The sequence below is a fragment of the Amblyomma americanum genome, chromosome 7, assembly GCF_052857255.1.
Source record: "Amblyomma americanum isolate KBUSLIRL-KWMA chromosome 7, ASM5285725v1, whole genome shotgun sequence".
NCBI lineage: Eukaryota > Metazoa > Arthropoda > Arachnida > Ixodida > Ixodidae > Amblyomma > Amblyomma americanum.
The window spans coordinates 91,135,100-91,207,188 of NC_135503.1; the positions used below are offsets into that span (position 1 = coordinate 91,135,100).

General features: G+C 45.6%; 1 protein-coding gene and 1 long non-coding RNA gene across 2 annotated transcripts; one reads left to right on the plus strand and one right to left on the minus strand.

Annotated features, from left to right (window-relative positions):
* Positions 1–20,672: 20,672 nt before the first annotated feature.
* Positions 20,673–37,776, minus strand: LOC144097321 (uncharacterized). Its single transcript, XR_013306980.1, has 5 exons — positions 37,663–37,776; positions 30,303–30,383; positions 27,570–27,653; positions 21,707–21,776; positions 20,673–20,812 (listed from the first exon to the last, which is right to left on the minus strand). It is a non-coding gene; the product is annotated as an uncharacterized LOC144097321 (long non-coding RNA).
* A 10,668-nt stretch (positions 37,777–48,444) lies between these two features.
* LOC144097925 (uncharacterized) lies at positions 48,445–63,597 on the plus strand. The gene is made up of 4 exons (XM_077630524.1): positions 48,445–48,519; positions 54,264–54,353; positions 57,744–57,973; positions 62,690–63,597. Exons 1-4 carry the CDS (start codon positions 48,445–48,447, stop codon positions 63,564–63,566), a joined length of 1,272 nt encoding a protein of 423 aa, XP_077486650.1. The 3' UTR covers positions 63,567–63,597.
* The last annotated feature ends 8,492 nt before the right edge of the window (positions 63,598–72,089 follow it).

A 72,089-nucleotide genomic window follows, 5' to 3' on the forward strand; every position in this document is an offset into this window, starting at 1 on the left:
GTGTACATTTTCCTCGCCAACGCTCAAGCACAAGGAAAAAAGCACACGACTGCGCAAACAGATTTGCAGGCAGGCCAACACATGCAAAGTGTGTGCAGAATTGACCCCTTTGAAGAGGAAACGCGCGCTACTCGCGCGGCTAATAAATGGGAGGGGTGACCGCCCTGCCTGGTAAATTATGCGGAGTCGGCCGAGGAAGGCGCTTTTCTCTTGTGGCTGCTAGGAAAGGTTTAAGATACCTGTATATAAGAAATGTTGATACGAAATGGAGAAAGCGAACTAGAAAATTGACAAGCAAATATCTGGACAGCAGTAGGTAAAGAAACAGAGAGAGCTCTGTGGAAAACAGGGATGCTGACGAAATCAGCACTGGGACCATACAGGATTTTTAAGCATGAAATTGTCAAAGAAAATATCTATGATAATTGTAGGGGAAGCTCTTTGTTATTTGAGGCCAGGAAGGAATTTTGCGGACTAAGACATATAGAGTCACGTAAAACGAGATATACACGTTGTGCGTTGCATGCGGAGAGGAGGAGGAAACGGCTGAGCACTTGATACTTTTCTGTATCTGATTTATCCAAGGCATTGGGGTTTAAGGACAGTGAAGGGAAAGTAGATTTTAAGCGGGTAGAAATAACCAAGCGAAGGTTATCTGATTGGTGGCTAAAATCAAGAGATCAGTAAAATTTCATAAGTCATGGCTAGGTGGCTTGAGCCACCGCCCGATTTAAAGGGTTCAGCCGTATCCATCCATCCATCCATCCATCCATCCATCCATCCATCCATCCATCCATCCATCCATCCATCCATCCATCCATCCATCCATCCATCCATCCATCCATCCATCCATCCATCCATCCGTCCGTCCGTCCGTCCGTCCGTCCGTCCGTCCGTCCGTCCGTCCGTCCGTCCATCCGTCCGTCCGTCCGTCCATCCATCCATCCATCCATCCATCCATCCATCCATCCATCCATCCATCCATCCATCCATCCATCCATCCATCCATCCATCCATCCATCCATCCATCCATCCATCCATCCATCCATCCATCCATCCATCCATCCATCCATCCATCCATCCATCCATCCATCCATCCATCCATCCATCCATCCATCCATCCATCCATCCATCCATCCATCCATCCATCCATCCATCCATCCATCCATCCATCCATCCATCCATCCATCCATCCATCCATCCATCCATCCATCCATCCATGCAGCGCCTCTCTGCGAACTGCGTTCCGAGAGCAGGGGCGGACTTCAGCGCATCGGTTACGTCACGTGCGTGCTACCAACATCCATCCGCGCCGATGTCCCCGCTTGAATACCGCTTAACCAAGGCACTAAAAAAATAAACTTATTTACTACCTTCTCCCCTGCATGGTGATCACGTGTGCTTTTGGAGCGTCTGATTAAAGGTTTCCTAAAATTCCTTTTTCCATGTCATGACTTGTTGCGACGGATAGTTGTCATGTCCACGAACGGTAGAATAAATGTAATAAGAAAACAATAATGCATGAAACTACATTCATTTGAATTTTTTTATTGCAAAGCAACAAACCGCTTAAAAGCGGGAAAAGCTGCCAGTCGCGAAGTGTGTTAAAAGAGGGTACATTTAGAAAGACAGATTTCTGGAATGGCCGCAGTAACTAGTCGGGTTTTCCGGCTTGTTGCATTCCCACATTTATTATGTCATGAACCGCTTATTTGGCAGGAACCGCTCAGTCAAGCGGGAGCAGGGCCGCGCGCCGCCACCATTCCACTGTGCAACCGCGAAAAAAACTCACAGGATGGTTACGATTGTGTAACGCGATGTTCAGCGATAGCTGTTTAGGCGTTTAGTTTTGGGGCGTTTAGTCCTGCAGCACAATGGTGTAGTGGTTAAGTGATGCACCCATCACTGGCAGGCGGCTGTTCCAAGCAGAGCCACCCGCAGGCTTAGGCGGCGCAGGTTGACCGTGACATAAAGCCACATGACACATAATGCGTTAATGTCATGTGACATTAACGCACCCACCGGTTACGCCGACGGCGAGGAGAAAGCCAGGGGCAGGCGCCTAACAGCCATCGCTGTAAAATCGAATCTCGTCGCGCTTGTCAGGCGTGCTATGGCATGTCGTCATCTTCTGCCGCCGAACCACTATGGCACGCTACAAAATGTGATGGAGGCCTACTAGCAATGTTAATGCATAGTCCAAAATGGACGTATTTTCGAAAACTAACTGAATATCGCACCAATTAGCAGGTAAACTACACTGGCTTTCCGAGATCCAAACTATCAGCGTCTATGGGTAACGAGCTTTTTATCGTCGAATGGGCAGAATAACATGTAGGGAGCATCTAAGCACGCTGTGCAGCAAACTCTTCCGAACTCTGAAATATAGTTATGAAAGGCTATTGCAGTGATTGATGCTCTACTCTCTATTGTGCTAAAGTCATGTTTCTCCTCAAGTAACACTTAACCTTTCTCAGGTTTCGTGTTTCCCTCAGATGCATCTGCTTAGTATTGCCACCACTTTTATCATATTTCAAACGGCAAAATTCACGTAGACTGATGCCTTAAAGAATGCTTCTTAAATACCGTATTTACTAGAGCAATGAGCACGCTTGCATAGTGAACGCATGCTTTGGCTATCAAGAAGTATTTTTTTTTTGCATCCCGTAACGAATGCCCTCGTTAATTTTCGGCTCACAGCCTGCTGATGATGATGGTTCATGCTATCAGACGCCCTTTCTTTAAAGCCGAAACAAGTACACAATAATATAAACCACCATCTGAACATTGTCAGGACTGTTTTACCTAACCTAGAGAACGAAAGCTTGATAAGGATGTACTGGGATGAATCCGAAAGGCAATACCAACACCAAAAACAGACAAGGGTAAGATGTTTTACAGGCTTGCGGTGTAAAACACTATCACCCCGACCTGCTGTCATGTCCGACATTTTCGGACAAAATTTTTGAAAATTCAAATATTGCAACACAGTGTTATAGAAATATTGAAGGTAATGCTCCATTCTTCTGAAATGTAACAAAAAAATTTAAAGTGTTTCCATCAATCGCATGGAACAGTTAAGACTGCCGCAGAAAACCAATGGGGGACACTTTTCATGACAGCAAAGACGTTAATAGAAAAAATACTTCAAGACTGCCGTCAGGTGATCTGTGAATGTATTGATTGTTATAGTTAAATCTTACATTATGTGAAAAAAAAATGTGTTCATAAACGGTTTCCCGCCGCCAAAAATGTTTTTGTCCAGAATCGTTGGGTATGGTAGCGGTAGAAAAGTCAAACACGAGTGGGATGAATGTCAGGTACGTTATAATGGGAGGAACGCACAGGTATGTCAAGACGCGGTTTTGCCTATTGCGCGTCCTTTACTCTTACATCAGCTAGCCTTTGATTTTGGATTTTAAAGTACGAGCAGTAGAACCTAACGTGCTGCCATGCCAGCCTCTTCGGTCGCAGCTGAAGGACACCTACGATGTAGGCCACGATGCTGTTGCGCCCACATAAGGTACCCCCGTTACACATTCCTTCCGAGTCATACATCGTCGAAATGGCCCAGTAGTTCACCCCATCTTTTGGCTCTTCTTTTAGTGCGTCATGCGACCAGGCTCTACCAAGGTCCAGGGTAGTAACAGCCCCTGGCGACGTTAGGGAGCTACCCTGTAATTACTTTTTCTCGAGGCCTGTGCCCGCATTTCCTATGGGCGTGAGGCCAACCTGGCCAGAATGTGTGACCGGTAACGGGACCCACCCCTGCCACCTGCCAACCTTGAACTGGGCACTTAAGAGATCCGGCCACAAGGTTGGCCTCTGGTATTGGGGTTTTGACTATATTTGTCTGTGCAAGGCAACTTGGTTGACTTGTTTCATTAGATGAAAGACTTCAGTTTTACTCTAAATTACAAGTCCACTGGGGACGAATTGCACATAAATTAGCTCCGTACACCAGCTGGTAAAGGCGGCAGGGGGTGGCAGTGAAATGGGCAGGTGTGAACAGATAATTTGCGGGGAAAGAGTGACCGCTCGTAATGAGGGACAGCGCTAATTGGGCATTAATTGCAGTCTTCTGTCCTTCAGTTGATGTATTTGTTGTATCCTTCTTTCTTGTTTCAGTTTCGTTGCTTCCAGTGTACATATCTTCATCGTCATTCAATATGATTTCCTATATAAGTGGCTTTACTGTGACGAATAAAGGAGGGTTTTTTTGCATACTGCGCTTGCGTGGTCCAGTGTCATGCGTCTGGTCTGAACCAGACACCACATATTGGCGACGAGGGTCAGTATCGGAGCCATGCCGCTCGGGTGTTTCCCAGCACCGCCCCCTTTCTTGCCTGCACCCGGTGACCCGGCTGTGCCTTGGCAGCAGTGGAAAGGCGCATTCCTGAATTTCCTGGAGGCCATTGGCGGCGATGAACTGAAGCCGAAGCGTTGCAAGGCAATTCTGCTAAACTCGCTCGAGGTTGAAGGCTAGCGAGTATTCTACAGCATCCTTGCACAAGGAGCAGACGTGACCGCGGACGCCAAGGCCGAGGACAAGGTGGACCAGTTCAAGGACGCGCTTGCTGCACTGGATACGCATTTCGCGAGCGCTACGAATGATTTGGTGGAGCGGCTCCGGTTTCGCCAAAGACAACTGCCTGGTGAGACATTTCAAGCATTTACAGTCTTCGGGACCTTGCGTCTACTTGCAATTTTGGCAGTGCTACCGATAGCATGATTCGAGACCAATTACTGGAAGGCACTTCGTCACGAACAACCCGTGAACGCATGCTTTATGAAGGGTCTTCGCTTACAGTGCAGCGTGCTGTTGACATCGGGAAGCAAATTGAGCAAACACAACAAGAGCTCGGGGAATTCGCGCATAGCACTGTGAAAAAGATTCAAGATGTGCGAAAAAGGTCAGACTCTGAGCAAGGAAGTTGCTGCAGGTGCGGCTCGTCATCGCATATGGCTAACTCGACTGCATGTCCGGCGAGGAACAAGCGTCGCCACTCTTGTGCAAAAATTGGTCACTTTTCAAGCATGTGCAAATCGAAGAATAAGAAATATGTCGTTCGAAAGCCCGAGAAGGCCAACGCCGTCACGGTACTTCGAATCGGTGTCCGTAATGCGTCGGCGAAAGATATTCGAGCCAACATTTCTATCGGGAAGATAAGATTGTCGTTGATTGTCGACACAGGCGCTACGGTTTCTTTGCTCAGTGAAGAGCACAACCACAAATATCTAGCCAACACGTACTCATTGCGACCACCGACTGCCAATTTGTGTAACTATTCCGGAGAACAAATCAAGTTAAGCGGTTGCTTTCTTGCTGACGTATCTTACAAGGTAAACAGAGCCAGTGTGCTTTTTCATGTCACAACCAAGGGCACTTCGCTGCTGGGGCTTGATGCCGTTCGGAGCCTGGGAATCACTATCAACGGCTCAACCTTGAATTGCTGCCAGGTGACATGCCCTGATTCACTGCCTTCAGAATTCACGCACCAGTTTGCGCACTTGTTCACGGAAGAGTTAGGGCATGTGAAAGGCTTTGTTCACCATGTTAAATGCCGTTCATCTGTGAAACCAGTCGTTGCGAAACTCCGACACCTGCCGCTCACGCTACGGCAACAGGTATCGGTAGAGATACGTCTGCTGGCCGAAGATATAATTGAACCTGTCGACGCATCAGAGCGGATTTCACCGATCGTCGTCGTGAGAAAGAAGGACGGTTCAATTAGGTTGTGTGTGGACCTACGTGAAGTGAACAAAGCAGCAATTGGCCGATGCTATTCCTCTTCCGCATACAGAGGAACTACTTCATGAACTAGCTGGAGGAACGTGCTTCTCAAAGCTCGACTTAGCGTCGGCATACCACCAGCTAGAACTGACTCCGGAAAGTCGGGGACTAACCACCTTTATCACACACGAATGATTGTTTCGTTTTAAGTAAGTGTGTTTTGGCCTTGCATCTGCCCCTTCAGCCTTTCAGAGAATGATGCAGCATATTTTGAAAGATTGTAAAGGCGTACTTTGTTACATTGATGGTGTGATTGTGTGGGGCAAGACACGTGAGGAGCACCACAAGAATCTACACCAGGTGCTAAAACGCATTGGTGATTCAGGTTTGAAGCTCAACCAGAAATGCACATTTCCTGTTTCAGAACTATCCTTTTTAGGACATACGGTGAGCTCAAAAGGGCTCACACCATTGCAGTCTAAGGTTGACGCTATTGTGAAAGTGCCTGCTCCTCACGATGTTGCCACATTGAGGTCATTTTTGGGTCTCGCTGGTTACTATGCTCGGTTTGTGCCGCGATTCGCTGATCTCGTCGAGCCGCTTAGAAGGCTCCTGTGGTCTGGTCAACAGTTCACGTGGGATGATGAGGGTGAGCGTAGCTCCAGCTTGTTAAGACAGCTTTGTCTTCAAGCCCAGTCATACAAATGTTTAACCCAGACCTTGATGTAATTGTTACGACAGATGCTTCTGATAAGGGACTGGGAACCGTTCTTCAGCAACGCGATGGTGACAGCGTACGCACGGTGGCCTTTGCATCGCGTGCCCTGACTCCTGCTGAGCGGAAGTACTCCGCTGGGGAACGCGAGGCTTTTGCTTGTCTCTTCGCGTGCGAGCGCAGGCACGTCTACTTGTGGGGTAGAAAATTTTTGTTACGTACGGACCACCAGGCACTGGTGACGTTACTTTCAGCTGCCGTACAGGACGCCGACCTTTGCGTATATACAGATGGTCAGCTCGACTTTTGTAATATAACTTCGACAGAGTACCAAAAGGGATCGCAAAATGTCGTGGCCGATGCGCTTTCACGCCTACCTCTTGACTGTGATTCGCAGCAGACGATGCAGGAAGAAATTGTGTCCGTTGTATCAGAGTGCCTAATAAAGGAACGGCTGCAGGTGGCCACTGCTGCAGACGGCACACTGCAACAGGTTGTTGTGCACGTGGTACATGGTTGGGCGCCTAGAAAAGCTTTGCCAGCACAAGTAATGCCGTACTTTAACGTGCGAGAAGAGCTTTCTTTTGTTGATGGCCTTTTGATGCTCGGCGAGCAGGTAGTTGTTCCGAGTGAATTAACCTCGCTCTTTGTTGGTTTTGCGCACGAAGGTCACCCAGGAATTGTGAGGACGAAGAAGAGACTACGTGATCTTTACTGGTGGCCGCGTTTGAATAAACAGGTAGAAGAAGCAATCCATTTTTGTCATATCTGCCAGGCTGCGGGCAAGTCCGCTAAACCGTCGTTTGCACCGCTGCAGCCGGTGACGTTTACAGCGCTACCATGGCAGAACTTAGCAATGGATATAGTGGGACCGATTGGCTGGGCCCCTTCAAACTGTAGGTACATGATATCGCTGATCGATTATCATTCCAAGTGGCCTGAGGTTGCCTTTTCATCTACAGTGACGTCACAGAGTGTGGTCGATTTTTTCAGACTGTGTTCAGCCGAGAAGGCTATCCGGAAGAAATTGTCACAGATAATGGGCCTCAGTTTAGATCGCAAATGTCTCAAACATTCTTGAGAGAGAGAGAGAGAGGCGTATTGCGCATCGTTGTTCTTCTCGGTACTATCCACAGGGAAACGACGCGATTGAACGTTTTAATCGCGTGCTGAAAGATTTCATGCAGGTTGCCCGATGGGAACAACGGCCCCTCCAGGCTGCTGTGGTTGACTATCTCGGCATATAAAGGTCGACGCCGCATGCGACAACGGGTGTGTCGCCAGCTAAGTTGCTCCACTGGCGCCAGCCAAGGACAAGACTACATACAGTGGGTTTGCCGACAAGAGAGGGTGTCCATGCCGGTTCGAATAAAAATGTTCCTGCTAGGGTTAAGGCGAAGCAGACGTATGCAAAACAGTATACGGACAGGAGGCGAGGTGCGAAAAGACCAGCCTTTAGCGTAGGGGACTTCGTTCGTGTACGCAAGCCAGCGGGCGGTGGGAAAGCGTCGGTAAACTACATGGGAACTTTCAAGATTGTCGGCAGAAAAGGCAAAAATAGCTTTTTGATGAGCGACGGTCGTTGCTGGAACGCGTCTAAACTAGTTCGGGTTCCCTGCAATCAATCGCAGACAATAGAACAATGGGCATGGGAATTGCCTCATGACTACTCGGGTACCGCTGGGCCTGAAAGCTACGCAGACGCTGAACAGGGTGAACTGTTGCGATCGCCGGAAACAAGGGCTGAAGTTAATGAAGAAGTGGTTGATCCTTTAGAGGATTCGGTGGAGCAACCTTTGCGTCGCAGCACTAGGGTACGCCGACCTGTCGAAAGATTTGGGTTTTCTTTGCCTGAACAATAAGTGTTTAGTTCGTGTTATTTTGGTGTTGCAAATTACTATGTTGTATTTTCAAGCGGGAGGTGATGTTGTATTCTTCTTTCTTGTTTCAGTTTCGTTTCTTTCAGTGTATATATCGTCATCGTCATTCAATATGATTTCCTATATAAGTGATTTTACTGTGACGAATAAAGGAGGGTTGTTTTTGCATACTGCGCTTGCGTGGTCCAGTGTCATGCGTCTGGTCTGAACCAGACACCACAGTATTAACGCTCATAATATTGATTATTATTATTAGCATGAGTACGTACATATTCGGCAAAAATACATGCATAATACGTGTATATGAATAGAGTGCATATTAGGATATCATCGCACTGAAAGAAGAGAAGGAATTAGGCAGAGCCGATGGCAAAGCCTTTCGCCTGGTCAGTCTTTTTTTTTTTGCCTACGTTCTTTGTTTGGCACATAGACGACATATATTTTGCGCGTCTGCACACTCGGTGACAAAAGAGACGAGGAGAGAGGCTCACCGTTATGACAAAAGCAACACCCCTTCACCCGCATTTAAAGTTACTGTGGTTGCCAACAGAAATTGAAGATTTCCGCCTTTGTGCTGAGCAGCTTACAAAATATTTGTTGTTTAGTTTCAAAGCACGATTAAGGTCGCGCACTCTTCCACACGCAGATCAATGAGGCCATCAGCTGACGACTTCATTTCGCTTTGAGGGGCAACGTTACACGCCGTATCTCTCAAGCGGCGCAAGTGGAACCGGACTTTCTTACATACACGTCGAGGATATTAGAGTCGACGTGGCCGTGCTTCACCGTTATTGGTTGACAAAAAGCTCCTTCATAAAATACAACACGGCAACGTGCTCGTGTGCTCCGATAGAGAGGGCTTTTTAATTTAATTCTCTTCAAGCATGGCCACAACGCGAGGTCCTTTTGACCGGCTGTTTAATGAAGTACTGTCACTTCCGACCGTTAAGTAAAGAAAAACATCTGAATAGCAGGTATTAGCTAGGTGTTTCGCCTAATAAACCCTTTTAGACCTTTTATTTATTTGTTGTTTTCCTTCTAGCCTTTACCAGACATTACCCACCTTCAAACGACTGTTAAGCATAGTTATATAGAAATAACCATTCGGCTTAACGGAGGTTGCACCTTTCAACACAGGTAAAAGGCAGAAGCAACCTATAAATACTGCACTGACAAAAGAAGAGCACTGAAATCAGTGCCAAGTTTTTTCGTATGCAGTTAAGTGCTCAGAGGTTGGTTCGCATGAAGAACATAAGCTTTAAAAAATATGCTAGGCCTCTTATGGAAGTGATCGTTACAACCTCGCCATGCTTTCATTCGGATGCTAAAGTTTTAATGAAACCAGCTGTCCCGACAGTGGAGCTTTAAGAAATTGGAGCGTAAAGAAAACCGTGCGGCCGGATTAGTTTAAACTCTTTCGGATAGAGTGAGCTATGTCAGGCACACTGAAAATTTCAGGATGCATTGAAAAATTAATTAACTTAGCAAATCATCGACCAGTTTTATAAATATTGCTGTTTTCAGTAGTGTCGACGACACTTTATCTAATACCTGTATTGCAAGTCCATTTTGGTTCGGAATCTTGTATTGGTGTCGGAAATACAATCTTTCAGGGTATTCGGTATCGGTATCGAAGAAATTTCTTTAGAGCATCGAGCCCAACAATGGTGTAATATGCCTTCGGTTGATAAGTTTATGTCTTCAGGTTGGTTACCGTCTTCCCTGAAAACAATTGCAAAATGTCTGCTGAGAACGTCGAACTTTTCAGTCTTATCACTTGTAGTTGCACACTCCGCCCTCATCTCAGTGATTTTTTTTTGTTTGTATAGCTATGTGCCTCCAGCTCGCAGACCTATTTCCATTGTAACCTGTAAAACTCGGATTTGGTTTATTTTATCTGATATATCAGCTTACTGCTTAGACCTAACATATTGCTAAACACAGCTTAATCGTATGTGCGCCGGTACATTTTTCTACGCTTGCCCAATCTTGTTTTGAAGTGAATAGTGTTCCTTCTTATACAAGGACTGCCTGCATGTTTCTTTTTATTGTTATCTGTGGTACATAACGAGTTGTGCAGCTGTGAACCACATGTTTAAATTCTAACGATAATTCGTTAACAGTTACAAATTCCATAAAACTTAATTCCCCTTATTATGCAAACTAGTAATCTTAATCGTTGATTTTATTTTTTTGATTTATGAACACTGCGATTTCACAGGTGATTTTTGCGGGGTGTGTACATGAATGCAAAAAAAAAAGAAAAAGTGTAAGCACAGCTCTCAAAAGTTCAAGCAAAAAGCTCAGATAGCGAAGTCGTCGTTCTTGTCAAAATTACTTTAAATAACACATCAATGTTCTGGTTTCGAAGCGAAGCAAAGGCCATTTTTACACTAACTAAACAACGATCCGAAAGATCAGGTAGTACTTCATCCTCAAACCGCTTTCGGGTAAAAAGAACACCTAGAATTGATTTATTAAAGCCCTGTACTCGTGTCAAATCTTTTACTACCTGCCGAAGCCTATAGGAAAAAGTACAAATCAATGAGACAGATACCAGGGAAGGTTGCGACTAGAAAACGAATCCGCATCACAGCAGAATCGTGCGTCATTAAGCGGCTGTTACAGGGTAAGTGGACGATCACCGCGAAGGAAGAAGTTGTCCCGATTGAAATGTTTCGAACAAATAATGACCACGGTCGAGGGGACTTTGTTTCCAGTGCTCAGTAGCTTAATATTACCAAATTAAGTGCAGCAGTTGATTCACAGTTTTAAACGAAACATGCCTACGGGTATCGATAAGATTTCGGTCACTATGCTACAAAGTAATTGTCTTTTCGAAACGCATAAAGCGCATTTTGTGCTCAACCGAGTTATCTATGAAGGCTACATCCCTGAACCGCTGAAAGCCACTGTCGATGCCACTTTTCAAGGGAGCAAGAAGAAAGGGTGTAGGCAACTATCACACTAAACACGAGCCTACCGAAATGATTCCCAGATGGGCACAAGCTCGCTTCTCCTCTAGCGCATTCCCTTTTGGGAGTTCACTTTATTCCTTAAAAAGGGCACAAATAACTTATGCCCAACCAGGGCGGTTTCCTCCGGGTGCAAAGGCAATACTTTATTTCCTTAAAGGAATTGTTACGGTGTGCCAATATAATGTTCTTCATGCCCAGAGCGAAGTTTTGAAGGTAGCCTCTGAGAATCAATTTTGCAACCATTTAACTTCTTCTGGGGATATTATCGAATTTTTTTTTTTACTTACATAGGAACGTATCATTCTGGACCCTCTGTTCTTGTTGGACCTTTTCTTGAAGTTGCTTCAGTCTGGGATCCATTGAGCAAGAGTCGAAGTTCTACTAAGTAAAAATGTAATGTCTGTGCACACGATGCATTGTACTGCTAGCGTACACATTAGAGTAGCACAGTACAGTAACACATTTCCCTCGTTCGGCTGTATGGAGGAAGAATAAATACAGTATGGAGATGTCACGTGGAGCATAGGTAGCGTAATAGAGGACAGTAAGTCCACACACGACGGGTAAACTGCACGGTATGGCCATTGCGACTCGGCGACGACGAGACGCGGAGCAAGTACTGTTCATTACGACGTAGGTGTAGCGACAGCAGCTTGGGGAATCCGCGGCGCCTGGCCGGTGGATACTTCTGCACACATTACCTCCCCCGGCACGCAAAGCAGTTACTTTTCAGCCTTGAGATTATGACCATCACTGTGGCTATACCTGAAACAACCGACCACCACGAGCACCGATTCCCGCCGCCGCGCAGCAGGGCCGCAGATCTAGCGCGGAACCGCTGTCCGGACGGTCCGAGAAGCCCTTTGAAGGAGTCCGGTAATCCATAAAACGATGCACTGAGGTGCATGTGAAACGGAGTGGGGCGTGCACACCCCACGGTCCTTTGCAGGACCAACTAACACGGCAGTACGAGCGATGACGGTTGCAGTGTAGCGGCGACACACAGGCACGGGAAGGAAGCCGAGCGTGAGGCGCTCGTTGTGTCCGCTCAATATGCAAGGGGTTTCACCTGAGACAACACAATTTTTAATATAGGCTTTTTGAGTTAAAACGCTTTTTTCGGCATAGCATTTTCAGCAGCGTGGTACATCAGAATACAGTTAAGATATGCTAACTAGCAGGCTGGTTAATTAATATTGAATAGTTAACTTTTTAACTTTTACTGTTAGGATCCTTAATTATTGAGAAATGTGTATTCCACCGTAAGTAATATCTCTATCACTTAATATCCCTAACGCATTTTGGCTATTTCGACGAGTTACGTGCACTGAAGAGGTTGCTTTGCCTGCAAGGTTCTCGAAAGCGCATGTAGCTTGGCACGATGCAGGCAGATTTTGTTGTACCACAGCGCCGAGGGTAGCCGCGTTTTCGAAATTCTAAAAATTGATGTGAATATTATTTAATTACTATGGACTACACGCATATCAGTAATTAAGGAGCCTAGCAGTAATAGTTGCAAACTTAACTATTCAGTATTAGTTAACCATCCTGCTAGTTATCCCGTCTTAGCTGTATTGTGATGTACTAGACTGCTGACAATGCTATACCGAAAAAAAATCGCTGTTCTAGTCAATTATCTTGAAGCGATAAACTATTTACTTATTACCTCCATTGATCTACACCACAAATATAAAAAATCAACTACGCTCCTTGGTTTCTGTGGTTGACGGCTTCGGTCATATTTAAGCAAACAGTTACTTCAAAAGATTTTTGGAGCTCAGCATTTAAAAGGAGATAGGTGACTCCCACGTTGCTACTCAACATTACACGTTATGTTGCGCCACACAGCTGCACCAGGCATGGTCCAGCGAGACGTGCCTACGTTCCGACAGTTTTCAACAACTTTCAGGATAAGGTCCCTTCGGCCGTCTTTATATATGAGCTGAAAGTGCTGCAACAGTCAACATAGTTTTTTATTTTTCTTTCGTTATCTTCATGTCACGAGGTTAGTCACTGCGCACTGTTCGCTCAATTCTGGTTAATGTCTTTCTGCCTACAGCCCTTAAGGATTACCGGACCTGCATTGTCAGTGAATATTAATTACCTATTGCGCATTCTGTGTGTCTTTTGTGTCTTACGTAATTTTGTGCTAATATACTTCCTGCAAACGAGTGACATTACCGTTCTCCAGCATTCCTTGTTTTTTTTTATGCCTTTGTTCTTCATTTTTTTACGACCAAAATAATGTGTAACACTTCTTTGTAGTATTTTTTCCTTTTCTGCTTTCATAAAAGTCTATTTCAGAATTTCGTTTTTTCTCCTTGGTTTCTCTATGTCGCTTCGCCGATTTTGCTGGACCTAATCTCTGCAACCATTTTTGGCTTTGAGTTTAAATGTAATATAGAAACTGGAAATAAATAATAATAAAATAATAATAATAATAATTATTATTATTATTATTATTATTATTATTATTATTATTATTATTATTATTATTATTATTATTATTATTATTATTATTATTATTATTATTATTATTATTATTATCGAAATGCCCGAGGTCTTCGGACTTATTGACCTGTATTTTTTTCCAATGTATTAGCCTCTTGTTATTCGGCTGTTGTAATTACTGAGACTTGGCTGTCTAGCGAAGTTAACTCAGGTGACTTCTTTCCTAATAACTATTCTGTTTTTCGAAGTGACCGCCCTGAATCAGCTTCTAAACAAAAGGGAGGGGGAGTGCTCATTGCCATTGACTGTTCTGTGCAGTGCGGCCGCCGCGGTGGCTGAGTGGTTATGGCACTCGGCTGCCGGCCCGAAAGACGCGGGTTCGATCCCGGCCGCGGCGGTCGAATTTCGATGGAGGCGAAATTCTAGAGGCCCGTGTACTGTGCGATGTCAGTGCACGTTAAAGAACCCCAGGTGGTCGAAATTCCCGGAGCCCTTCACTACGGCGTCTCTCATAGCCTGAGTCGCTTTGGGACGTTAAACCCCCATAAACCAAACCCATAAACCAGTTCTGTGCAGTGCGTTCGGCGTTCCGACCTGGAAACCATCGAAGAATCTGTCTGGTTAGAGCTCACTTTAATTCGACATCAAAAACTTTTATTGGCAGCTTTCTACATTTCCCCTAATCTGTCTCCTCCTGTCTACGATGATGTACTACATTCTATCGAATATGTTATCACTTCTCATAGCAAGCACAAACTACTCATTTTAGGGGATTTTAATACTCCAGGTATTAACTGGAATACCTTTACATATTCTCATAACAATCATTATATGGTTAGTAAGTTCAACTGGCTTTTAGACTTGACAGCTTTTAACACCTTGAAGCAACACAATTTAATTGAAAACTGTTGTGGTAATGTTCTTGACATTTGTTTATCTAATTTTGAAAATGTTCGAGTCTCGACATCTGACATCTCACTTACTCGCTGTGACAAATTTCATCCTCCAATTCTAATAACGGCTTCGGTTTCTGTCCCACCTCCTGCTAATTCAAATCGTGCGGGGAATTCCCCCCGTTTCGCTTACGCACTTGGTGACTATGTGTGTCTCTTCGGTTTTTTTCTTCTCTTCTGTCGACTAGTCCGTTTTAAACGAAATCAGCGATGTTGACGAACAAGTCAGCCGCTTCACTGAAATAGTTCTCAATGGTATGCGCCAGTACATACCTCTGCACACTCCTACTCGCAGCAAGTTTCCGTACTGGTTTTCGAAGGAACTTAGAGCAGTGCTGAAACTTAAGGAGCGGGCCCACCATAAAGCGAAACACCCTGGGCTGGATACATGGGCAGACGAATTTCGCCGCTTGCGTTCCCTTTGCAAACGCCTGTATAAGCGTGATCACGAGTCCTATCTTGAATATTTAGAGAATAGTGCCTCTAATCGTCCTACTGAATTCTGGAGATGCGTTCGCAAACGTTCGAATAAATCTGATAGTCATATTCACTTGGTTGACTCTCATGGGAATGAAATTCGGAATGTCGCTGACGGCTTTGCTCAACACTTTTCCTCCGTGTACAAATCTCCACGTTGCGATTCCGTATGCCTTCCAGCTGGCGCACCTGATTCCGTTCTTCTTGACGAGAAGTTAGTGATAGTCTTAAGTGTTTGAAACCAACTTTGTCCCCTGGACCTGATGGCATTCCAGTCGCCATAATAAAAACCTTCAGTAGTACCTTCGTCCCTGTTTTAACCACGATATTTAATAACTGTTTGAAAAATTCTGCCTTTCCCCGCGTGTGGAAAACGGCGCGTGTTTTCCCTGTCTTCAAATCAGGAAACAAATCTGATGTTTCGAACTACCGCCCCTTATTACTTCTTTGTGCAACCTCTAAGCTTTTTGAACTAGCTTTGCACAAAGTACTTTCCTTCCACCTCAAACATGTAATCTTACATAATCAGCATGATTTCATAAAAGGTCGTTCTACTACAACTAACCTTGTGGCAATTAAAACGTATACATCAGCTGAAGTCCTTCAGAGGAGTCAGGTAGACTCTGTGTACTGTGATTTGAGCAAAGCTTTCGACGTTGTTACTCACTCATTACTTCTTCAAAAGCTTCTGCTGTTTGAGATCGACGTTTCAATTGTAGCCCTCCTACGCAACTATCTTCTTGATCAGTCCTGCTTTGTCAGTGTAAATCGACAGACCTCATTTGTTTACACTCCAACCAGCGGAGTTCCTCAGGGCTCGATATTAGGCCCGCTTCTGTTCTCTGTTTTTATCAATGACGTTTCCTCCGTGGTCGAAAACTCCTCGTTTTTTCCTTTATGCGGACGATATAAAAATGTTCAAGGCAATACATACTCTTCATGATTGCTTGTCATTGCAATCGGACATATCCGCCTTCTCTGATTGGTGCTTGAAGAATGGGCTCACTCTCAATTCATCTAAAACCAAGGTTGTCTCATTTACGCGTAAAACGCACAGTCTTCTCTACTCTTATTCTGTGAATGGTAGGCCGCTGCCCAGGGTTGATGATATTAATGCCCTCAGCGTAGTTTTCGACCGTAGCCTCAGCTTCTCCTCTCATACAAAACGCATTGCTCTGCGGGCTATGCGTACACTCGGCTTCATCTGCTGGCTTTCGAGAGGGTTTCGAGCCCCACTTCCTTTCTTAAAGCTCTACCTCTCCATATGCTTGCCGCTTTGGAACAGCTGTTTGAAACAGCACTTGCCAGTCAAACTGTAAAAAAATCGACAGAGTTCAGCTAAAGTTTTTACGCATATTTCAACACCGGTTTTCTTGCAAAACTTCCAGCTCTCGTCCCAGACGGAGTAACTCACTGCAGCTTCCTTCTCTTAGCTGCCGTCGCGTGAGGGCAGATATAATTTTCTTGTATAAAGTATAAAGTTCTTCATGGTCACATCCTATGCCCTCAGCTCCTAGCGCGCATCCTTTTGCGTGTACCGCGAAAGAGCATAAGGGAATTCAGACCATTCCAAGTTTCTGCGCTCCTGCACTCCCTCTCCCGTCTGGACAGAATGCAAAAGTTGTTTAATTCTCTTTGTCCTCACCTTGATATATTCGAAAATTCTCTCCCTTCCTTTATATTGGATGTCCGTGACGTTCCACTTTGAGCACTCTTTTTCTCTTACATAACTTCCCCTTTTATGCATTTTGTCTTTACTACACTTGTGCATTTGCACCGGTATTATGTTGTTGTTTTTTCTCCTTACTTGTTCATCACGTCTGCTTGTTTTCATTAATATTATTTCTTTAATACTGTGTACTCACGCCTGATTGTCTGTAACGCGTTCACTAATTACATTTCTTATTGTGTATGATTGTATTTCTAGCTTGTATTTCAGAGGTTTCTTATTCGTTCATATTAGTATCGCCTTTATTCTTGTTTGTATTTTGCTATATGCTGTACTTAGCTGTTATCGGTCGTTCTTGTGTTCATTCTCTTTGTTTATTGTTTCATTAGTTATTTATGTCTGTTGCCTGTTCTAGCTGTTTTAATTTACCGCTGCTCTCGCTGTTTTCTTCTTTTCGCTTTTTTGCTTCATGCTTGCTGTCACGCCTTGTTTATGTGTCTTTTTTTTTCTATCGCCTTGACTGCTGCATTACCTCCCTTGAGTGTCTTCCTTTGTGGTGAAATAAATTTACATTTTGTGCGTGTGAAAGGTGTACCAGCACCAGGACCTTTGGGTTGTTCCTGGGCACCGAAAAATAAAGATTGATTATTATTATTATTATTATTATTATTATTATTATTATTATTATTATTATTATTATTATTATTATTATTATTATTATTATTATTATTATCGTTCACCGATTCACAAATTCACCTCGTGCATTATCACACAACGGCTGGCCGACCATTATTTCACTGCTTGTCGTTTTTCTGCTCAGTCGAAGGTTCAGAGAGTTACACTAGCAAGTTGCGGTGATGCCAAGAAGATTCCAGTGTCAATATTAGATGAAAGGAAACTCGATAATTTAGTAGCAAAGTTCAAATGGGCATCTTTAATAGAAGACGAACCAGCGGAAAAGTTTACGTAAAGATATGCGATAAGCTAGCTTTGTTCAAAAACATTTCTACGCGTACGGTTACTCGTAAAATCAGGCAGAATCACAAGTGGCTAAGACCTGAAATTATGCGAGCGATCGCGAACAGAGACTGGCTTTGTAGACGTTATAAACGTAATCCCAGAAATGCAGACTTCCCTTCGGAATACAGGGCTACGAGAAATAGAGTGGAAGCACTTATTAGATCTGCACGGCGCAGGTATTTTCAAGAGCAGTTCGAAAGATGTGACAGAAATCCTGCAAAGATGTGGTCGTTGATTAACTACTTTCGTGGAAAAGAAGCTAACTCACTTTGCTCGGACGTGTTAAAAAATGATTCTGCATCAAAAGCTAACGACTTCAATAAACATTTTACACTCGCGACGGAAAAGGCAGCAACTCGACAAGGCGTTAAGTGCACACTAAAAGAATGTTTATCAGCTTCAGCATATCTTCCAAGGCTCTCAAAGGACAACCTTGAAAGGACAGCATTCAGCTTCAGACGAAACAAGCCTGCAGGAATTGATGGCATATCAGCCTCATTGTTACAACGGAATTTCCCTGCTTTTTCGAACATCCAACTTTTTTTGTTGAACAGATTTTCGGAAAGCGCGGCTATTCCGGAGGGCTTGAAAACAGCTATCGTTGCACCGCTGTTCAAGGGCGGACAAAGAGATGCTTGTGAAAACTACCGACCTATTTCCATACTGCCAATTTTGTCACAAATACCGGAAAATTTTCTGTTTGAATTCAGGACGTCTTTTTTTTAATAAATTCTCTGTCATTTCGAATTATCAGTTTGGGTTTGTTACAGGGAGGGGCACTACAGCACTTCTGGAGGAATTCGCTGATGAACTCTACACTGCATTTGATGAAAATCTGTTCAGCTGTGCCCTCTTTCTCGATGTTCAGAAAGCTTTTGATACCGTGAATCATAATATTTTGTTGCAGAAATTGCATCTGTTGGGCTTCCGAGGCCCCTTTTATGATATTCTCAAGAGTTTTCTGTATGGAGGCGCACAAGTTGTCAGATTAAACTGCCAAAAAGAACATAGCGGGAAACTGTCATTGAGGGCAGTTGTACCCCAGGGGTCAATTTTATCTCCATTGCTCTTTAATTTATATACAAATGGCTTGAGTTCGATAGTATTCAAGTGCTCAATTTTTCAGTACGCGGATGACACAGTTTGGTAGCAAAGCACATTAATTTTGAGACTGCGGTGAATTTGTTACAGGAAAACATAAATAATGTGATGAAATGGTTTGCTGAGAACGGAATTTCAGTGAACACGAAGAAAACAAAGATCCTGTGTTTCAGAAATCCTTTAAAAACATCACTTATAGATAAGCCGGTATTTTTGTATGAGCATGTTTCAGGTCACTGTCAACCGGCGGAATATGTAAATTGGTACAACTATCTGGGTGTGGTCTTCGACGGCTGCTTATCATGGCTAGAACACTTAGCTTACGTATGTTTGAAGCTTCGTAAGGCTTCTTGGTTACTTTTTAATGTGAAATCTTTGGCGCCCTTGGCCGTGAAAAAAATTATTACGCATGCGCTCGCGTACAGTGTTCTTAGGTATGGCATCACTGTTTATGCTTCGTGTTCTTTCCGTTGGCATGACCATTCGAATACGCTCTTGAAAGACATGTTAAACTCCATTGCATATAATTCCCCTCTGCCATCCGGCGCTAACGTTTTTCAATGGCTCAGTCTCCCACCATTTCGCTCTTTATTTGTTCAAACAGTCGTTCGTCGCCATTTTTGGAATTCCAACTTTTTAGTGCTGAATGTTCCGAGTAGAAAGTAGCGGAAGTCGACTCGTTATTTTGTACTGCGGAGTTCAACGCGGTATGGTAGATCAAGACGCTGCGTTTATGTTCCTGAAATCTTTAATGAATTGCCTGATGAACTTTTTGAAGTGACCACTTTGCGGAACCTGAAGATGCACTTGAGAGCTTTATGTTGACCGCGGTCGCTCTTTGTTTATCACGTAATTGCGTGTGCTTTTGTTTTGTTCTGTTACGTTTTTGCATGCTACTTATCTTGGAGCTCTATTCGTGAATTTTGTAATAATTAAACTTTAGTGTTATTTGTAGCGATTAGTGTTTTCTATTGATCTGCCATTTTGTCCCTCTGCTTTGACTGCCAGGCCCAGTCCGGCAAGCCTCTTGTTGGCTTTGACGGGCCTGAACCTCATTTGTACTGTTTACAAAGTGTCAATAAAGACTATTATTATTATTATTATTATTATTATTATTATTATTATTATTATTATTATTATTATTATTATTATTATTATTATTATTATTACTGTTATATTATTATTATTATTATTATTATTATTATTATTATTATTATTATTATTATTATTATTATTATTATTATTATTATTATTATTATTATTATTATTATTATTATTATTACTATTATCAAATTTGGCCAATAAAAACTACTGCCTTTATTTTTTTAACCGCTGACTGCCCTGCAACGCGTCTCTTTCTGGTGCATCAATTGAGCGGTGGACTTTCTTTTATTCAATCAATACTTGTGTTTGGGTGAGTTGGTTCATTTCTTCGAAGGTCCATACTTGCGCAAGGAAGGCGGAGACAAATGAAGTTTATAGATAAAGCATGTACAGAGGGCAAGTTCTTACTAGTTTCTTTTTGTGAAGTCAGCTGCTACAAAAGTCAGTCACGTGTGCGATTCAATTCAGCATACATCCACCAAGTGTAATAACCGAAGCCTGGAATCAACATATCTAAATTCTGATAATACAATGCGAAGAGCACAACTTTTTTTTTGAAATTCATACAGTCGCCAAGGGAAGTAGGACAGTCAGTCATCCATCTTCGTATTTTATTGAATTCGTTTCGTAGATAGCAGGCCTTTTCCGAGTCCAAGTCCTATTAAAATTCCACGCCGCACGCACCACCATAGCACGACTGCTTATCGCAGCAATCAAAGGAAGAAATGCACTAGAAATAGGGGAAATAGGAAGAAGGCGAAAAAAAAGCGAGAGAAAAAAACAGCGTTAGATACAAGCGACATGACGCCGCCGCTACAATCTCGTGAAACGAGAAAAGTAAAGACTCCTCATGAAGTAATTTTTTTCCCAGGCTACCGCTGCACGAGGTAATTTGGCATGCCACAATGTCTTGAGTGTCTTAGTGTATTGCAACAGAAAATATTCGCCTTCAACTGGTGCTGAAAATAAATTATGCAGGGGGACGTACTGCGTACCGACTCATTTTGTTTTGGTTTCATTTACACCTCTCACATTGATCGCTGCTACCGATGACCTAGCCCGGGAGGGTTATCGTCAAGCTGAATATTGCAGAAACGAGCCCTTAGTGCCACTCTCTTGCATAAACCTGCCACAGGTCCAAGTCGCACCGGTGTGGCAGCGCCAATGCCGACTAATGACTGAAAAAGGCAATGTGTTTGATAAGCCTGACGAGCTTAATCGGCGCTAATCGCGTCTGAAAAGAAAGTTCAGGATGTTTGTGTTGCGAATTTTCGGAGCAGGGTCACTACGAGGCGGCCGGACTGTTTGCGACAATATTAGGGTGGGTAGCGACGGCGCCGCGACCTAACCGGCCGTGCCTGTGATTGCTTGTTCGCTTACCCACTTCCTACTGGTTAAGTCACGGTTCACGTCCCGACTGAATAGAACGTAATTGAAGTGAATCGTTACAAAATACGTAAACGGGATGGCGTTAGCCTAAAGGCGAAGGGGATCGGCAAAGATGGTGCTCTGAATACTGGGTTATCTGTGGTCTCCACCTGCAGTAATGCAGGTTTGGGATGAGCATTGGTCGTTTCTACGACTCGCATAAAAGCGGACAGTTAGAGAGATTTTTTTTACTCACGCAATTTAAAAATGTGGTTTGGGCCAATTGGCGAGCCTACAGTGAATCATCGCTCTTCTTTGTTCTTGCCCTGGAGATAACGATTAAGTTCAGAGTCCTTATTTTCTACCAGTAGTGAAAGCAGTTCGATAGACAATGCTATAGAGTGACGCAGCTTTTCACAGTGCTCTTCGTCTCCAATCAAGTGGCCACTACGATAACAACGCAACACATCTAGAGGGTGTTTCATTCAAGTAGTTTCAGGCTTTAAAAAACATCATCACACCCTACGATGGCTCCACCAGCGCACGTTTTTATCATTCCGTCTTCATCAGATCAAAGTATGTTTTTATTGCGGCTCTTTTGCGAGCTTACCAGAAAAAATTGCTAAACTTTTTTTAAGCCCAGCTTTATCTAAAAAAAATTTCATTGGTTGAGCTTGGTTTATGCGGTTCAACCTCCCAAAGCGACTCACGCTACGAGGGACGCCGTAGTAAAGAGCTCTGGAAATGCGACAACGTGGGATTATTTAACGTGCACTGACATACACAGTACACGGTCTTCTAGAGTTTCGCATCCACCGAAATGCGACCGGCGTGGCCGGGATAGAACCGGCGTCTTTTAGGTCAGCAGCCAAGCACCATAACCACTGGGCCTCCGCGGCGCATGAATAGTTGAGACTGGAAGAGTTGTATAGAATATTATAAAGTGTGCTTCAGTTGCTCGCTACAAAGTGTCTTTGGTGTTTTCGTGTTAGCATAAATAGGTACCGGAGACTTTAAATGCTGTTAAATAAAGTTTAGCTTCCTTAAACATACCTTGCTTATCGATTACGCAAGCTTATAGCAAGTACACAGGTTAATACGGCGCTTCCGAGATGAGTGCAAGCACTTCATTTATTTTGCATTCCCCATTTGTAGCATATCCGCGATCGCGGTGGTCTGCAAGCTCTTATCTGCGCGATGCCTTAAAATGACAACGGTGTGGTCATGCGCGTGCTGCAGCATCGTCACCCTAAAAAAAGCGAAGTGCTCGTGCTTATCACAGGAATACCACTTTGTCTTTATTAAATCAACATTTATGCGACCGTTGCCATTGCAGGAGCGCCTGGATGCAATCTCTCCGTATCCCTCTTGCAACCGCAGAAATCGGCAGCTTTGTCAGGGGCGATATACGCTCTTCCACATTGATACCCACTGCCTTCTTTGATGACCGGGCTTGAAGGTGGGGGTCGTGTTGCCTTCCGGCTAATACTTAGATGGTCCAGCTGGGATAAATCAATTTCGTTGCCTTTTTAGCCATGACTGCTGCCTTCCAGTCTTTTAGCATTAGCGGTAGGCTTAGCCAGCCCCACACTGAGCAATCCCATTGCTCCCAAGATGAACAAGCTCTCATTAATCGGACCTAAATACCGTACATTTGATTCCAGGCTCACGGTTACGCGTCACCCAACACTTTGATTGCAGCAGCTAGTCCATCTCGAGCACAGAGGCCGCATACGCTTCATGACTAACGTACAGCCTTAGTAAAAAGTATTCAGGCCACAGTTTGCTTCTGAGCAATCTAGTCAGGCATTCACGACATCTCTGAAGCTCAAAACATGCGGAGGGCCAAAGGTAAAAGCACTGCCCTGTCTTCGGAGATTTAAAACTTGAGTTGAGCCTCATCTGTTGGACAATACGGCTCAAAAGCAAACGCTCTGGTTTGAAGAGTTTTGCCTAAGGCTCTACCTGGCTCGTAGAGGGTTGGTATTGCAGGTCCTTCGCGCAGTAGGGGGACCAAGCGACACGCGAAAGAAACAGCTAATCAGGGTTTGCGAAGCTTGGGTATCCTTCTAGAAAGAGGTGTTCACTCAACACGATAAGGCCTTCCTTACCCAAGCCCATAAAATCTACACAGACACGCCACCCCTTGTCTCACCTTGGGGCCGATTGATCTGAGCGTGAAAAATTACCGCGGGAGCCAGTATTGGCGTTACCGTCGGCGTGACCGAAAACTTGGGACTAGTCGATTACAAGAGGTTCCAATAGAAGGCGCCAGCCGCACCAGCGGGTTGCGAGTCAGACACGCTGCCGCTACGCCACGCAAACACGTTCGTACGGCTTGGTTACAGCGGCCGTGCTTTATATGTACGTCGTGTGGTCTTTCACAAAATGACTGGGATTGCGAAAGTGGAAGCAGTATACATGTCTGCGCGGGCAGGAGAAATTGCTGTCGTGTCATACCCTTGAAGGGGGAGCTTAAGTATCTCCCAATTTTTAACGTTTGGCAAACCCCATTGATTTTCTATGAAGGCCAGGCCTTTCTGCGCAAGCCCAAGTATAAGTTCACCAGTCCGATTTTGTAGTTTCTAAGGCAGAGCACGTAATTACTATCAACATGTTCGCACAGTATCTCACTTTCCTCTGTATAGGTTTCTCAAAACTACGATTGCAAATAGACGTAGTACTGACTGACGCTTTCTTCCCCACTAGTGGCCGATATATGGCACTCTAGAGTATCGACATGCAACTGGGGGTGCGTGGTTTCGAGTTCCGAATGGTGAAACTTTTTTTAGCATATTTTTTTTTCATCGGAAGTTGCATTTAGCGTGACTTGGAATGAGAAATCTCGTTTTGCTCAGAATCGCTTGAATATTATGCCGCGTTCTTAAATTAACTGCATGCATCTGTTCATTTGATGCATACCGCGTTAATTTGAGCTCTCCGAAATCTGTTTTCAGTGAGCTCGCACCGGCTTTTGGCCAGCAGTGGCGGTTTTCTTCCAGATTCTGCAGCATTGGGACTATACTTCTTAGATGCTAGAAAGAGATCTGTGTGAAAAGATGGCGTACATTCGTCGGGTTTAATTAATTAGCAGTGCTCCGCCGTGGCCCGATTAACAAGTACCCGTCTGCAACTTTCGATTTCGCGTTGCCGAAGAACCCACTCCTTTGTGGTCCTCTCTTTAGGTACCTGACATGCTGTGAATTGTTCCGTGCAACCGCTTAGCGGCGGATCCAGTCTTCGCCAAAAGAGTCTGGGACCGACTTTGGCACTGTGCTGTAGAGTAGCCCAAAGGACTTGGCGAGAGCAATTATTTTTTACGGACCGTAAAGTTCAGACTGAAGATGTCTGTTAATTTAGAAAGCTGCTTTATCATACACGAGCTCAGAAAACATCTTCTAAACTTCTTAATCGCCTATTTTCTGACTGTCTATATGCCACATTCTTGTGCATATCTGCTATTCTTTTGTTTTTGTTAAGATATATTTCGTTCCTACGTAAAGCGCGTTTTCCTTTGTCATTGAAAAGAGAGCTCTATAACTGGGCTATGAAATGTAGCAGAAAAAGCAGTATATTTAAACTGATGGGTCAAATTATTTATACACAGCACCCCAATATGGCCTGTTTTGCCGTGTTAAATTCAGAACATAGTCTTGCTTCACACAGTGACAGAAAATAGCACTACCTCAAGAGTTCAAGATTTGTTAAAGAGTGAAAGATCAGCGCAAGGTTCCGTTTTTTTTTCAAATGTGAATCCGACGTCCTTCATCAACCTCCAAAACGTTGTTTTCTTGAAGGAAGTTCGGCAGGTCGTCGTCCATATTGATAGCCTTTAGCACTGTCCAGTGTTGGGACTTGCCTCTTCGCGTGCATACTGCGCACTTTCAGACGCATGGCATGTACTGTGAAGCTGTCATTCTTGACTGTTCGCGAGCTTGAAATCTTCACGTCGCGAGTTCTTTTCTTCGGAGACGCCAAAGGCTCACACAGACGCTCCGCCTTGATTTTGGCAACGGTACGAGGAGATACTCCAGTATCCTCGCTCGCAACTCAGGGCTTCCCGAACAGACTTCTCCGGAAAACGGGCCCTGGTGCGGCAGTACACATTTGCAATTACTTGCTTGGCCTGCATGCCTTGACAGCTTGGATGCACGAACCTTCGAGAAAATGCGTACAGGAGAGGTGGTCGTGGCTTCTGTGCTGGACGCCATTTTCCCAAAAGTGAAAGGGAGCCGGAAAAGTAAACACGGCGGCCAGGGTTGCGGGGACAGCGAAAACGTGAAATGGAAAAAGACGACAAACGCAAAACACAAAATCACAGATCTTGATCGATTCGCACGCAATAAGAGCGTTTTTTGTCACGCTGATGACAAATGTATTATCTACGAAGCCTGCCGGCAAATCATTTGTTATTTTGCGCTCACGACAAGCAACGCACTGTTTTGTGTCGCGGATGCAGGCAGCGCAAAAAAGAGCGCTAGCTTTGGCCGCGTTGCACCTGATGTATGAAACGGAGTGTAGTTTTTGACGGCCAGGAAAGCTGTGCTTGACATGTGACTGACTCCGCTTGCGTTTATAGATAGGCTGCAATAATTCGCCGCTGATATTATGTGCGAGAAATCGCTGCCATTTGGATAGCGGCGACGCGCATGTAGTCGCTCAGAATGAAAGTAATTCAACAAAGGACACAAGTGCCCACTGTTGAAGTCACGCGGCAAGAGTGCACGCCTTATTATTTGCATACCAGGACGGAATTCAGAGTGGGTTCGACGGCAGTGATTTGTGAACAATTGTAGAGAATGACTACACTTGAATAGGGACGACAAGAAAATGCAGAAAGTGTGTAGGCGACGACGGAAGCGAAAGATGTGGAGCCGTCCTTATTTCAGTGCAGTTCTTTTTCTCGCGCCATCAAAAAGTGAGATCGGCGCCTATCACATGCCCAGCTTTCTTGGACATCACCACTTAGTGTCCTCTGTTGGCCTCCAGTAGCGAACAAAGCGTAACTGAATGGGCATATTTTAAGCTTGTACGTATATCGTGTTCCGCTATTAAATGCGCTATGTAGAGTGCTCCTCTCAGCTAAACTGGTGACTTGTTCGAGTTCAAATTTCGCAAAGAAACGGCATTTAGTCGGCAGAATTGTTTTGTGTTACATTTGTTGGGTACTTGCCTGATTGGATGGCATTCGCGTCGACAGAGGCGACAACGAAACAAAATAAGCCGCTATCTCAGCGATTTCACTGGTGGCGCTATCTCGTTTGCCGGCCCTGGCGATTTGACAAAGATAGGAAATGGGGGGTTGTTTTTCGGGAGGTGTGAAGAAGCTTTGACAACTGCTTTATCAATAACAACAAAAAACTTAGTTTGACCAAAACTCCACTAAATTGCAACTCTTTCGTGAAAAGGCGTCTTCAAGCCTCCCGCAAAACAGCCCTCAACCCCCTCCTTTGCCGAATCTCCGCGGCCCACAAATGAGATGGCGCCACCTGTGCAATCGCTGAGATAAGGGCTTATTTTGCTTCGTTGTCGCTGCGGACGACGTGAATATCCGACTTTTTTTTATCGATCCATGCAAGTACCCCTAAGGAATGTAGCATAATACAATTCTGCGTACCAAACGCCATTTCTGCGCGAAATTTGAGCTCGCACAATTCACCAGTTTAACTGAGAGAAGCTTTCTACTGCGCGCTTTTAATTGAGGAACAGTTAGTATTATGAGATAATTAGACAGTCCTGATACAATATGAGCAGAAATGATGTTTATTTTAGTCGACTCTTCTGCGCCGCCTCATAACCTTACCTATAAAATGCTCCTTGCGCTCCTACCATCGAAAAAATCAATCACATGTACCGAACATTAAGACTACCAACAGTGATTTTGAGTGCTTAGCGTCACACAACAAGTGCTGGCAGTCGTGCAGATTAGAAGCATTTGATATTTCTTGGGCTTCTTGACGTTCCCCTGTATAACCTGACCCCTTCTTATGCATGAAAATGAAGATAATCAATATATACAGACGTTCCTTCATTTTTCTGTGACAGTCTACTTTGAGGCAGTTCATATTGAGAAGAGAAATATCTGCTCAGAATCTCCTAATAGTCAACCTCTTACTTACAAGGTCCCCTGCACTTCCGCAGTAGTCCTGTTCGGATTCTCTCATTTCAGCTCGTCTTGGACGGCGTGGTGGTGGTGTCGTTCGCTTTAAGAGGATTAAGCACATCTTATTAGGGGCTGGTTAAAAGCATCAGCAGTTTTCATTTCCAGCCGTTTCCTATGACGGCGGTGCCAGCAGGCCAACATTATTTTTATATCTTTTTATAAGCCCGAACTAACAAACAGTTCGCGAGACGTAGCACGAACTAAATGGGCCGTTTTAATACCCGGCGCTTCCTGCGCGACCAATGCCGTAATTTTGTTTAGCATTATTCACTCCTTTAGAACGTCATATCTGTGTTCTAGCTTACTACTCGGCTCCTATTTCAGCCGCGAGCAATAATGTGCCATCTTATTCTCCGCGCGATATCTTTGAGTCTTCACGAAACAGATCAAGATCATATTTTACCTCATCCGTGAAAACCTTCTGTGCATTTTACACTACGCCTCTACTCAAAGAGTATAGCGTTATTATAAAATACCATTTCGTTTCACAAAGAGAGAATTTATTCCTTCAGTGAAATTACGAGGAAGCACTTCCGTTATTATATACGTCTTGAGGGCGTGAAAAAATAAATGGCACGCGACCATTACTCAAAGCATGACATGCCTCAAGAATGCTATTTCACGAAGAGCGCAAAGTATTAGGGAAATGGTGAAGTCCATGGTTCTGCAGCTATGCTGGTGGTTCTTTTTCTCGTTTTGCAGAACATAAATTCGCGTCGTGATTTACGGTCTTCGGAGGTTTAGCGTCCCAAAGCGACTCAGGCTATGAGGGACGCTGCAGTGGAGGGCTCCGGAAATTTCGACCACTAGGGGTTTCTTAACGTGCACTGACATTGCGCAGCACGCGGGCCTATAAAATTTCGCCTCCATTGAAATGCGACCGCCTCGGCCGGAATCAAACTCGCGTCTTTCAGGCCGAACGCCATAACCACTGAGCCACCGCGGCGGTCAATTCGTGGCATGATTCGTGGCTGGCACCAGATGCACTATTTTAATGCGGATGAAATACATAATCACCCTTCCTGTGAGGCGGGTGTTTGCGAATGAACTTTGACCAGACGCGGGTAGGGGGGGGGGGGGGGGTTAAAGAGGGTTGTGCTTTTGCTGCGCTCCGGCAAGTCGATCATGCAATAAACGTAAATTTCGTAGAGGTGTTTTATTGCGTTCACTGGTGAAAGTAAGGAATAAATTCTCACCTTTCGCAATTTATTATGTAGCAAAACATATCTTTTCTCTGTCAGCACACCACATCCTAACTGCCTTGCCAAAAGTGTTTTACTATAGCCGGCTTCTCTAAATTGTTTGCCTAGCTGTGCGCCGAAATTACTCGCCGTCCTGTGCTCGCATGAACTCTCCAGCAGCTTCTTAAAGCTCATTTGGAAAAAACTACGTTTACCTAGTTTAAAATGAAGTGAATTATGCGTAGCGCCGGTATTGTCTAATTCGTCCCGTGCGTGTCTTCAAGCAATACAAGTTTCCCCACGACGAACCAACTCGCCCGAACAGACACCGTGATAATGTTCACGATAGATTGAGAAAAAAAATATGCCGCCACCGTCTGGGAGACGTCGAAGTAACGAGCGTTAGCTGTTTGGTAGCGCCATCTATCGTCCATGCGATGTATTACCACGTGATTAGGCTACTTTTCCATACCTCACGACCCGCCGCGGTGGCTCAGTGGTTAGGGCGCTCGACTACTGATCCGGAGTTCCCGGGTTCGAACCCGACTGCGGCGGCTGCGTTTTTATGGAGGAAAAACGCCAAGGCGCCCGTGTACTGTACGATGTCAGTGCACGTTAAAGATCCCCAGGTGGTCGAAATAATTCCGGAGCCCTCCACTACGGCACCTCTCTTCCTTTCTTCTTTCACTCCCTCCTTTATCCCTTCCCTTGCGGCGCGGTTCAGGTGTCCAACTATATATGAGACAGATACTGCGCCATTTCCTTTCCCAAAAAAAAACAATTATTATTATTCCATACCTCACGGCGAGCGGGCGCCTACCGCCTCGAGGTCGGATATTTTTGGCCAATTTGGGCCGAAAAAGTTTTTCGAGTCCTTGGAGGGCCATTTTTCCCAACCTCAAGGTGGTACGTGCGCGGTCGCCATGAGGTATGAAATAGTGAGCTGCCGAGTGATGACGTCACGGCCGCCATGATAATCCTAACCATAACTAAATATTAACGTAATTAGACGATATTGGTGTCTAACATGTTTTACTCATCGAGCCCGTTACGGATATGCCATTATTTAGATCATGGCTCGATTTAATTAACATGACGTTATTTAATTATAAGAAATAAATTTAAGCCTAACCATAACTAAATATTAACCTCATTAATTAATATTACTGACTAACGGGTTCTACGCATCTAGAAGACTCCACACATCTAATTATTTTTATGATGACGTCATTAATTACTCAGTTATAAGCGATCAAAAAGTCACGGGAGTAGCTATCTATGACGTCACAAAATTAGTGACCTTGCCAATCAATCACCAATTCGATATACTAATGACGTCACCAGTCAATAACCAATTGGGTTGCTCTATCGATTTGCTATGGGGGTCGTCATCTTGAATTCCTCGGCCCTAGAAAATTTCACGCCGAAAGGAGGTGGTAGCTGACCCCAAGAAATCGAGAATAGTGATGAATAAGTGCTAACGCTCTTAAAAAGCGAAACATACTAACGCCTTCAAAACTCCCGAGTATTATTCCAGTACAGCACAAACACCCAAGGATAATCCTTGATGCAGCGTACATAGTTGTAACCTGTGAGAGAGAAAAAAGGAGGACAATCAAAGGAGGCTTAACCGATCTTTAAGAGTACAATGCGATAGCATTAGTGATCCCTTCCATGCATGTACTCCTTCTCTTTCGCATATGTTCTGCCTACATGCCCATATTTGCGGAACTAGTCTCTAGTTTAGTTCTCTAGTTTAGTTTTGCTTACAATCAACTGTACATTCTACATAATCATCGCTATACGGTGTCGTGGCGCACAGGCTAACTGAACCCAGGCTCCATTTGGTAGCGTGTCTGAGTCGTCGAGCTGAGGAAGGATGGAACTTAGAGTTTGGGAAAATGAACACAAGCGGGTATATTGGAACTTTGACGAAAATTATTTGCATATGAAGAAAAAGCGAACAGTCAAAAATTAAGAGTTCATGCCTCGAGCGACTAGATAAGCCTTGTCGCCAGGGCCCAGAGCGTCCTTTCTCACTCAGCACGCTCCTTAAATCCCCTAAAGTTCCGCCCTTTCATTAGGCGGACGCCAATCCAACACGAGGCATATTTCTCCAAGATGGGAACCTATAAAGGTTGCACAGCAATGTAGCAGGCGGAGTCACTCGTTGCAGAGTCGACCCGTGGGAACGGGGGAGGAGAAATCGCAAGTCCGCTGCTATTTCGTACAGTGTAGCTACAGTGGTGCCAGCGGATCCGTGTCCCCGGAAAACACCTGACGGACTTGCGGCGCCGCGGGCCTCAACTGTGGCGAGCTTTCTCCGGTCGGGCCGGCTCCTGACGGATACGGCTAATTACTTGACGGCGCCGTTTCTTTATTCCCCCGTCGTCTGTCTGTAGTCAGTCGCTGCCAAAAGGCGTCCTTCTCCGGGAAGCAGTCAAAGGGAAAGTCACTCCCACCGAGCGAAGCGTGCGAAAATTCCGCAGGCACTTTCCCAGCGAGGCACCCTTTTTTGGTGTCGACGGCTGGTCAAATGTCGCGTCGCCAGCTGTGTCATGACAACGGCTGCAGACACGTCCATCAGTGCACGCTACCTGCAAAATATGTCACTGACAATTGAGGTCGTCTCTACACACGTGGTTGGCACAGTTGTATAGAGGTAGCGTGCCCGGTTCGTGACCGAAAGTGCTGCAGTTCAATTCCCACTCGACGGCTACTTTATTTTCGGCATAGTATTTTAAACTTTATCGGATACATAGAACGCAGGGAGCCCTCATACAACAAATGGAGTAACTAGGGTCACGACCCATATGTTCATGAGCAGTGTCATAGTGGGAACGTGGCCCCTGCATTAGAGTCCTTTGAATGACTTTTTATTTCCACCTGCCACAGTGGTCTCCTCACAACCTGTTGAACAGGTCTCCGCCAATTACTCCTCCTTTTAATGCAGCAAAACATTTCTCGGTGACATTTACCTGCTTTGCCCGAGAATTTTCCTCAGTGTTGTTTCCGCCCTTTCGCAACGCTTGAACAACTGCGAAAGTACACGACAATGTGAAAATTATGTTTAAGTTGGATTCGAACACGTGCCCCATCGGTGCTACGCTGACGCCTTGACTACTCGGCCACTTCCTCAAGGTTGCTGTTAACGCTTTGTATACGGCTGTTCTGGCTGCCTAATAAGGAGCTGGTAACATATGTTTTACAAGTCCTCGCTTGTCCTAGTTCAAGTTGACAAAAAGTCCGCGCAGAAAAGAGTTCAAGGAAAAACAAGGGCAGAGCGTCACTGTATAAAAAAATGCAAGACGGATTAGTGCGGTTGGGCCAAACGTGAATTAGGAGCGCTAGCAGTCCAGTTTTCACTTCGTCTTCGTGCCAAGGCTCGGATTTCAAGGTGAAGCAGGCTTCACGTACACATCAGTGAAATCGGACATGTGCTCCGCCATACGGGTATTACGCGAAGCGCTAATAGTTTGGTGCCCATATGCGTGGAATTCGACATTCACTTTACATTCAATGATCGCTGCGAGTCCACATACCGCTCCTCGCGCAGTGGTGCAGCGGTTAAGTGATGCTTACAGCCAGGTTGCTTTCCCCCAGCAAACTCAAGGGCACAGAGAGAGGCTTCGGGCAGACAAACATCGGCGAAATCTGAGCTTGGGAGTTTTGAAGAGAAAGCTTCACTACGCTAAGCAAAGCCGATTTTGCCGCACGTTGCCGGTCGACCTTCAAGTGAGCCAGAGGCCAAATGTGGCTATAGACCTTACCATACGTGGTCCACCTTGGTGTCGCACCGCTTGACCGTTGACCTTTCCATTGGCCGGTAGAGGGTGGTAGAATAGGCCGCAGCGTTCATTGCGTGACCAACCTCTCGCGATCAACCATTAATTTTACTGCTTCCCCCTGCCAGGGTGACAGGGTTCGCGCGCTATCTAGTGTGCGGAACGCACTCAACGTTACAGACGCCAAGCCCCGTCTACCTGCCCGATACACCACAGCTTTCGCGGCCTAACCAGGTTCAGCAGTACTTAAACCACAACTAATGTTTTTTTCTCTGACCTATTGCATTCTTTGACAATTTCATTTCATCTACCTAGCGACGTCGGGACTAACACAGGCCCGAAACCAAAGGCAGAAAGTATGTTAACAGATATGGTAGCCGGACAAACTCTAATCAGTGAAGAACGCTCTGCCCTCGACTCAAGAACGACTTCTTTTGAATAGTAGCCGCCGCGGTGGCTCAGTGGTTAAGGCGCAAAGCTTCTGACCTGAAAGACGCGGGTTTGATCCCGGCTGTGGAGCAACGTTGAACGAACACAAAAGCGTTGGCTTCTACAGTAATTGACACCCTTCAACACGTGAATGGTTTGGAGAAAACTGTTCCGCACCTTAAAAATGTAGTTGACAAACTTTTATCTCAGAAATGATAACCAACAAAACCGATCCCGTAGAAACAACCTTATAATTCATGGTGTGGATGAACCGGTAAGTGTAATGTGGGACGAATTGTTGTCTTCTATGTCATAGTTGCTGTCTTTCAAGCTCGGAATCCAATGTGAAGGCCCTGAGTGCGGCCATGCATGGTAAAGAAAATACTGAAAAAATGAGGTTTGTCATTTTCAAGCTGCTTTACTTTAGAACCGGGCTTGCTATCCTTAGAAAAGCTAGCAAACTCAAAGAATCCAACACAGACTTCTAGGAAGGCTTTTCTGCACGTGTGAGGAACATTCGAAAGTCTCTGCGAAAGCACTCCACTTACATTCGTAAAAAAGCAGCCAAATATAGATTTCAGTACGACTCTCTGATAGTCGACAGTGTTCCTTACACGTGGGATGACATTCACAATACAATTGTTGAAGCACCTCGAGCCATGGTTTCTACGGACAAAGAGTGACTCGCGAATGAGCAGAAGCTAACACTTTTGAACATAAATGCTCAAAGCTTGCTTAATAAAACTGAAGATTTCGGTTGGCTGGTAGAGTGTTACAAGACCGTCAATTATTCGTGTAACGCAAACGCAGCTGAAAAACTCCGTATGAGATATTGAATTTTTGCGTCCAGATTATTTAGTTGCAAACAATGACAAGAAATCTCGTACACGTGGGGGCGTAGCTTTGTTCATTAGATAAAAGCCCTGGATTTAATCTACATTCATTTCTTCCAAATACAGAGTCTGTTAGCAACCGGATAAAGATTTCAGTTCTTGTGAATGTTTTGGGTGCACTTTATCATCCACCTAGTTCGGAAAATGGGTTTTCGCACATTACAGAATATATAGCTAAGCAATTTTATCACTTCTTACGCATATAATGGAAAGCATATTGCAGATGTTATGATTAACTCTTGCGAAAAATATTTGCTAATCTCTAAGTCGCAGTTTGCATTTAGCAAAGAAAAAAGGGCTGTGACTCTTTGTAGAAATCTTCAGTGCTGTTGTTAGCATTGAAATTGCCAATGAAATTGCCTTAGCACTGTTCCTGGATATGTATAGGGCTTTTGACACAGTAAACACAAAATACTGATAAAAACGCTGAGATAAACGGGGTTTCGAAGAATATTTGCAGAATTGCTTCATGATTATCCTAAAGACAGCTATCAAGCGGTAAAGATTGGAAACATGAGAAGTGACCCAATGCCAGTCTAATATGGGGTACCGCAAGGTTCCAATAAAAGCCCACTTCTCTATACCATTTATGCAGACGACCGAAGTTTCTTTATACTGTCATTACACCTCTTTGAATTTGCCGATGACACTGTTAGTTATTACGAAAAGGTCATACAAATCCGCCCCATAAAAAAATGGAAATAGATATAAACAACATTGTATACTTGACAAATAGAAACAATATTTTTATATTAAAATAAAGCCAAGGTTATGTGTATTACAAGCCCACATAAACCGATTAAATTTGACTACAATTTTCATCATAACGAATGCAGAGACAAAAGCTCGTGCCCTCCCCCCGAGTACATTGCAACCGTTTAGAATTTTTGTTCATATATAAATGAATTCTTCAATTGGGAAGAGTCTGTTAAGTAAATATATATATAAGGGGTTAAGAACAGTAGGAGCATATATTTACAAACTACGTCATGGTGCAAATGTGCAGTCCCGTTATTTGGTATGTCAATCGTTAGGAGAGAGCAGCCTTCGATATGGTATAACTCTACACGAAAATTGTTCATTCAGCCGGCAAAGAAAAATTAGCAAACTTCTCCACAGATATTGTAAAAGCATCGTATATAGAAAAAAATTGGCGGCGGTTTAGCTCTGGTTAAACCTGTAGTGACGCAATAGCTACAGCTGGCCGAGTGGCACTTGATCACGTGACCAACCACGTGATCAGCCACGGCGCCGCGCCGCCGGCAGCTGCTCCGCATCACATGACGAACCACGTGACAGCGTGGCGGCGCTGCCACGATGAAGGCTCCAAATGCTACCGCAATGTAGCTATCGCTACAAAAACCTGCACGAAGAATATCAAGACGAAATGATGAAAAAATCTCCTTGTTAAATTTTTATCAACCATATGTTTACGTTGCCTTGACCTCTCGATATTATAGTAATGAATACAGAACACCGGTCAACAGAGAAGGAACTTTACGAGAAATAGAAAGATATCGACTCCCAGAGTGTTCACCAATTATAGAAAAGAATTAAAAATTGCTATGTGCCGCATCATTTTCTCATATTGCCCAAAGAATACATGAAATTCAGTGTCATAAAAAAGGTGAAAAAGATGCTAAAAAATTGGTGCCTTCTTTCTTCATGAAATGTACTTTATGTGAAACCCTTAAAATTGATACGGCGTTCAATCAAAATGAAAATCATTCATCATCGTCATATAAGTTGTTTTTTGCACTAATGCGTTTGTGTCCTTGCTATATTTACTTCTTGTAGTGGAAAGTGCCTGCTTATTTTTTTGTGCATTCCTGTTGATTGTTTGATTTTCTTACAAATGTAATCAAATCTTGCTTCACACCTGTTTTGACGCTTATTCTAATTATCTCTTCATATAATACATGTTTGCCCGGTAAGCACCCCATGACCTGCCTACCCACCCACAAGCACTGTATGCTTTGGTGTGGTAGAATATGTGCATTGGAAAATACAAAAGAGATCTTTAGCGTGCCCTGACATCGAACAGCACACGGGAGCCTTTTTTGCGTTTCGCCTCCATCGAAACGCGGCCGCCACGGTCGGGTTCGAAAACGGGTACTCGGCTCAGTAGCCGAGCGCGCTAACCACTGAGCCACCGCGATGCAAAAAGGCGCCCGTGTGCTGTGCGAGCTCAGTGCACGTTAAATATCCCCAGGTGGTCGAAATTATTCCGGAGCCCTCCCTCCACTACGGCACCTCTTTCTTGCTTTGTTCTTTCACTCCCTCCTGTACCGCTTTTCTTACGACGTGGTTCGGGTGCTCACGGAGATACGTGAGACAGTTACTGCTCCATTTCCTTTCCTCAAAAACCAGTTTTCATTTTTCAAGATACAAAACGCAACGTAGACTATTATTATTATTATTATTATTATTATTATTATTATTATTATTATTATTATTATTAATATTATTATTAATTTCTTTTTGGGAGGCCGCATAGAAACTGCGCCACCTAAAAAAAGCCCTCTTGCGCTGCGGGCCGCCCCGCCGCGGTGGCTCAGTGGTTAGTGAGCTCGGCTAATCATAATTGGTTTTGGGGGAAAGGAAATGGCGCAGTATCTGTCTCATATATCTTTGGACACCTGAACCGCGCCGTAAGGAAAGGGATAAAGGAGGGAGTGAAAGAAAGGAAGAATAGGTGCCGTAGTAGAGGGCTCCGGGATAATTTCGACCACCTGGAGATCTTTAACGTGCACTGACATCGCACAGCACACGGGCGCCTTAGCGTTTTTCCTCCGTGAAAACGCAGCCGCCGCGGTCGGGTTCGAACCCGGGAACTCCGGATCAGTAGTCGAGCGCCCTAACCACTGAGCCACCGCGGCGGGGCACGCTCGGCTACTGATCCAGAGTTCCCGGGTACGAACCAGATTGCGGCGGCTGCGTTTCGATGGAGGCGAAACGCTAAGGCGCCCGTGTGCTGTGCGATGTCAGTGAACGTTAAAGATCCCTACGTGGTGGAAATTATTCCGGAGCCTTCCACTACAGCACCTCTTCCTTCCTTTCTTCTTTCACTCCCTCCTTTATCCCTTCCCTTAAGGCGCAGTTCAGGTGTCCGCCGAGATGTGAGACACATACTGCGCCATTTCCTTTCCCCAACAACCAATTTTCATTGTCATTTTTCAGCGGGCTGAACACACAAATGCTTGGAAGTGTCGAAAGCTCATCCCCGAGGAGTGCTTGGTAATTTATATAGAAAACGTAGGAAAATATATGAAAAAAGGATCCGGAATCGACGGCGCGCGATATGTACTAGACCTGACTAAGAGTGCAGTTGAAATCGGATTCGCAGAGAGCAGAGGGGAGTACTCTATGATATTCGAACCGATCTTTCTTCTCTGCAGTTTTTTATTGCATATGCTAATGGTTACGTTGGGCGAGAATAACAATGCAGTTACAGCATCAACGGAGCGCTTAGTTGCTTAGTGACCACGCTGCTAAATTTCAGCGTACAAGCTGCGAGACAGCGCAGTTTTTTGAAGAACTCCAAAACTTCATGACGAACTCCAGACCTGTAACCCAGCTCTGAAACAAAAACGATTACTTTGATAACGTCAAAGTTTCATGTGCTTCAAAACTGTCGACATCGCTGCTAAAACATGTAGCAGGTTTATCAAGCACAGCAGCAACTATACCCTCTCTTACGTTATTTCTACCCATGCTTGCGCTTTTTGTGAGACACGTCTATAACTGAAGGCGACATGTACCTGTTCGTCACCTCCACACAGGCAACAAGAGCGCGCAGAGCTGGAAGAAATGGACGTGGAAATGTTTACTTCATTGTGCGAGACAGAGAACCTCGATAAAGAGAACGCAGGCCTACTTTCTCTAAAAGGAATAGTCGTTAAATACATTAAATAAACACAAATTCAAGGGATCCAAACAACCACTGGCACAAACGTTTGTCAGGCACTAATTAAATCTTTTCATCGAGAACGAAACTGCGTTCTTTCAAAGAAATGCTGTTAGGGCACATAACATGCGCTCATATAGCAGGGCTTCGTTGAAAAATCGCTCTCTTATTTCCCCGCTTTTTCAATTCAGTCATTTAAAAATGCGGAACATAAAGGTCTACCCCGTCTTGTGAGTGTGCCTGCTTTCGAAATTGCAGATCCCTTGTTCAACCTCAAATGCCGGTCTGCTTGAGCTTGGACTGGAATAACCATGGAAGGCAGAAGAAAGGGAACAAAAGAAATTGCCGCATTGTTTAGAATGACTCTACGTACATAAGTATCAAGAATCTTCTCGGCTGGTCACAGATCTTTTTTAGCCCTCAGCAATTACAGGTCTAAATTTTGCATTTTTTATGTCCTTTGCAGCCGCGATAGAATGCTGTTCTTTCTAGATAGAATTGGAGACGCACACAAAAATAAGAAAGGTACGGAATACACTACATGAGCTAGTTTGCCCCGAAATTGTTCGTAGGGCTATGAGAGACGCTCCAGTGGAGAACCTCAGGATTAATTTAAACCGTCTGGTGTTCCTAAACGTGCACTGACACCGCTGAGCACGGCCGTTTCTGCGTTTCGCCTAAACCGATGCCCCAGCGGCCAGGATTCGATCCCTTGACCTCGGACTGAATAGCCGAGTGCTATGTCCACTAAGCACCGGCACTGGTAAACACGATGAAGCAGAGAAATAATCAATACAATACTAATATCAGAATTAAGACGCTGCGAAAATCAATAACCTAACAACTGGTGACTGGGAGGTGGCACTGTCCAGCTCACACCCAGAAAACCAGCTTTGGCAGGTGAGCTTGACAAGAGCGGCAGCATAAAGCCAATGGGCTCTAGAATGAAGGGCTATCCAAGTAATCCCGATTTATTTTGTGCGTTAAATGTTTTTGATGCACAAACATGAGACAAGAGACGACGAAACAGGCACTGTCGCGGAACGGAGTACCAGCGAGAAGCATGGAGGCCAGTGGTATCTGATCATCGCTATGACTCATGTATCCGAACGTGAAATATAAAAAAAATCTTTAAACGCATGCCTGCGCATTGATAATATCATGCAGTGAAGAAGGGGGCCACTTACTAAGGAACGACAGCTGGTACCACCGAATACAAAAAGAATCGCTGGAAACGATCGCTCGGAACATTTCTAAACCGTTTGAGATAAGCCTGGATGGATTCTTCTGCTGGGTCCACCGTCACCCTACTCTGGCCAATCCCCCACCTTGGGTATGTGCCATTTTCTCAGAGGCAACAACAACAACAACAGATTCGGCTAACGCGGCCTGAAGAAAACATCAGAATGAATATATGGTTTCTCAGACGCCCAGACTACATCTCATCTGTGTGTTCATGCTCATTCATAATATCAAATACAAGTGCAGGTCACTCGGCTGCCGGCCCGAAAGACGCGGGTTCGATCCCGGCCGCGGCGGTCGAATTTCGATGGAGGCGAAATTCTAGAGGCCCGTGTGCTGTGCGATGTCAGTGCACGTAAAATAACCCCAGGTGGTCGAAATTTCCAAAGCCCTTCACTACGGCGTCCCTCATAGCCTGAGTCGCTTTGGGACGTTAAATCCCGCATAAACCATAAACAAGTGCAGGTCGCATTAAATGCACACGTGGGGCATTTTATATGGGCATCTGGTTGCACCATTCTGTTCCTTCCACGCCCATGAATCTTTAGTGAGTTATCTCTTAGCGTAAAAAATCCCTTTATTCTTTATTATTTCAATCTCCTGTTCTTTAGCATTGCACTGCCGCCAACAGATTCTTCGCCGGTACTCCCACAGTCGCTTCGGCCCTTCCGCTTCAGAACTTAACAGCAACACTCTCTCTTGTGTTCTTATCAGCTTCACTTTTATGACAACTGCACAATCATTAACGCAGTTTTCTCTGATTTTATTTTTCACTTTATGCACGTTGTGGCTGGCTTCAGCAAATCAGCAATAAGTGAAAAATTCTCCTTCATAATATGTTTACGATGGATTCGTCGAGATGCCCACCCCACACAAGCTTCGGTGGATGGAGCAACTCACGAATCAGTTCCTCCACGTCCCCTTCAAGCAGCCCCAACCTCTCCGGAGACAATACTCCTCCAAGAAAAAGAAAACCTCCTGCGCCCCATGCGAGCACTTTTCTCACCGTGTGGCACCGACTTCTCTGGCTGCCTTGCATGCTGGAGAGAGGTCTTGCTTTGAAGGTTACGCCTTTGTGTCGTCCTCACCCAGCGGTAACGTGGCTTAGGCTGGCACAGTATAATGCCCATCTCTATGTCTCCTGCCGCTTCTGTCCCGCTCCTGTCTGCGAGGCGGGCACAAAACACTGGCTTTGGCCCTGCTCCTCTTTGCATGCTGTCCGGCAGAAACATCTGCTCCGGTGCGGACCGCCTCCAAGATTGTCCAACAGATTTTTATGAGTGGATTTTTAGGCCGCACCACTGGATGTTACTGGACACACTGGACTTTCATCGAGAGTCCAGCGTGTACCTATATTTGCAAATAATACTTTATGCCAGCAGGCACACTCTCGCAATAAAAGAAGATTCTGAGAAATTATGGCAAATGGCTGATGAGCCAATGATGAAGATAAAGAAGAAGCTGCATTGCTCCATCCGAGCGCTGTTTGTTCCTCTCTCGGCTATAGAACGCACTGCCTTTCACTGTGACCGACAACTTGGCTGCAGTCGAGCGCAAGGAACCGCAGAACGAGGTGACGTTGAAGCTGTCTTCTCCAGGACAACGCCGTACCTCAACAGCCGGCAAAGGTGACAGAGGCGCCGGCTGACACCATGAGGCCTCCCGCGCCTCGCGCTCGCCTCGTCGTCGCGGTCACCGCCTGCTGCCTTGTAAGCACTCTCATCGGACGCCTATGTAATCCGAAACTCTGCTTCACCTTTCACATTACCTGGGAAAGATCTAAACTGAAGCACCAGTAGTATTATGCAACCGCGTCCTGGCGCCTGTCTCTACGGAGCCAGCAACTTGAAGGCGATGGCTGTTTCGCCATCGCCTTACATCATTTAGTAGATAAATAGTATCCAATACTGCAAAACGTACCTGTATAGAAGAGAGAAATTAAGGAAGTGAAGGCTTGGTTTGGTTTGGTTTGGTTTGGTTTTGTGGGGTTTAACGTCCCAATACTGCCCAGGCTATGAGGGATGCCGTAGCAGAGGGTAGCGGATAATTTTCACCATCTGGGGGTTTTAACGTGCACTGTCATCGCACAGTGCACGAGCCTCTGGCACGTTGCCTCCCTCGATGCCAACGCAGCAGCCGGGATCGAACCCGCGTCTTTCGGGTCACCCGAGCACCATCATCACTAAGCCATCGCGGCGGCTTCAAGTAAAGGCGGGAAGCTCACGGATTCATACGTCTATTGACAATCCGGAACCGAGGAAAAGGGGCAGAAAAATAGAAGGTTTAAAATAAAGGGGATATACGAGAACAGGTAAAGTCCATAACCTTAATGGCAGTGGTCTGTGAGGAGGCTCTGACAAGAGTGGTCCTAAGGACTGAAGGAGTAGAATTCTGGGCTTTAGGGACAGAAAGGGCGAGAAGCCACGTTCATAGAATCTGGGCTTGCGAAAATAAGCTACATCCACAACCGCTTAGCGCTGTCCACAAGGCCAACCGATGGGTAGCAAAGGATACTTGTAATGTTTGAGCCCCACCTCCGTCTAGTGTCGCACGTCGGGCTGTCTGCCATATCACGGGAGTATGCACGTACCATATCATTGGAGTATGAACGTGCATTTTAAACGCAATCATCCGCCACTTGTGTTAGAAACAAGTTGCATCGCGCCGTCGTAGTCCCGGTACCTACTCTACGTTTGGGGAAGCGACAAGTAAGGAGGCGGCAAGTCTGTATGTACATAATGTCCACACGACCGAAACCAACTTAAGTCCTGAATTCGCGTCAAACAGAACGTGCGCGCATAAGAAGCAACTCAGCCCTGCCTAAAAGTGGCCCCACCCTCTATGGGGAGCAGCGAACAGCAACCCGGATGAGAAAAAGAAGTTCACATGACCCGTTCGCCAGCGAGTGTCGTTTGTTAGAGGGTGTATAGAAGGAAAAGCCGCATGGTTTTTTAATAACACTCGTTACGACGGCAATTTGTTCCGCCACAGCGCCAAGCGTCATCGCGCTTTCGTTCTTCTGAAGATTATGTGAATAATTTCTGGCAGCCATATACAGATCTCTTGTTGCAACGACGCTCATAATTGCCACAGTTAAAATAACTATTAGAAATGACTTAACATGACTCATCTATTTCCTCAAATATCCGCCACCGGTGGTATTATTAAGCCACAGAAGCCCCTTTTATACACCAAAAAGCTCCTTTTAATTTATACATTACTCGTTGGCTTTGCTGAAACACTCTGTAGCGGTTACTGCAGAACATTCTCAGATATTGCTGCGGTGTCCTTATCTGCTGCAGCTTCTAAAAAAAATGAGGGGCAGTACTTTTCCACCACGAGCAAATAAAAAACATTTTGAATATGGGTGGTGGTGGACAGAATGTGTATTCATTTCGATATGATTTGCTTTCAGTTACTTTGAGTCCTATTCGCCTTTTCGTTTTTGATTGCTTCGATTGAAGAGATTTTTATGCAGGTTTATTTTGATTATATTAATGTTAAAGTGCTATTAACCAAACGAAATTTTCTTCATAAATTTGGACCATTTCTTTTCTAGATAAACGCTTTGTTGAGGCCCCTCTTCTGCGTTTATTCATATCAAGGCAATCACACAAAACTTTTTGCGGCATCGAGAAAAGCAACTGAGTTCACCAGCGTGAAGGCAAACGTTTTTATAGAGGCGAAACGTTAAGGCGCCCGTGTGCTGTGCGATGTCAGTGCACGTTGAAGATCCCCAGGTGGTGGAAATTATTCCGGAGCCCTCCACTACGGCACCTCTTTCTTCATTTCTTCTTTCACTCCCTCCTTTATCCCTTCCCTTACGGCGCAGCTTAGGTGTCCAACGATATATGAGACAGAAACTGTGCCATTTCTTTTCCCCAAAAACAAATTATTATAATTCGCCAGCGTGAAATAAAATGAACTTACAAGCTTACAGCGGTCCTGTTCTTTCTTCTTTCAGGGCTGGAACTGCCTCTGTCTCGTCTTGCGCTCCCACGCATGGAGTCGAGAAACTTTCGGCGTAGCTGAGAAGTCCGGTGAGCAAGATAACTCCGTTTCTGAGCCTCGTCTCTCTGTTGTTCTTGATACAGAGGGCTCGCTAAATGGCTCTTAGAAATACCTGCAACAGATATCGCTAATGATATGCGAACAACTGCTTCGCTTTTAGTGGCCTTTTCCTTGGCCTTTCCACATGCCTAAATTTTTCAAAGAACACAACCAGTCTGCAGTGAATGCTGTATCGGTGAGTGGTTTGAGCATCTGCCTCGTATGCGGGAGGAGCGCGGTTCGATCCCAGCTGTGGTGCCGGGTACTCGCCGCTTTTCTTATGAGTACAAGCTTTCTTGTGGTCACAGGTGCTCGAAATTCTCCGGGTCTAAATGCTTAGTAAAAAATCTGGAGGAAGCTTAAGCTTCGTCTTTAGACGCGACAGCGTGTTGCAGCGTTGCCAAGGAGTCCACAGAACGCAATCGCCCGTTCGGCGCGACGCGTGGCCCGTTGGACAATTTAAGGAAAAGGCACCTGTCCCACATATCTCGGTGGAGACCCGAACCAGGCCGTAAGGAAAGGAAAATGAAATGAAAACTGGTTTTAAGGAAAGGAAATGATGGCGGTCTCAGAATTCTCGCTGGACATCCGTACCGCGCCGTAAAGGAAGGAAAATCTTTTTCCTTACAGCGCGGTTCAGGTGTCCACCGATATGTGACATATACTGCGCCATTTTTCTCTCATGGCCAACGCCGCCGGTGCCGACGAAACCGGTCTTTCTGTGACACGGCGCCCTTAACGCTATCGCGTTAAAGTAGTATTTGACCTTATCACCTGCAAACCACACACCTTTTTGCATGGCACACTTTGGCCAAACTGCACATGCGTCTTTAAAAGTCATTCTTACCACCGTAAATCATTTGGCCTTGCGACACTTCAGTACGGCACTGTTTGTATGACTGGAGTTAGCTTCAGTGTTAAGGTGGGAACAACACACATGTGCCAGTAGGGCGTAGACAATGGTGCGGAAGGGGGTTGCAGCTCTATAGATGGGCGGGATGAGAAAATTTGGGCTCTGACGGGGCGCAGGGGCTTAGTGCTTGAGTCTTTCTTGCTGAGCATGAGGCGGCAGGTGTCACTGATTCGAGCAGGAATGAAATGTTAGCCGTTGCGGCAGCATTCCATGACGGTGAAGTACGAAAACACCCGTGTGTCATGCGATGTCAGTGCACCCTAACGAAGCGCGATGCCGGTACACATATTAAAAACAACCGTAGCCAGCCATTAAACACTCCTCCACCAGGACCGAACGAAGCAAGCCCCTAGAGGCATATTACCTATAGAGTCATCGAGAACTTTACTGTACTACCCGGCTTCAGAAAATGAACTGTCCCTCGCCCCCTCCTCATCACACTTTAGTGTACTTCTCTCGCCGGCCTCACACAAGCACAAGCACTGCACCTCAAAATCTATTATTTCTCAACAGACATATAGTTGATGAAGCAATCAACGACGACAGTTACGTCCTTAATTCGCATCTGTAATGGTCGCGTAACCTGCGTGCAGAAATGGCTTTCGAGGACTGCTCATCATTTGTCGCCAAAGAATCCTGACACTAATTTTGAGGTTCCTTTACGGACGCACCACAGTCTTCTGCTTTTTCGCGCTATATGCCACAGTTGTACGCTTTCTTGTGCTGCAACGCTATTTAGGAGTCCCTGTTTCAACTCGAACCCCCTCCACAAGCCTGGGATGATTGGCCCGCCGCGAACACTCCTGGAGTAAAACGCGGCCAGTTAAAACACCTCACATACCTATTGGCGGCCCCAGGATGGTGGGGCTTGAAGCATAGGCGGTCGTCTTGCTTTTGCTTTTCTTCGTCGCTTAATCCGTTTCCTGCTGACATAAGCAAGTTTTATATGTGTTCTTTTTAATGCCTCACCGTCAAGATTTTTTTGCATATAAATTATCTCATGAGCAATCAGACAAGTTCTTGCTAGCTCTTCCACGCTCCTCCCAACGAAGCTGGACCACCACGCATTGGAAGATATAGCAGAGTTTATTTACACTATGTACAAATTTGCGACTTTGCTGTCATCATGATTCGAATTCTAGTCTCCGCATCTCCCATCTGTCGTCACCCGAGCCGCGCGAACCTCCACACAAACAAACCGCTCGTTTCCCTCGCGTCCGAGGCGAGCCAACGGACGTGCCCGACATGAGCTATACGGCACTTATTGTTTCTCGATAATATTCTTCTGGTTGTCTGGAGTTTGAAGTGCGCGCTTAATATCCACAGTCATTAGGATGAGGAGGAAAAACTTAATTAAATTTAAGGGGGTTGGGCGAGCTTATGGGTGGGGTCCTTATTCCAGGGATCCCCTGGCTGGAGCTGCCCTGCGGACTTGTTGTATGAGGGCCTGTTTGTCCTCCTGGTTATCGCTGGTCAGTAAAGCGCTCAAAAGACGTATTTTCCGTCTGCAGATTGTTTGCTTTGGCCTCAAATCCCACGAAATCTACATCCACATATTCCACTCCGTGGAAAGACGTAGGGCGGATCTGGCACCAGGGACAGGTGTCGGAGTATAATGCTGGGTTTATGAGATGTAGTCTATGGAGGTTTGGAAATGTGTTCGTCTGTATCTGCCGCCGAGAGACGGCATCTAGGGTGTCTAATTTCGTATGAGGTAAGCGAAGTGTCTCCTTTGAAGACGCTGAAGCTCGAGACGTTCATTATATATACATCGAAGGGAGAGGGCTGACTAGATTTTTGTTCTCTATTCCTTTTTTTGCGCACAGATGTATGGAGCATCAATGCTATCATTGACTTCGTGCACTTCATTAATTCAACCAGCGACATACTCCTACTATGGGCCATTTGCTATGTGAGTAATATTTATTTTTATCATTTTTCGGCAAAAGCTTGCTATTATATATTTCATATTTCCTATTTACACTTTCTAAAATTGCTTCCAAAACAAAGAAGTGAAAAGATACAAGCCTATAAATATTCACGAAAGCTCCAGGTCTCTTTTTTCTAGGAAGTAAAATCATTTTTTAGTGTGTCTTATTTTCTGTTTGCACACTTGAGCGTCATTTTGTCGCCGCGGAGGCTCGGTGGTTATGGCGCTCGGTTTCTGACCCGAAAGACGCAGGTTGGATCCCGACCAGGGTGGACGAATTTTAGTGGAGGTGAAATTCTAGAGTCCCTCATAGCCTGAGTCACTCTGGGACGTTAGACCCATAAGCCAAGCCAACATGAGCGTCATTTAATTTGTCAGTTGTCAAAAGTCTAGCTTGAAGAGACCAGCATCTCCAACATTCTCGGACAAAAATTCTGAATATTGAAAACTCTAAGATACTCTTTTGCATATATCTTAGGTAATGGTCCATTCTTCTCATATGCAACAATCTTTCTTTTAACGTGTTTCCATCGATCGCACAGACTAGTTGAGACTGCCTTAGAAAACCAATCGGGTACGCTTTTGAAGATAGCAAAAACGGTAATAGTAAAAAAAAAAACTAGACTGGCTCGGGTGGTAAGCGGATATATTGATTGTTACACTGAAATTTAAATGCGAAAAAAAGCGTTCATTACCTGTTCCCAGCTCAAAAATAAATTATTTTGCTCAAAATTGTTGTGTGTGTCTAGGCGAACTGTGAAAACTGAAAAAGCCAAGCAGAACAATTTCTGCGTAGCGTGCTCAAATATTGCGGAAAATATTTTGTAGAACGCTTAAATTCTTAAAGTGCGCTTTTCACCCTTGTTGTTAGCGTCTCACTAAACACTCATCTTTTCCTGCAGCAATCCCTTCAGCGAAAGAAGGGAATCGATGTTGACACAAAGGCAAGTTACCCCGTATTTTCGCAAAGCATTTCTTTTCGTAATTCTCATGAGAGATCCATGGGAGATCTTTTCCTGTTTTCAAATGACTTTAGCGCCACTATATTCTATGGTTTTGATTTCTAGAGCTTGAGTGTGCCAAAATTCCGTATCACTTTCTCTTTATGAAGGCAAGAAACTGTACTTTTTGAGGCTTCACTACATTCGAATTACCTTTGCAACACAGAGTTTTTTTAATTATTTTTCGGGCTAAAGTAACAGTGTTTTGCCTTTTTTCAGCCGGTAAGATATGTGCTAAGGCTGTTCATCGCATGGAACGGGCTCGCTATCTTGCTCCTCTGGTGTGTATCCTGCACAGCTATGCTCCAAACAACCGTTCTGAGCGTAAGCACTCTTTTTACCCTACAGCTCGCCCATTAAGGGGTCTTTCTCAGAAGCTCCCCAAACATCCCTCAACATAATGGCTATCTTATTTTGGTCCTGTGAAACCCATGCCACCAATCCGTTATTACTCGCTTTCTTTTAAATTCAGCGATTGCCTGGCCATGCATTCGCTCGCCGCTATGGTCAAATATGTGACTGATTGTATGTGAATGTTTCCAGCACTTATATTTTCGTGCATTAGTGAGAGTTGATCTTGCATATACCGTACATTTGAAAAAAACACAACAATCATCACAATCACTCTGTATTTATCATGCTTATCTGGTGTACCCTGCCATGTAGATTGTTAGGCTGAAATTTGAAATTAACAATACGGAGTGCCTCTTCCTACGCCTGTTTAAAACTTGAGCATGTTGCCTATACTATCTTCAACTGTTGGACAGCCACCCATGTTATCTTAGTTCACTTGTTAGCTCACCTCTCGTGTTTAATAATTTGGCACGCCCACAGCGTGTTCAGAAGCAGGCTATGCGTGTTGTGTCGTGTCATGGACTGGAGTTTACGGGAAGGAACAAAAATGTGTCCGAGTTGCGATAGAACCTGTAATTTTCGTATGCGTATAAGTAAGAGTTGATTGTTTAGTCATAAAGTGTGCATGGTCTTCCAACGAGCCTTGGGTTTTAGACTAGATCTTCGTTTATTTTTTGTTCATAGGTTCCACCTTACGCCCAAAAAGCCGTCCTAAACGAAACACGTCGAGCGAACAGCACTGTAGGCGCCTTGGCTGATACACAGGTGAGTGCCCCTCTCGTCATTTGATCATGAGCAACTGAGCTGAGCTCAGCCGGGCATTGTGCGCTTTGGCGGCCATATAAATTGGACCTTCTGTCGGCTTTTCGTAAACTTCTTTGCTTTTGTAGACTAGGACCTGAAGTTTGGCGCCTTAGCTCACAAACTAAAGCAAAGGTGCAAAGAAGTGGATACAGTGTGTAATGGAGGATGCATATGCTGGTGAGGGCATCTGGGCTGTCACAGAAAAAATTTTCGTCCGAAAAGAAGAAATAGAAATACCTAGAACAACACTGAAATGGCAACGCGTAGAAATTCTTTAATTTGTTACGTGACGGCAAGCCGATTTATACAGTACGACATGACAGATGGCTATGGCATCATTCAATGGCAGACTACCTGGCACGAGCGTTCCCGTCCTGCACCACTGCCCACTTTGTCGTCATCCAGTCAGTGACGTCGGTGACTCCGGGTAGTGTCAAAAAGAGGACGAAGCTGGCAGTAGCGCAGGACGGAGAGCTCGTGCCCAGGCCATCTGCCATTAAAATCATATCTCTTTGCCATCGGACATCACGTCTCATTCTTCGGCTGGGCGCCACACACACACACACACACACACACACACACACACACACACACACACACACACACACACACACACACACACACACACACACACACACACACACACACACACACACACACACACACACACACACACACACACACACACACACACACACACACACACACACACACACACACACACACACACACACACACACACACACACACACACACACACACACACACACACACACACACACACACACACACACACACACACACACACACACACACACACACACACACACACACACACACACACACACACACACACACACACACACACACACACACACACACACACACACACACACACACACACACACACACACACACACACACACACACACACACACACACACACACACACACACACACACACACACACACACACACACACACACACACACACACACACACACACACACACACACACACACACACACACACACACACACACACACACACACACACACACACACACACACACACACACACACACACACACACACACACACACACACACACACACACACACACACACACACACACACACACACACACACACACACACACACACACACACACACACACACACACACACACACACACACACACACACACACACACACACACACACACACGCGCGCGCGCACGCACGCGCGCGCAAAAGGCGGGTTCTCTAGCCGAAATGTCGTGAATTAAGTCCTGTTATGTTTCTCAATTTTTGGTGATTTTATATTATATTGTTCAATCAGCTGCTAAGAGATCACTTGGTATATATATATATATATATATATAGATACCAACAAGGTTCGCTTACACGTAATATATAAATAGCCACGAAAGCAGCAGACTGGACAGCCGTCGCCGTAGCTAAGTTGGCAGAGGACCGGACGCGATATTCGGAGGTCATGGGTCTGACCATCTTTAATGATTTCAGCTTACCTACGCGGATTGGTAACAGTGTTACTGCCGATACTAGTCCAGACCTCACGCTTGGTAGAAACTTGGCCCACCTGCAGTGGGAAAGAATGCTTTCCACACTAGGCAGCGATCAACACCTAATTCGAATAACGCTAAACTATCGCCGATCTCAGCGCAAATTTACCGTTAAGCACACTAATTGGGGCGCGCTCCGCAAATTTAGACAAGCACAGCCAACACAGGCCCCCTTCGACCTAGACACCTGGATTATTCAGTTGCAAAAAGACATTCGCCAACACACTCAAACGATCGACTCTACGCCAGACACCCCTGTTTTTGACAGCAAGCTCGCCCACCTCCTCCAAGCACAGGACAACATAATGCAAACACGGAAGACTCAGAAGCACAATAGGAGACTAAAACCCAAACTTGCCCAGATTCTATCCCAAATAGAACAATGTAGTGCCACTCTTTGCAAAGCTAACTGGGCTCATGTTTGTGACGGTATCCGCGGCAATCTCTCCACAACCCGCGCTAGGCATCTGTTGCGGCACATGCCAGACCCCACGCAGTCCAAAGCTCAGACGCGCCTTAGCATTCGCCGCCTCGCTCACAACAATCGACAGGACACCGACGCCTTCCTCGCCCAGGTGAAATGCACCTATACAACCCCCGGCCTCCCTTGCAAGTATCCTGATTATGCAGGCCCACCCCAGCCCGAGCTTGACGCCCTAATTACAGAATCAGAATTTCGCGTCGCCCTATTGAAATTACGGAATACCGCTCCCGGAGATGATCAAATTACCCATGCAGCTATCAGAAATCTTGACGATGCTTCCATCTCTAACTTAGTCAACTACTTTAACGAATGTTGGTAGGCAGGTACTCTCCCTGCCTCGTGGAAGCATGGAAAAATTATTTTTATTCCCAAACCCCACAAGCCTATCACCCTAGACAACATCCGCCCCATTTCTCTTACATCCTGTCTAGGCAAGGTCTTCGAGCACACAATTCTTGCTCGGCTAACAACGTACATGGACGACAACCACATTTTCCCCCACAGTATGCTCGGCTTTCGTGCGCATCTATCTGCGCAGGACGCCCTACTTCAAATTGCGCATGACGTGCTTGATGATACCATCCCCCACCACACTAAAGCTATCCTGGCAGTTGACCTCACCAAGGCATTTGACAGAATTCGACATGATGCCATCTTACGGGAACTGCAGGCTCTACAGGTAGGCCCTAAAACCTACAAGTACGCTCGCGCGTTTCTCTCGGGTCCTCACTGCCTCCTTGCACATAGATCAGATTGCCGCATCCCCTTATACACTCGGAGAGCTCGGAACCCCTCAAGGGGCGGTCCTTTCTCCCCTTTTCTTTAACGTTGCTCTCATCACCCTAGCTCACAAACTGGCTCTAATCCCACACCTAAAGCATACCCTGTACGCTGATGATATTACCACATGGACCAATCATGGCTCTGACGGGGAAATTGAGGAAACTCTTCAGTTAGCAGCAGACACCATCTCCTCTCACGCGTCATCCATCGGGCTCGAATTTTCCCCATCTAAGTCAGCGCTCTTCTTAATTAGACCAAAATCTAACACTAACTCGCCCATCCAAATCAATTTAAAAGGATCCCCTATCCCCATCACACCCGCCCTTCGCATCCTTGGCCTCCACTTGCAGGATTCTGGACGAAATGAACATACCCTTAAAAGGCTCAAGCCTCCACGCAATCCGTGTTGCACCTTCTACGCCGAGTGTCCTCCCTTAACAAGGGTTTAGGCGAAGCGGACAACATGAAAGTAGTGCATGCATTTACGCTTAGCCGCATTCTATACGCAACCCCATATCTCAAATTGAACCGCACGGAAACCGAACGCGTGAACACCATGGCCCGCCTTGCGAGTAAGGCAGCCCTAAACCTACCTCGTAGCACTAGCACAGCCAAATTTCTTGCGCTAGGCATGCATAACACCATTCAGGAACTAGTTGACGCGCACCTTCAGACACAGCACCTTAGACTTGCCACGAGCGCCACTGGCCGCCTATACTCTCCTCCCTTCGCATCAACATACCAGCTAACCAGTCAACCCTTATAGCCATCCCTCGACACATCCATACACCTCTCGTTGTGAAACCCCTTCCTCGAAACGTCCATCCCCATTATCATATCCCTCGCCGCGTAGCTCGCGCTAATGCCCTCCATAAGTATTATGGGCAAGCCCACGATGCCGTTTGTGTAGATGCCGCATGTACAGCGCATGAAGCGGTAGCAGTTGCCTACAATCCAACACTACCTCACCCCCTAACTCACCGTCTTCCCTCGGGCTCTACTCCTGAGGAGGCAGAGGAGACCGCCATCGCCCTAGCCCTTGCACATTCGGACGCCCAATACATCTTCAGCGACTCCAAAACGGCTCTGTCCAACTTTTCCAGGGGCAGGATTCACGCCCCTGCCTGGCAATTGTTGAACACCCCTACTCAAAATTTACCACGCAGGGTAGAGCTTCAGTGGGTGCCGGCTCACTCTGGGAAACCTGGAAACGAGGCTGCCGATAAATTGGCCCGAGGTCTGATTTGCCGGGCTCTGGACAGTCTCGATCCAGGATTCTCGAGGGAGCGGGCGCACAACTTTGCGGAGCTCACGCAAATGCCCCGTTTGTACCGTCGGACTTACCCTACTCCCCACCCCTCTCTTACGCACTCCCAACAGATCCTCTTCAGGCGCCTCCAGACCCACTCTCTGTCATCCCCTCAGCTTTTATCCCCCTATTGCGGCACATCCCCTGCATGCTCCCTATGCGGTGACCCCCACGCCACACTCTATCACATCCTTTTCGGCTGCTCTGCTGACCCTCGCCCGCGGGGACAGCACGCCATCTCGAGCTGGGAGTACTGGGAGGTCCTGCTTATGTCTGCAGACCCGACATCGCAGCTTGCTGCGGTGACTCGGGCTGCCGACGTCATGTCCCGGCATGACCTACTTGATGCAGTGCGGGACCGCGCAGTGGCCCAGGGGCCCAGCTGGGTCTAAAACTCATTTGCTGAATAAAGTTTTTCTGTCTTTCTGTCATGGGTTCGGATCCCACCGTCGGCATGGTTGTTTTTTCTGCTGCTTTATATGTAATTTTCTTCACACCTATTGATTGGCAGTACAATTACAAAAAAATTACAAACATTCCCCTATGCACCTTGGTTTCAGTGACTGCTGGCTTCCTTAACACACACACACACACACACACACACACACACACGCACACACACACACACACACACACACACACACACACACACACACACACACACACACACACACACACACACACACACACACACACACACACACACACACACACACACACACACACACACACACACACACACACACACACACACACACACACACACACACACACACACACACACACACACACACACACACACATATATATATATATATATATATATATATATATATATATAGTAGCAGACAAGTTAAAGGAAATGAGGGGCCCGTTTGGTAAATTTATGAAGGGAGCCAACAGTCACCGAAACTAAGGTGCATAGGGAAACGTTAATTTTTTTTTAATGTGTTGTGCTTATCAGTGGAATATTATAGTACTTAGATTAATTAATCGCTTAAAGAAAATTACTTATAAAGCAGCAGAAAAAACAACCATGCCACCGGTGGGATCCGAACCCACGACCTCCGAATATCGCGTCCGGTGCTCTTACCAACTGAGCTACGGCGACGGCTGTCCAATCTGCTGCTCTCGTGGGTATTTATGTTTACTTGGTGTAAGCGAGCCTTGAGAGTGTTCACCAGTGCCACCCTCGACTATATATATATATATATATATATATATATATATATATATATATATATATATATATATATATATATATATATATATATATATATATATATATATATATATATATATATATATACGAACATTACGCTGAACTAAAACACGCTTATCATTTCAACACAGATCTCTTTAGCGTGCAAGTCATTATCTCTTTAGAGGACGCAATCCGAGCTGAAATTCGGATCTTAACTGCCTGCATGGCAATGTAGGACAAAAAAGCTGGACTTAGGAGATGATTTTGAGATCTACTGTGCAGCATGAGCCCATCGTTCAAACACCTCTCTGGTTTGTACAAAGTAAAAACTTTAGCAAGCTTGAGAGCGTTAGATAAGAGGTAGCGCCTGATTTCATATTTCGACTGCACCTTATGGTTCTTCGCACACAATTTCGCGGAGCATCACTTGGCTATCCTCTACATGTTGCTTAGTTAATGCGCGGAAAAACTGCGTGTACCGTATCTTTTGTCCAGGGTATTCTGAGACGCTAAGAAGGGTTGTACACATGCGGCAGAACAGCCAATTTGCCGATGTGCTCACTTTATTTTTTTACAGGATCAACCTATTGCAGGGTCTTAAGTTAAAGCGGACTGAAAGAAAATGCGGGCTCAGAGCAACTCTTTTTACCAGAAAAGCAACGTGTGGGAGGAATTGCAAAAAAAAAAAATCTTTAGACAGGGAGCCACATAAGTCAACCCCTCGCAGAAGATTTATCTTCTGTATTTCGTCATTTTGCAAATAATTGTTTTAAACTGCCCGTTAGTCCAAGTCCTAGCTGTTGGTATTGACAGCTGTGTGTTCGCAGGCCGAAGATTACAACCTCTGGACACCGATCGCCATCTTCACCGGTGTAGCTTTTGGCAGGGTATGTAAAGGTTCATTTTCTATTTGATCTCGCTTATAGTTTGCGTTAAGTGTCACTATGAATAACTGTTTATTTCTCAGCGTCGCTAAATCGCGACTTGAGGATGATAGTGAATTTTTATGGCGCAAAGTATCTTCAGCAAAGAGCGCCATAGCACCAGGTATTTTCATTACCTTGTGCCATTGCGCCATTAACTTCTGCCGTTTCACTACCTAAATCGCAACTTACCTTTTCCACGCCGTGTACATGAAACTACGTACAAAGGTTTATGCCAACATGTTCTAAATACCCGGTGCCTTCTAGTCAAAATTTATCACGTCATTCTGAGAAAGGTGTGTTAATGAAAAGTAGGCGCGAATGAGCGACATCCAGCCAGCGTTCAACAACTCCTAGTCTCTCATTTTGTGACAACCTTTGCGAGAAAAATAGGAAGACATTTTTCGGGTAAAAATACTCGACTGTCCTTGGTCCTTCGGTTTGTTTCATTACATTCGGGATGGTATTTCACACAACTCAAATAACCAACAGAAAATGGACCAAATGGTAACTGTTTCGATCTGCTGGCCTATCGATTTCTCAAATTTTAGCGGCTTTTGCCATTTTTTTAATATTCAGTCCTGAATTCAGCTACATTGGTGAGCATTATGCGGAGGCAATCATTGTTTATTAGATTTCGTCATAATTTTAGCATCAATGGGTAAAGTTAGGCTAGCGCGTATATGGCATCTAATTTGGGATCTTAAGCAATGCTCAAATGTGTATTCATTTCAAGCTCATGCTTTGTAATCAATTATCTTTCAGGTAAAACATGAATAAACTAACAATTTTCTATTGGTCAACACATAAAAAAAGCGTCACCACACTCAATTACGCTTTTCTTTCTCTCGCTGAGAGTTGGCTTCCTTCAAATGTATACGTCATAACCAGGCCTTCATGTGCCTGCTCAATGAAATAGCAAGAGCCTTGGTTCTGGCAGGCTTCGTATCGTATAACATGACAGAGTTTACCTTACCGTCCGTTCGCGTTGCACGTGGGACTTGCTGTATTATCGGCCGTTTGTTATCCGGCGCTATGGACGATGATGGCACTTGTGAGCACTTTCAAGGTGAGGCGAATGCTGTAGAAAGTAGAAGCTTTCACCACCTTTCGAACCTCATTTCAAAAGAAAAGTTTTGAATTCACTTAACCAGGTGCTGTTACGAACCATAAGAAGACGAAGAATGACACTGGCTTCAAGTAGGCAACCGGTCTTCTTAATCAGCAACTGCAGGCTGTAGAGCCACAAGGCTTTGAAACCCTATTTATGTACCACAGGGAGTGAAGAGTGTCACAGGGGCTTACCTAAATGGGCTAGCAAACACAAGGGAGTCTGGAGAAATGTATATCTAGCTGGTAATTTTTAGCTTAAAACCCGAAATTGTTTGGCCAACCGTGTAACCAATTGTTAAAGTTATATATATATATATATATATATATATATATAGATATATATATATATATATATATATATATATATATATATATATATATATATATATATATATATATATATATATATATATATATATATATATATATATACACGGGCCCCTCATTTTCTTTATATATATATATATATATATATATATATATATACACGGGCCCCTCATTTTCTTTACCTTGTCTGCTAACAGCTTAACAAGGGTCTCGGTTCTGGCAGTCTTGATGCCATAGGTAGCATAAGAGGGCTCTCGCGAAGTTTCCGCCCTCGCCGTTATATGAGGTTCCACGTCACACTCGTGGTAATACAGGACGTGCTACCTCCGCCGCTATGGACGAGGGCGGCGCTAGTGAAAACTCTCAAGGTTCGCTTACACGCAAAAACAACAATACCTATGAAAGGAGCAGATTGGACGGTCGTCGCCGTAGCTCAGTTGGTAGAGTACCGGACGCCGCGAAATTTGGAGGTCGTGGGTTCGGATCCCACCGGCAGCATGGTTGTTTTTCTGCTGCTATATAGTTATTTTCCTTTAAGCAACATTTTAATTGAAGTATTATTCTCCCATTATTCAGCCCCACAAATTAAAAAAAGTAATAAACATTCCCGTATGCTCCTTGGTTTCGGTGACTGTTGGCTTCCTTCATAAGTGTATCAAACGAGCCTCTCATTTTCCTTCCCTTATTTCCTATATATATAATCCAACCTCATGAAGGAAGACAATGGCTAGTCATGGCGCTGACAAAGAATTCCTTTAGATTTATGCTCTTCAGGGGCAAAAGCTAAACGCTACACTCACTTCCCCCGAAAAATTAACCTGCACTCTCGCCGCCAAAAAAACCCTTCTAAAGCGCATAATTCCACATGGTCCACTCTTAAAAGCACCCGTTACCGACAAATCTAGGTTGTGACGGCAAGCCGGCAGGCGCCACTGAGGTCAACAGACGATCAAGCTGGCCCAGAACAGAAACAGTTTATTGAGCTATTCTGAGGCGACAAACCGAAACCCACTGGGTGGAGGAGGTAGCGGCAAGTGTGTTTGGCGGACGTCGGGTTAAGAATGACGACCGCTGCGGGCCACGCGCAGTTTAAAGGCGGCAATCAACCTTGAAGATAAGGCGCCTTAGGTATTTGCGAGAACGATCAGCGGGGCGCGGCTTCAATCATTCCAGAGAAGTATGGTTCCCTGTCGCGTGACAGCATGGTAAGGCTACGCACTGATCGAAAAGCAATGCCACAGAACAAAGGAAACAGCAATATTTTACAGCAGTGTCATTCTCCTTGTCCATCATGTCAAGGCGAAAAGTTTCAGTGTTATGTTCAACACCAACAAAGCAACAGAGAGGTAAATCAGGGCGACACTCAGTGGGAAATGCCGATCCGCCCAGGTATTCTTGAGAATTAATGCATCGTATATTGATTCGACAGGAACACCGAAATTGTCCCACTTTTCGTTCAAAGTTCAACACTGCACACCCCAGTTAGCTTTTATTTGTAGTCAGCCCGCACAATTCCAAGGTGTTTATTAATAGGAGAATTTTAGCTTGCATTCGCAGCGAAGTGCGGCGAATGCCATCACGAAGCCGCAGCGACTACGACGCCTGAACTGTGGCTGAAAATTTGTAGAATTCAGAAAGCAGCTGAACGTCCAACAGCCAACGACATCCAATGAAAGAGCTCGGCCAGCCTCCTGTATCAGCCGTCAAGTGGTATACGCCTTTCCCGCAAATGCATTTAACCCTGACACGTTCTCTCGACGTGGACAAAGTGTAAATGTTTGCCTTTTGTTTATTCGCTGAGTTTATTCTGCCTGACATATCGAGCAAAATTAACATGAAAACTCGCACATTGAATATCCTGGTGGAAACTCTTTCAACTGTACCGTCGATCATATATGGCACCCCCTACCGCAGGTCGCCCTCCTGCTGTACTGCTTCGTGGGTTACCTAGGCTTTCTGAAATCCGGCGCCGCTGACGACAGCGTGTTCGACGAGCCAGTGGGGGTTACGCGCAGCTCGAACGCTTCTTTGTCGTCCGCGAACTCGACTTCACCCTCGCCCCCTGACAACTTCGATGGAACGCACTTGAACACAACCCAGCGCTCGACGCCGCAGGACCCTCATGTGAAGACCATAGATACAAAGTGAGACACATGCGCTCATTTTTCAGACTTTTGCATGCCAGTGCTGCCATGCTGCCATGCTTGCTGCAGCGATGACCATATCAAGCACTGTACTGCAGTGGCTTGAGGCACAAACAGCAACGCATCTCAATTCTTGTCATTGCTGTGCTTTTGGATTGCTTTCTTTGTTTGATATATATGTTAATTACTCTCCTACAAACTAATTTCATATAGGAGAGGGAAAAGCAACCTCGTCGTCGGCACTAATTTATTGTTTTCCAGCTTCTAAGTTCCCTCATGAAAATAAGTAGCCTGTACTAAGCACTGTTCTGATTTCTGATGCATTGCGCTGCAGAGCATTCAATACGTGTAATTCATCTTTTGATGAATAGGGCTGATAACTTAAATACTTTGCTCAAGTAAGCAGAGCAAAACTCGAAGAACGCAAACCCCCATTTGAGTATACATCAATTTTTTTCTTCAGTGCCTGCGCGCCACGTTTCTCCGGCCGCGACCCACCCAGCAGTCGCACGTATTTTGATGCTAAAGCATTACCAGCCTCATTAGGCGAAATTTTGTACGCGACCGGCGTTGTTGTTGAGGCGGAGAGGTGGTCCCAAAACGATGAAGTCATCAGGCCGTCGTCGACCGAGGCGGTTGCGTCAATAGATGGCGCAGGCATATAAGGTGTCGTCACGGCACCCACTTGCCGCGCGGACGATCTCAATATTACTCGTGTGGTGGGCTGCTACGTGAGAAAGAAAAGCGGCGCGCGGGTAGTGACGTCGTCTGACAGATACCCCTGAGTCGGAGCCAATTTAGCATCACCCGTACGCAAGGCACTCTCTCGCAGCAGCCTCTAAAATACGCAGCGCGCTGCAGTGGGCTTGACCTTGAAGGTTTGGTTTGGTTTATTGGGGTTTAGCGTCCCAAAGCGACTCAGGCTATGAGAGACGCCGTAGTGGAGGCCTCCGGAACTTTCGACCACCTGGGGTTCTTTAACGTCCACTGACATCGCACAGTACACGGGCCTCTAAAATTTCGCCTCCATCGAAATTCGACCGCCGCGGCCGGGATCGAACCCGCGTCTTTCGGGCCAGCAGCCGAGCGCCATAACCACTCAGCCACCGCGGCGGCTATGACCTTGAAGGATCGTTGCAGCAGCTGTACCCTGATGCGACGCCATCTGTTCCTCCTGTGGTGCGCTTGACTAGAGTCGTTGTGTGCAGCTCGAAGTTCCAAACGTGTGTTTGTCTTCGTGCACAACCACGCAGACGAACCATCTGTCACAAAAAATTAAATTGGAAAAAACTCGGCCGTGCAAGAACTAATGCTTCCGCATTCCCGCACGTAAGCAGTCTTAGTGCCTCAACGGAATTTATCTTCGCAACTATGCGACTCCACTTTATTCGTTTTCTTAATTTAGTGTCTAAAAATTCCAAAACTAAAGTTCAGCACCTTGCACATCGAAATGTGAACAACATAGCACATGCCGGCCATACACATAGTTGCACGTGACGTCACGTCACTGGGTTCGCTGCTGGAGTAGCTGTGGTTATGATTCGTGTGGTGCCGCAAGGGATGCGAGACTCGGAAAAAACGGCCTGTTCCGTGTTGCGGCCTGCTTGAATTCAAATGCATCTTCCTCTTAGCAGCTCCTTCATCATCATCACCACCACCACCAGCTTGATTACGCCCACTGCAGGGTAAAGGCCTCTCTCATGTCTCTTTAATTAACCCTGTCCTAAAAATCGCATTTGAGCTTGTCACCGCTTGTTCAATACGTGGAAAAGGGTTAGAAGCGTGTGACCGGCGACCCCTCACAATGCGCCGGGAACAGAGAAGAGCGCGATGTCAGCCTGTTTCCGGACATCAAGCGGTTCCATGATCAGCTATACTTTGTGACCGTCGAAGGAAAGCGTAGAAATTGCTGTACCTGCACATTGTCTCGAAGAATAAGTGATCCCGCAGCGTAAAACTTTTTCTTTACTTTCAAGCTTTTTGAGCCTGTTGAACTGACCTCGAATCGTTGATACAATACTCCTTCGAAGTGCTACTTCCTACTTAGCTTTCACAGCTCACGAAAAACTTGATTTCTCCAGTCAGCTGCGGCTGCAGAGGAAGATCAGTGTGCGGCGGGCTCGCTATGCCCGCTGTGTTGATATCGGCATGCCATTTCCAGACCTCAGCTGGCCGCTTTTCGCTCCGTCCATTTTCACTGCGTACTGACGGTGTACGAAGTCTTCTACAGCTAACACTTTCCCCAAGAAAGACTGGCGGGACCCAGTTGTGATTCTTATCGTCAAAGTACTTGGGTGGTCTCCATTAAAACGCAAAGAATCAGGTTAAAAATCAAAGCTGTCGTTATTTCATTATTATCACGCTTTTGACTGGCGCACATTGGGGATTTACCCTTCACGATGTGCGTGCCACGTCTAAAATGTTTGCGGCTCTCGCGATCGATGTTTGCACGTTGGTGTCCCTTTCTGTTCAGCGTGCCTTCGTTCGCTCGTACTGATATTCTGAGACCTTCCATGTAGAAAACTTTGTGGTCGTCATAAATTGTGTTCCACGGCTTATAGCTGGGCTTCCAGAGACCAGGTATCACGCACACCAACATACTAAATTAGTTCGGCATGGTAACCGCGACAGCTGGTGGTTCATAAACACGACACCTACACATGCTAGGATCCCTTTCACCCACGTCACTGCAACCTATGCGTATACCAAGTTATGTCTCATATACAGAGTACCACACACAAAACTAACTGAAGAAAAAGTGTTGCAGATGTCTTCTGCCAGCTCATCCTTCTGCCATCCTTGAATACGAGTTATAGAAAAACTTCAACCTATTCATTCTTAGGAAATTTCGCCCCAGCCTGTTCTGTGGAACTTGTGAAAGACAATTATTTCATCTTTTGATTTCAACTTTACATAGTTGCATTGTAGTGAAGTACACTACGGTGAAACAGAGCACAGATTTCTTCACGAGTAAAATTTATTTCTCACTTGTTTTATCCCATTCCGGGTCGGATGGTCGAACTCTTTCGCAGCTGAATTTTGGTGGTAGGTGGAATTCATTTGCGACGACCTTCGACACAAGGTTCAGGTGGTGGTGGTGGTGAAGAGCTTTATTACTGGCAGAGCCCTTATAGTTCAAAATTTCAGAGGTGGGCGCGGTAAAGCTCAGGTTCACTATCCCATCGCACAGCGGCTGTAGACCCAAGTCCAGAGTTGTTCCCCAGCGCTGCCACTTTATGCCGCCTGACGCACCGCGATGTTTACGTTTCTTTGAGGATTTCTAAGCTATGCTAGCTCCGTGACAACGCCTTTATTACATCTCCGATTTATTGCTCTTCCGGTCATAGAAAACATTGACCAGCGTATTTCAACAGTAAGGTTTAGTTACAGCAAGTTTTTCCGTAGTCATAGAGATTAAGCCCGTGGGTTAGTCGTAACATTTAGTTTGACATTCAGATCAATTGTACCAGTGTTTAGCATGCACTGACTGCGCTGTCTGAGTGACGTACCACAGAGATAACGGTTCTTTATTTATTTCTTCTTGTGGAAAGCAATAGATGCATAGGTCACAAACAGTTGCAACTTCTGTGTGCTCTTTATCTTTCTTGTCAGCCGTAAAGAACACCCACAATTACGGCTGCGTTGTCGCTTCCGTTTCTGTGCTCTAGAAACGTCATCAAATTACCTTTGTGAACTCCGCTGAGTCGCAGACCTACCTTAATGCAAGTGTTATCCTGCTTTCATCAAACAGCGCTTCGTTAGGATCCTTTGTTTTTATGCTGGGCGGATTGGTCACCTATAAAACTATTGCACTTGCATGTCACCATTGTCAAGAAACATCTTATAAATACTTTGAATATTTTATCTCACAGGCGAAACAAAGTTGCAGCTAAAGTATGCTAGCTGCTGCGGAAAAGCACAGTTGCGCTCACTTTATCAAATCTTGCATAATGATTAACAAGGAAGCCAGCTTTCATGACTTCTGCAGCCAGAAAAAGAATATTGTTTTTGAAGCCCTAGGTGCGCGTGAAAACATCGCGTCGACGTTTGTACCAATGTCAAAGAATGTAATTAAATGGTGTATACTTTTCTGTGACTAAGCCATATAGCACCAGCAGAAAAATTGTACGGGCTGCCCTTTGTCACACTGACTGCCTTATGGCACACCGACAGTCCTGTGACATACAGAAATAGGAATTTAAATTGGGAACGGTCGCGGATACATTGCCGTGCACGAAATATGTTTAATGCAAGCAATAGCAAGCTATTGGTTGAGAATTTTCTGATATCGCGGCAACGAGAAACAATGCGCGTCAGTTCACTGTAGTACGGCCTGGTACACGGAAAATGTGAGTATAGTTCTCTACTTCGCACACCTACAAATGTACGTTACGTGCTACTATGCGTCAACGACCGAAATGAGCACGTCCGTGCACCTAAACATGTGCTGCACACGCGCATCCCCTTCGAGCTGCAGTCCAACCGGGCCATGCGCGCCAACAGGTTTCATCTTGTGTCGAGAGTAGGAGCGCCAACGCAGCCTGCGTGTGAGGGTAAAATAAATGGAGATTTTCGCGGCCATCGCAGCAGACTGTTTTGAACTGTTGGGAGAGGATTGGGAAGCTTAATCCCCAGCTCTTTGCTACGAGCACAGACCAGAGTACGATGTGGGAGTTTCACATGGGATGTTTGTGAAAAACGCCTTATTGCCCGCAGGATCCCGGCCGTCAAAATCGAGCCAAAGAGGCGCAAGCCCGACAGAAGGGTCCGCGCCACGCCCAACCTGAGCTCTCTGGGCGAGGGTGTCGCTCTGCGCGTGGTGCCAGGCCCGTCCTTGAAGAGGACGTCCTATGTCTGCTCCGTGTCCCCACCGCTCAGCCATGCCAGGATAGACGATGGCCGCTCAGAAAACGGCATCAACGACCCGTTAACAGACATGCCAGCCAGCCTCGAGGCAATACAGGCGGCCGCTTTCACTTCCATCTTCGGCTCGTCTCCCCACAGGTTCAGCAACGTGTTCCCGTCCTTCATGCACGGTGCTTCGCACACGGTGCCGGGCGGACCTCGCCCGGATGCAGCAGAGGCCGCCACCGCCCCGGGGTCAGCAACGACGCCAGACAACAAGGACGTCAGTCCGAAGTCATCCCCCGAAAGCCAGCAGGGAAAACGACGGGAGTGCCGCCGCCGCGAGAAAAGAAAGCGCAGCCACTCGAGGCCCAGCAGTCGAGCCTCCAAATCGGCGTGTGCCGACACGCCGACCCCGGGCAAGAGGCACAGCGGTAGGAAAAAGACCTCCGCCGTCGACGTGGTTCCATCGACCGCCGTGGAAGAAGGGTACACGGGCGACTACGGCGACGATGATCGCGGCGACCCGATACCGTGCAATTCTTATGTGGCGGGGGAAGCCAGCAGCGAGATCGTCGCGTCGGTGCTTGGCATCCACAGGGTGGTCGAGGCTCCACCAATGCCATTTATTTTCCGCACACCGCCGTCTATGACGGCTGCCCAGGGGACACGCGACGACGTCCTGTCTCTCAGGATGGGGGCCGCTGTACTCAAAACTGACGAAGCTGTGCAGACCGAAGACACTTAGGAGGCAATATTAGTTTCATATACTATTTGTACTTATCTCCATGAGCCGGTTGTTCCTTGTTGTCAATTTCTATCAAACCGTAATACTTTGTCCCTCAAATCAGTCTATCTGCTTTCATGTTTCGGATGCTGTTCGCTTGGTTATGAGCTCCTGTAATGCGTGCTCAATTGCTCAAAGCCTTTTCCTAGGTCTCGCGTGCGTAGTACATTCTTACTGTGCCGTCGAGAGAAGTCAACCGCACGTGCGACCTGCGAGATTAATTCGTTTCTCAAGTAGGAACACAGCATAAACTACCAGTATATCGTGCACCCCTAACTGCCTTCCAGAGACTCTTAATGGTCACATATCTCTAATGAAAATGTTTTCGATATTTGCTGAAAGGTTTTTATCGGGTCTTTTCCTGTCATACTTTACACTTATTTCGTGCAACCATATGCATTGCTGCGCTTCGCTGCTTCTGCCCCACAACGTTTTATTGATCACAACAACTAAAATGGAAAACGGGGTACAAGTTGTATAATCCTTGCCTCCGCGCAGCACGTTGTGCCGAAGAAAATTTCAAAGGCTAGTGCGGTCATACTGTGTTTCGTTTCCGCAAAAGCGCTCTGTGCCAAACTGGTATGTTTAAGTGATGTGAAAGTGACGTCGTTTACATGTTATTGCATTCGCGTTATTGTATGCTGATTCAACCTGCCTATCACTCTGCCTGTGTCGTATTATTCAGTTGTCGGGAAAAAATGTTACCCCGTCTATTACTGCGGGGTGGACAAGTGGTGTGACATACGAGATTCTTTCTTCCATGGCATGCTGTCAAATCTGGACATGACTGGAGCGTTTTCACTTCATTTTCTGCAGAGTGTACAACGTAACTTTGAGCCATATGAACACACTGGCGCTCTTATTCCTGAGGCAGCTCTCAACGGGCACACACCTTGCGATCATTCAACATTATCACCGCACGGGCAGAATTTTTCTATTGTCTGTGTGTGAGCAGTACGACATAAATGTGTGTTCGTGCGACATGGGGCCGCACTCTGGCGACGGCTGAGTTTCTGGAGTCTATATTTTTTTTTTTCCGCCAGAACCACAATGTTAGCATTATTGGCCACTATGGAAATAGGCACACCATTCCGCGTGTTTCATTTCGCGCGCTTTACTCCTATTCCTCTCGCCTAACCAGAAGTGGGGCACTGTGAATTTTATAGTTTCTCAAAATTACCTTTGGGAAAAAAGGCACCGCGGTAGCTCATCCACCTTGAAGATGGGCAGGAATTCCGGGAACTGGAAATTTTCTCTCTTACTTTGCTGTGAAGCATAAAACCTTGATTCAGTCGTATATACGGCGTTTCTCGACGAGAGTTTAAAGGAAATAATAGTTTCGATACCAGCCCAACACGAACATGCACGCTAGTTACATTTGCTAAAAAACTGAAGAATGCTCTATAAAAATATAAGAATTTATTCCGCCCACAGTGAAGAGTAATACGGTGCCGCTTCGAGTTTACACCAGGAATCCAAGCTTTGGGGCCAGAACTAACGACAAGTCAAATATGAAATGTCCATTTCCGAGCATTCATGCAGGGGGAAGTGATGCTCTTTAAAACGCTCACAAAGACGGCTGCGGCTAGTTTCCCTGTTGGCGACTTTGTGAAACTTTACGGGGAATTTCAGGGAACACGGTCATACTAGCGCTGTCATTTCACAGAACGGAAGAGCTGAATGTGAACGAACTTATTCGAGCAAGCGTTACAGCCTGCCGTTCACGATGCTTCTCATTGACTTTAATAATTTTCTCGTTCATAATATAAAAGACAGCTGCCGCCGTTCCGTCACTGCTGGTAATCGCTGGCCACTTCCACATGTTTTTTTCATGGTCTACACAATATTTGTGCAACACCTGTATGTCTAGTGCTGTTCCCGCTGCGCCAGATGCTTTCCCGTTGAAAATGAAAACAAGATACACTGTGTCCAATGAAACTTGTGCTACGCTTTAAAAGCCTGCATCCTGTGCAGCAGCCCTGTACAAACATTCGGGACAAGTAGGTTACTCTAATCTTGTATGGCCGAAAGAGCAAAAAAGAACACAAAAGATTAAAACTTGTGTCTACACTTCTTGTCCCGAGGCGTGCTTACAGTACCGAGGCGGGGAAATTGTCAAAGAACCAGATATTCTTTACCTAGCTCCATCTAACTGTAAAAGAATACCTTGGCGGCCAACATGACTGCACACAAGGAATGCGTGGCAAGACTGTGTTGTTGTAACGCAGTTAGCAGCCTTCACTAGCAACGTCCGAAGGCGCAACTTAGCAGAACGGTTTTAAGTTAAAGCCGCCAGTGTCACAGTCAGTGCAAGTTTTATAAAACAAGCCACCACAATGTTTACACGAATATGTACGCCGTGTAACCGTTACGAAGCCAAATAATCAGTGTATCCAGCGCCTCAATAGCACTTTGCTATGAACCAGGCATCCAGCCTAGGAAGCATGGAACTGCTCAGGAAAGAGCATCCGTACAACTCCTACTCGCGCCGGAAGTCAGCTAGGTTCATTCTCAAAGTTGCTGAGCGGTCTTAGTGCCCCAGTTTTACCTTTGGGTAATTTCAGACGTGCGAACGAAGTGTTCTACTTGCATGCAAGCATGTCAGCTCGAGCTTGGCAGCGTGCTGAGCTGAATCTTGTGCAATATGCAGACGAGTGCAATATGGTAGGCATTCCGTAATAAATATATAAATAAATAAAAACTACGTGCTTCACACCGTTTCGACTTCAGTACGGACGTGAAGTCCGGAGCATGCCTGATGGCATGCCCGCGTGCCCCGATTACAGCCAGCTCACACCTGAAGCCCAGCTAATTGCTCAGTGCGCTGAAGAAGCCTGTCAGCTTGTCCATGGGCACATCGGGCAACAGCAAAGCACAAATGCGCGCCGCTGCAACCTTCGTCATCGACAGAGCACTACAAACCGGTGACCAAGTCTAGGCGTAGACTGCAGTCTATCGCAAGGCTTGTCTGAGAAACTGCTGTTCCACAACTTCGGCACGTACAAATTGCTACGGTGTGTCAATTATGTTAATTATGAAGTACTTCCAGAAGGCCCCACGCAGCTGCGACGCCTACAGCTGAGCTATTACATTGTGCACGTTGTACGGCTTAAGCGGTGCTGTAAGCGGTATGGGCAAGAGTGCTCGAGTCGTCGCGCGCTTCAACTGCGGGTCTTATCTTGCTTTTCAGTCTCCCTTTTTTATTGTCGGTTTTACTTTAGCTTGACTGCGATCCTGTCAGCATCACGGTAAGTCTCTTCTTTTTCGGAAGGGTGGAATAAGCTACCTAGTATCGCCAGGTGGAGCATAGTTGAACTGAAATACAATGACGTAGTGCTCACGCTTTCGCATGTCGGCCTCCTTTGCCGTTTCCTCTCGCGTGGCTCAAGTTGTTAAATCTCCCCTCTTCAACAAGCAGGTGACAATACCTACAGATGCAAGAAAAATTTGCACGGAAGCGAAAGCTGTCATAATGTTGCTTGGAATGACCTCGAAAATATCACTCGAGAACGATGCCAGGCGAGGAGACGCTCTCTCCTCTCTATTTCACTGCATGCTTACAAAAGTAAGTCAGGTGGTTGCATTCGGAACCGCTAACTGTAGGAATTAGTGGCTAAAACCTCAGCAAACTGCGATTGCATTATTGCAAAGCCACGTAGGTAGCTATCACAGGGCATGAATTGCAGCGCATTGCTGAATACCTTTCCGAAAAAATGTAGCAGGAGGCTTCCAAACCCATGCTTCTCGAGTATGGTTCGACGATTTGAACCCCCATAGCCGACTGACATCATTAAGCTGTGAGGTTTACTTGTCTACTTTGAGACAGGAATGCTTCACCGTCAGCTACCCTTTCTTCCTTAGGAATTTTTCTCCTTTCCACTCGTTTAGACAGTGAGTGTTTTAAATACATCTACAGTAATAGTTATTAAATCGTCCCACTTTGCTCAAATAAGCGAGTACCTGCAGTTTTCTAAGTACTTATTCTTAACGCAACCCCATCCTCTGAATGTGTTGCCTTCTCACACGCATGCGGACATGTTGAAGTTTTGTTTCTTCCCTCGAGTAATTGAACGCTGGAATTGTGGCCGGCGATCTATACGCTCTCTGCAACCAGATTATTCTTTTTATATGTCGCTGTTAATTTGTGATGAATGATGTGTCTTCCCCAACTCCCGCTATAGCCCCAACGGAGCGATCTACAAGGCCTTCATACACTGAAAATATCCAGTATTTGATGCTCACTTTTAGCGATGGCAGGACTTCCCGAGCCGATATTTTCAGCTTGTTTGGTGTTTAACCAGGACGCTGCACAGTGGTTGCATGAGGCTGACCGACGGTTACTTTACTTTGCGAAATGGGCTGCAATAGCTGATCTGAATATTCATGCACCAGCGTGCATTTGTTTATTGTAATTTTATATTGAATCCTTTTTTTTCACTTCGAAGCGAATTATCCCGAAAGATCAATTCCCCAACATTGAACCACAGCTTATTTTTTTTTTGCTTGGAAGGTAATTTTATTAATCCATCAATTTCCGCCAAATTTAACCCTTTCGCTCAGGAACCACAAGAAAACCTAACAAACATAGGTGGAAAGCTACTCAAGTAGAGTTGTAGAATGAACGTAGGGAATTTCGTTTCCCAGGATGCTTGTTGCACAATGGGGCTTCAAGATTCGTAGGGTCCAGCAGCAAAAATATATATAAAGAATAAGGAACTGGTGCGAATAAGACAAAACTACCCGGGGCATTTGACCAAAGGGCACATGCCCGGGCGATTATATCTCTCAGTTGCCCAGATTCTTGTTACGTAACACAGAAAGAAACTAGATCATTGAAGCCAAGTAAGCAAGGTCTACATGACCGCTAGTTCTGCCATATGCACCGTTCAAGCAGCGCTGTTCCTCAATGAATGGGGCTGCCCTGTTTTACGGCGAAAGCCTTTAATGGCTCATGCGGCGTCCGTCCATCCGTCCGTCCGTCCATCCGTTACGCTCTTAAACAATGGCCTCCGAGATAACTCGTGCGCGCTAGTTCACTACGCATGCGCCAGCAGGCGCCACCGAGGCGTGCACCGCGCCGCGCCAGACACCTCGCAGCTGACGACCGAGTCGGGTGCCGCGCAACCTCCCTCCTAGCGCTCGCGAGCAGCAACACCACGCTAACGGCTTTCGCCTCACCGCACTTTAGGTCAACTAAGTGCCCCCTGATTTTTTTTTTAATGAACCACCGAAATGAGCACTCGCTTACTCCACAGGTCGCTGCCACATGTGTTGTGATTTACCGTCTGCGGTTATGGCTATGATAGTTCACGCCTCCAGCAGCACTGCACCTTACTGCGATGTGCTCTTTGGTCATTGTTCTGTTTTTTTTCCCTGTGCTCTTCTGTCATAGTGCTGTTTTTTCGCTTTGCTGTTTTGTCGCTATGCCGGTTTGTCCGGCGTGCTGTTTTGACGCGTGCTGTTTTTTCCTTGTGCTGTCTTGTTTGGTTTGGTTTGTTGGGTTTAACGTCCCAAAGCGACTCTGGCTATGAGGGACGCCGTAGTGAAGGGCTCCGGAAATTTCGACCACCTGAGGTTCTTTAACGTGCATTGACATCGCACAGTACACGGACCTCTAGAATTTCGCCTCCATCGAAATTCGACCGCCGTGGTCGGGATCGAACCCGCGTCTCTCGGGTCAGTAGCCGAGCGCCAAAACCACTGATCCACCACGGCGGCTGGGCTGCTTTGCTATTCTTCCGTTGTGCTGTTTCTTGTGCGCTGTTATGATGCATGCTGTTTTGACGTTTGCTGTTTTTTCGTCTCCCCACTAGACGCAAGCTCAAAGCATCAGACTTAATTCCTTTAAGCCCAAGAAAACAAGTATATCGATCTCTCACGACTACTGTAAGGCCGAGTTAACTAAGCGTTCTCATATTTGGCGGCGTGGCAAGCTATTTAAAGATGACGGACGAAGGAATTCACTCGACTATGACCGGCTACGTGTAACTGACGACATGCACGTACGGAATGAAGTAAATCCATAGGCAATTCAGTTCCATAAATTTGGACCTACACCGACACCCCACTGACTCGAAACGAAATAACTCCGACTTGTCTTAAAGAAGTCTTGTCCATAGCTCCAGCAGCCTAAAAGGCATTTTTTCCCTTTACAACTTTTTATACTTGCCGTAAACAAAACATGAAATACGTTCAATATCATATACAATAAAATTAGTCCACGTTCGCAGAATAAAATTAGGCGTGACCTCGAAGTACGAGGAGGGGCCTTGGCAATAATAACAAAGAATGAAACTCAGTGTGCTGAAATTGAAGCATTCCAGACCACTGAAGGAACTAGTGTAAACTCAACTATAAACATGTTTATATTTTGTTTGGCGTCGTTTACCGACCTGTAAACAGCAGTGTTTTATACGTGAAAGCATTGGCGGCTTTCCAGGGAAGCATGCTCAAACCAAATCACAATCTGGGGCTCACTGGCAATTTTAACATGTCAGGCATTGCCTGGAATGCACTCGCTACCTCTTGATACAATGATGCTGACAATGCACAACTTCCTTTCGATTATTCATTTTTTTACTGACTTAAAACAAATAGTTCCTGTCCCCACTCCTATCACTGCAAGTACACAATCGATTCTTGGTCTTATATTGCTGAAAACGTTTCCTGTGCATCACTCAGTCACTACTGCTGATGGTAGCGCGGACTACAAAATCGTACAGGTAAATTTAAAAACCAATAGCAAGAAAGTGCCAACCTCGGATAAAGCTTTCTATAACTTTTCTGCTGCTAATGATGAATCTGTCCTCGACAAAGGGCATCCTTCGCTTTCTGAATCGGGTATGGTGGTGACATTTCACACCTTTGGAGCGAGTTCGAGAAATTACTGTGATGATGTATTGACAGGTTTGTTACTTTCTAAAGAAAGACTACAATACGTCGGAACCCAGGAATTAGTCGAAACATAACCTATCTAAAGCAGCGTGCTAAACGGAAACGGAAAAGCAAAGTTACATTAACATTAATCAGTCATGAAACAACTTTATGACTAAACTGAGTCTTGCTCGTTGTAGGTTTTATGGCAAACTCTAACAGCTTTCTTGAAGGAATCACTGAAACTTCTGGTGCTATTGGTAAGGTTCCGAACCAGGTGTAACTCAACTAAACATTAACGGTGAATTGTGCACAAATCTTTCCACTGTTGTTAAGAAATGCAACACTAGATTTGCTCCGGATCACAACGGTGGAAGTCTTCTCTTTCTGTTGACGGCCATCGCAACTTTAATCTTGATGAAGAGGAGCAGCAGCCGTTGCATCTTTTGCACTAGGTATTAGCAGCAAACGACGGCCGAACCTGCGGGTAAAGCCATCCGCAATTGCCTCCAAACGTGGCCTGCTGGAGCTGTGGTCTGCTTTATCTTTTTCATCAACCTTCATTTTACTATTAGCAGTGTTGGTAGCAGTTCCCCATAAAAGCAGTCAAACAAACAGACAAACGAGCAAACAAACCCGGACAAACAAATACAAAACGTCCAAATGGGGGCAATGTCTACTATAAGAGCTCTCGCGCTAAAAAGCTAATGCGCGAACGGTCCGACTTCCGCCCCATCGACAACATAAGGCATGTGTCCAAAGGCCGTCCGCCAGGTGTGGATTCACCAACTCGATAGACTCTCTCAGAGGTGATCGTAGAGGAGGTGAAAGCTGTTACTGTGAAGGCGTTTTATAAAAAAAGGCCTCCACCGCCTAGAAGACGTTGAAGTAACGAGCGTTAGCTGTTTGGTTTACTAGAGGAAGAAAGCGAAGAAGAACGCACCGCTCGTCTCGAGAAACGGAATGTAATACCCTTTGAAATGGGGTGGATTGCCACAATGCCCAGCTATGCGTGCACGCACGCCGCCTAGCGGAACGATCACCGCCTAGCGCCATCTCTCACAGAAATTACGATGCACGTCTACCCACTGTCGAGTTGCACCCCCTTTAAGATATGTCTCAAACGAAATTTGCTTCCTTTGGGGAGTCAAGGTGGGCCTAGAATTCGGCCTGCGGTGCGATATGGTAACGCTTCAATTAGTAATTGCATGTATACAATGTTTACCTATTATGTAATTTTGGTTTTATTTCTATACCACAAACCATAGGATTTATTTGCCTACCAATTTCGGTATACAACTGTCCCCGGATGGCTGCCCGTTGTTGTCTGAGTATATATAGCGGAACGAATGTGTACACGCATAGCTGTTCCGTAAGGGGCGTTTTCCTATCCATTTTGTGATTTTTTCGGTGAGAGGGGAGGGAGAAGATGAGAGGGCACAACTAATTTTAATGACCGCCATCTTGTATTCGAGAAACCGAAACTATGCCGCCATTTCGTCTCCCGACGTCATACTTACATAGTTCCACCTCTATCCTTCATATTAGACCATGACGTCATCACCGGCACGCGGCAGGTGGTTGTTTCTACGATGCTATTGTAGATGGCGC

Coding starts and splice junctions, on each gene's coding strand:
- LOC144097925 (XM_077630524.1), top strand. CDS start 48,445: ATGGCAGACTACCTGGCACGAGCGTTCCCGTCCTGCACCACTGCCCAC. Junction 54,354..57,743: donor CCGGTGTAGCTTTTGGCAGG/GTATGTAAAGGT, acceptor CCCCTACCGCAG/GTCGCCCTCCTGCTGTACTG. Junction 57,974..62,689: donor GTGAAGACCATAGATACAAA/GTGAGACACATG, acceptor TATTGCCCGCAG/GATCCCGGCCGTCAAAATCG.